Source organism: Lagopus leucura, unplaced genomic scaffold (genome assembly GCF_019238085.1).
Source record: "Lagopus leucura isolate 7727_CA_CO unplaced genomic scaffold, USGS_WTPT01 Super-Scaffold_100057, whole genome shotgun sequence".
Lineage (NCBI taxonomy): Eukaryota > Metazoa > Chordata > Aves > Galliformes > Phasianidae > Lagopus > Lagopus leucura.
In genome coordinates, this window is record NW_024962303.1 from 1,296,582 (window position 1) to 1,365,442 (window position 68,861).

At 57.2% G+C, this 68,861-nt stretch overlaps 2 protein-coding genes across 7 annotated transcripts; one reads left to right on the plus strand and one right to left on the minus strand.

Annotated features, from left to right (window-relative positions):
• The first annotated feature begins 12,099 nt into the window (after positions 1-12,099).
• On the plus strand, positions 12,100-23,947 carry LOC122188234 (relaxin receptor 1-like). Its single transcript, XM_042886365.1, has 18 exons — positions 12,100-12,148; positions 14,379-14,522; positions 15,198-15,278; positions 15,367-15,472; positions 15,809-15,880; positions 16,130-16,201; positions 16,514-16,585; positions 17,408-17,479; positions 18,917-18,991; positions 19,088-19,159; positions 20,264-20,335; positions 20,433-20,504; positions 20,660-20,731; positions 20,816-20,887; positions 21,944-22,173; positions 22,269-22,679; positions 22,839-23,054; positions 23,296-23,947. The coding sequence occupies exons 1-18, from the start codon at positions 12,100-12,102 to the stop codon at positions 23,463-23,465; spliced, it is 2,130 nt and encodes a 709-aa protein (XP_042742299.1). The 3' UTR covers positions 23,466-23,947.
• On the minus strand, positions 23,686-54,774 carry STARD8 (StAR related lipid transfer domain containing 8). 6 transcript variants are annotated; one of them, XM_042886378.1, is made up of 14 exons: positions 54,666-54,774; positions 35,958-36,029; positions 34,403-34,484; positions 31,698-31,761; positions 29,282-30,651; positions 28,453-28,626; positions 28,195-28,354; positions 27,714-27,912; positions 27,393-27,603; positions 27,175-27,289; positions 26,700-26,915; positions 26,132-26,352; positions 25,820-25,996; positions 23,686-25,585 (listed from the first exon to the last, which is right to left on the minus strand). In XM_042886378.1, exons 4-14 carry the CDS (start codon positions 31,752-31,754, stop codon positions 25,468-25,470), a joined length of 3,018 nt encoding a protein of 1,005 aa, XP_042742312.1. In that variant the 5' UTR covers positions 31,755-31,761; positions 34,403-34,484; positions 35,958-36,029; positions 54,666-54,774; the 3' UTR covers positions 23,686-25,467. The 6 variants fall into 6 exon arrangements, with proteins under 6 accessions (XP_042742312.1, XP_042742308.1, XP_042742309.1 ...); XM_042886374.1 differs by lacking the exon at positions 54,666-54,774 and adding an exon at positions 43,273-43,602; XM_042886375.1 differs by lacking the exon at positions 54,666-54,774 and adding an exon at positions 38,333-38,483.
• Between the last annotated feature and the right edge of the window lie 14,087 nt (positions 54,775-68,861).

The following is a 68,861-nucleotide window of genomic DNA, read 5'->3' on the forward strand; positions in this document are numbered from 1 at the left end:
GTTGGTTTGTCTTCTTTTTCCCTTTTTAGCCTCGCATCGATTTGATTTCAGAACTCACTTTGCAATGAGGTCACCGTTCTACGATGAGCCCCAGACGCTCCCGCACGGCGGAGCAGCGCAGCGCAGAGCCCCGGGCGGCCCCCGCCTCTCCGCCTCCTCCGCGGTCTGTGTCTGCCCCCGCGCGGCAGCGTCCGGCCCCGCACCGACCCCCCCCAGCACCGCAGCTGTGGGGACCTGGCGATCGCAGCAGCAGCTTGGAACAGGGATTAGTCGCCGTGCGTCTGGGACCTTTTTACCCTTTGCCATCTATTCGTAACGCACCAGCCCATGAGCATTCCCAGAAGGCTCCCAGCCCGCCTGGAGATGAGGAGTTAAGGAACGGGGGTGTCAGGATCCGCCCTCCTTCCTCCCCCCCCCCCCTACCCCCCCCCCTATACACACACACACCACCAACAGGGTGTGCAGGGATGCATCCGGCAGCTCGGCTCACAGAGCAGGAAAATACCCCCAACGAATTCTAAAAAGCAGCTTGTAAGCAGTGGGGAGATAACAAGGCAATCAGAACAGTCAACACAGGTTTCTCAAGAACAAATCATGTCAGACCAACCCGCGTTTCTTTTTATGACAGAGCAGCAGCCTTGTGAATAGAGAAGCAGAAGTTGTCCTATATTTTGTCTTTAGTGCCTTTTGATGCTGTCTCTCCTGACACACTCACAAGCAAGAGAAAAACTGAAGTGATTGGGAGCAGGGTTCTCCCTGCATGCATCCCATGCTCATGGCAAGGGGACCGGTGTTGGCTGTCAGGCTGCAGTGTTACAGGGCTGGCTATGGGCTCCTGTAGTCATTAATGGCTCGGCTGACAGCATGAGAGCCTGCCTGTTTATTTTGCATGTGAGATCGAGCAAGGAGGACACAGACGTAGGATTAGAATTTGAAATGATCCTGAGAAATAGGAGAAATGATCTCAGGAGGAAAGCAAAGCACGGCCCAACAGGAACAGATGCAATGTTCTGCCCTTCAGAGCAGTCATGTGCAGAAGGAGAGCAGGAGGGGAAGGACAGAATGGAGGGTGTGGGAATTGCAGTGACCTCGGGCTGGACCAGTCAAACATTGCCTGGAGGGTCTGCAGCAGCAATAGCAGTCCAGGGGTAGGTAGAGGACAGGCTGTGAAGCCCTGAGGGCATAGCAGGGAGAGCATTTTCGAGCACAGTAATTCAAGAAAGGCCTGTGAAATGGCCAGAGAAGAATGGTGAGGCTGGAGAAGGAACACAGCTGACACAGGCTGGTATTCAGATGACACAGTGGCATAACCCCAGGGTCCATAGCAGCCTGATTTCAGATCAGCTCCATTAACTGCAGCTCCTGGTGGCACTGTGGGTGAGATGGGTCCCAATGGGAGCAGGACCCTGGGGAGCCCTGTGCCTGTCCCACGCCCTGCAAAGCACTGCAGCTCCCCTCCCCACCCCCAGCATGATGCTCACCCCGGCCCAGCAGCCAAGGTGAGGTCTGCGTGCCAGCGCGCCCAGGGGACCCTCGTGCAAGGCTCTCGGCTGGCACAGCCCACAGATGAAGATTAAATAGCAGTGTGAAACTGCCTTGCCTCTTATCAAAGAGCTGCTGCTCTCCCCTCCGCAATGACTCATGCTCTGCTCGAGCACTTTCCCTGGCCTCATCTGGGATGTATTACCACTTGGACCCCACTCCGTCTCCATACAGATGTGGAGGCTCCTGGAATGTCTGCCTCCTCCTTCTCCTCATCTCCCAGTGTTTCTGCTACCCCAAGTGTCCCCTCCCCACTGAACGCAGTGCAGTCCCCCACGGCCCCCAGCTCCCCAGCGTTGCCCATTTCCCAAAGGCCACACACTGGGCACTGCAGAGCAGCCCATCCATCCCCTTCCCTCTGGCCCCCAGCAGTCCTGCCTGGGATTTCCCACAGTTTTTGAATCCATCACCCTCTCCTTTTGAGGCCCATTTGACTCTGACCGACCGAAGGGAGGGAGGGAGACATTCAAATTCAGAGCAGTGAGCAAAATTCATTGGATCTTCATTACAGGCTGGCAGCTGGCATTTCAGAAGGGGTGAGCGCACACCCTTCTGTTTAGTGCTGTTTAATTTAACTGTCTCCGAAGCCCATACATCTCTCGGTGCCTGGGACAGCGGTGACTCGAGGAGGCAGCAGAGCTAAATCAGATGCCAAATACTGATTCCTCTGCACATCCCCAGGGACTGACAAGTGGAGTTACTCTCACCATCTGTCTTCCCGCATGCAGCCCCCGGAGAAGATGCGCACTCCTTCGGCTAACCGTAAAGACAGCGAAAGGACAAATGCGTTCATTTCCAAGCCTATGGATTTTCTGTTCAGGTATTTCTGGAATGCACTCCATTAAGAGAATGTGTTTTGTTGTCTCTGTAATGGGAGCTGCTGCACCTTGCTGTTGTTACAGCTGTTGCTGTGCCCATGGTTTGCTGTGTGCCAAAGGTAGATGGAGATTCCTCCATGCTCCCTGCCCACAGCATCTCCAAAGGATGTGTTTGTGTCTGGAGATCCCCAGAAGAAAAATGTGCAAAAGGCTGTATTTATTGTTCCTCGTGCTGCTGCTCTTCTGTTGGGCAAGCACGGAGATTAATGGGCCGGTCAGAGACTAGGGACATATGATTAAAGCATTTCATTTCTGGATAGGACACATCTTCATGGGAATGAGTCCGGAATAAACCCATCCACCACAGACAAGTCCATGGTCTTAGCTCACAAGCGGTGAGGTTGTGAATCACTGCAAGACTGGGACTCAGGGATAGAAACCAGCTTGCAAAAACACTGGGTTAGACCAAAACCTGGAACTGAACTCTTTTTTTTATTCTTTATGGTTGAAACTATTTAACAGTTTATATTCCTTACATTCTCTCTTCATTTCACACTTCCCAGAACGCAGGAGGGGAAACCCCAGCACTGCAGACCCATCGTGGTGCAGCAGAAGTCTGGTGGCTGCAGGGTGGGCTGACGGGACCCCACGGGGCTGCAGGGCTGTGGGGCTGGCTCAGCCCGGCCCGTGTCACCATCCATCCACTCACTGCTGACTGACATGAGAGTCAGAAGGGTTCCCACAGACAGAGTGAGCTGTGGTGGGAAAACTGTTCTCTCCCACTTTGCATATTCATTTATGATGATGAAGAAGCTAATCCAGTACCCCTCCCTCCACCTCGAGATCCTCAATACCCATCTGCACGGTGCCCGGCCTTTCCCTTGCAGTCTGGCTCGCAGACCACCCACAGCATCACCCTGCCCTCCCTCTCGCTCCCTCCCCTCACACCTCCCTGCTCCCCTCAACCAGTGGATCCAGGGAGCAGAACCCCGGCTCCAGGACTCCTTGCTGTGGGAGCTCAGGCCTCAATCCCCCAAACTGCCCTGAGCTTCTCCCTGCATCTTCTCTCTGTGCGGTTCTGCTCCTGCCCTTCAGCTTTTCTTACAAGCTCCATCACCCAAGACTTACTTTTCTTCCAAACTGTGAGAGATGGCAAACCCACTGGATTCAACATTTAAGTGTCCATTCTGACAGTCAGTGTTTTATTCAGTGCTAATTTGCAACTCTTTGCATTCCAGAGGATATTGAAGCAACTTTACTCTTAAGCAACAGTAAAGCCAGAGTTTGTACAGACCTGGAAGAAACTCATCTGCTTCCTGCCAGCTTGGCTCCCATGGCACTTTGCAAAGAGCAGAGGATAATTGCACAAGGATGAGCTGAGAAGAGGCATACTCCTTCCTTTGTTTTCGCTTCCACGGATTGAAACCTCCCTCTTCCCCAGCTCCTGCAGGGCTGCCATCACAATTAACCCTGCAGTGATGGGCACCGGGGCTCCTCGGCAGTGACCTGATGGCCCCACCTGCCCTGCTCTCCCAGGCACCGCACAGCTCCACTCCCCTGTAGTGCAGGTGCTGTTCACTGGGGTGATGCTTCCTGTTGGGTTTTGTTCAATTAAACCTATGATCCCCTATTAGCTGACCCACACTCCGGAGTCTCCCAGGCACTGCTAAGCGCTGCTGTCTCAGCTTTTCATTTACATGTTTATTTACTGCCTTTCAGATCGCCGGGTTTGCACCGTGCAGCCTCTGATGAATAAATAACCAGTGTCCTTGTAGGCCAGATTGATTAAATGTATTTAATTAATGAGCTCAGCTCCCCCTGAGGACTCTCCCAACTAAAACACCGAAACCAGCCCTTTGTATATGATGCCGCCAGGACCCATTGATTTGAAACAGTATGAAAGAGGACTAATTTAGGAAGTTCATTGACACTGGAACAAGGACGGCGGGGAGGACGGGGATGGGCTGCAGGCTCTGGGGCACTGTTTGGCCGTGCTGGCTCAGCCCTGAACAGCTTCTGCACGCAGCAGGGAGTGGGCCCCCAAGGGAAGAAACAATCTGGTGGAGTTCAGGAGCTCTTGACCCTTTGCTCAGGCCATGGGTGGATAAATAGTGGGAAGAGGCAACAATGGGATTCTTTATGAAAGAAGTGCAGAGAAAGCCAGGAGTTGAGTGAAGCAGGGGGCATCGTCCTCTGGGCACTGCAACAGGGAGTCCCACATGGCAGAGCCCATCCCACAGTGCGTGTGCACCGCTCCCAGAGCTCACAGCCGTGTTGCTGCTGATGGATGCTGGGCTCACAAGCAGCCTTTCTGAAAGCCACCAGCAGTCTTCTGCCCCAGCTTTCCATCAGCCACTGCCGTGACGGGCAGATGTCAGGAGCTCCCCAGGGCCTCTGCTCACCACGCAGGTCACTGAGGCACCACAGATCAGGGCTCTGAGCAGCTCTGAGCACAGACCCGCAGGATTTGTCCCTGTGCAACAAGGCTCACCGAGCGGAGCTCATCACCACAGCCCCCTCAGAGCTGGGAGGGCCCCCAAGTGCTGAGGACAAGGGAGCTGGAGGGGACATCCCACTGCCACCGCGTTTAGCAGCACCGGAGAGAAACTGCCGCGTGAGTTTGTTCATTAACTCATTAGATTATCACCAGAGCTAATAGAGACCTGCGCGCTCCCTCCCTGCTCCCCCCCGTGCCAGCAGCCCGCAGGACGAGGGCTGGCACTGTGCGGCTCATCAGCTGCGTGGTGCTGCCGGGAGCATCGCCGCGCGCCCTGCGCCAGCCCCCGCCGGCTGCCAGGCGTCGCGTGACGAGCGGCGGGTTTTAATTAGGCTCAGACACGATTCCTGTCACAAACACTCTGCTGGGGGTTGTTTGTTTTAATCAGGGACAGGCAGAGATTGGGGGAAGAAGGAAGATAATTAAATATGACTAAAAACCTCGGAACGCCGTTGATACGGACGTCCTCTCTCTCACAGCCCTGTCGCTCCGCACCGGCGCGCCCCGGGGAGCGGAGCAGGAGGGACTCGCGGCCCGCAGGGGGCGGTGCGTGGCCGGGATGCACCGGAACCGCGGGGCGCTGGGTTGGGCTCGAGGGGGGCAGCGAATCGAACCCCCCTCGGTGCTCCGTGGGAGCTGTGGCAGCTTTGCTGCCGAAGAAGAAAAGGGGCTCCGGCGATGCCTCAGTAAAGCGTCACTCAAAAAAAACGAAATCCCACTGGCTTGAAGGGGGCTGGGGCCAGGTGAAGGAGGTGAAGGATCATCTCCTGGGCTGACTTCTCCACTCCTCCTAACTGAGGCTTGCGGAGAGCTGCCGTGCTAAAGGTCTGCTGAGGTTCCTAGCCAGGGACTGGTATGGATGTGGGAGTCCCATCTGAGAGCCAAGCACGTGGGGAACAGCTCCCGTGGCACAGAGCTGCACAAGCAGCAGGGCCATGAGGTGCTTTGCTGTGCCAGCAAGCCCCAGCGGTTGGCTGTGAATCTAGCCCTGGGCCTTAGGGAAGGCCAAATTCCCCAGAGCTGGGATCTCAGTCCCCTGCACGAGGAGCAGCAGGTTGGCATGGGGTCAAGCAAGCACGTCAACCCTCTCTTTGAGGGCCCTCAATAAGCCCCTTTGTCTCTGGGTGCTCCTGTTTCCCTGTGTGTGTTTCCCTGCTTAGCATGGAGAATATACTATTCCTAATTTCCCTGCTTGGTTGTCCATAAAGCAATTATCTGATAATTATTTCTGTTCATTGGCAAGTTAGTTCTAATGATGTTTGCTGAACGTTTGATTATTATTGCAAACACCGCTTTTGGATTCGGAGCTGTGATTGCTGCAGGCAGTTTCTGGAAGAGGTAATTCTTACAGGCAAGTTTTTATAGAGATATCACAGTGAGAGCTGGAATTCGTGATGCTCTCGGCTCTTTTGGTTCTGTAGATAACATAATGAAGGCGATAAGCTTGTATGCAGTGATAAGCAGTGGTTTGGTGACTGATAGCATTAGACAGCAAAACACCACGGTGGTTTGGGAAGGAGCTCTGGGAGGAGAGGGGTAACAGTGCTGGGAGCAGCTGGGCTGCTCGTGGTCCTGGGCTGAGTGCTGCCAGCCGGACAAGTGGGAACCGATTGATTCCCTTCCCAACATAAAGATCCTTTTCAAGCCCTGGTTTGGCCTGAAGACCCTTGTGCAGCTCTTGAGGAATTCTATTGCAGGCCTTTCTGGATGATTTTCTGTGATCAGCGCCTTACACCGAGTCAAAAGGCAGCAGAGAGGGCTCATCCCTGGGGAGGGCTTCCAGTGGGGGTTTGCCTGCTGCCAGCAGCTCTCAGAAGGAATGTGAGCTTTTCTCACATCGCTCCCTTCTACTGCAGCAACCATGGCAGCAAAAGAGCCCTGGAGGAACAGCAGAGTGCAAAACAAATAAGAAACGGAGCAGAACTGTACACTGCTGGGAGAGCTGGGGGTGTCAGAGCCCTCCCCCGCTACACACACAGGGCAGGGCAGGAGATGGAAGGGGTGAGGGCAGGGTAGGAGTTTGAGCTGTCACTGGAGCAGTGGAGGGGAAGAAAGTGATGTTGGTGACATGAAGGAGGCTTTTGTCAGCAGAGGACTGAATGAATGGAGGGGCAGTGCTGCAGTGCTTTGTGAACACCTACAGCACTGGGCAATGGGAAGAGGAAACTGTCTCCAAAAAGCCAGGGGGGTTACCTGGTAAAGCACAGGTTGTCTAATTCTCATCCAGTCCTGTGGTTTTCAGATCTTCTCCCGGAACTGAAAGTCTGTATATCTACTGCAGTGGCTCCCAGACACCCTCCTGCAAGCTGCAACCATCAAGAAGTGTAAAGAAATAGAGGCTGTGAACCCTAAAAAGCAGCACAGCTCAGTATTTGTGTCTACAATCCACCACCACAACATGGTGTTCTGATCAAACCTGTCTGCTTTAAGGCTGGCAATTTCACACCGTTTCAGCGTGACAGCTAGAAAGCAAAGACCTTGATGGCCCAAATATTTTCCTGCGATTCATTCTGCAAGGCTCTGCAGAAGAAAGAAGCAGGTAAGTCTGCAGACTCTGGCAGAAGCTGCAGAGCATGCCAGCTGGAGCAGCTTTAGTGGTTCGTTCCTCTCCCTGCCAAGTGCTGGGTTCTCTTTCTGCTGATCCGCTCCCAGCCAGTGGCTGTCCTGCCAGTGAGCCAAGAGGGTCCCTTCTTTCCCTAAAAGCAGATCTGTGGGAGCTGAGATGTTGCTCTCCAGGCTGTGAAGCAAGAAGCCTGAATGCTCCAAGCAAAGCCCCAGGGCAGAGTTCTGGGCTGGGGCTGCAGGGGGAACCAGGCAGGCAGAGCACCACTCCTGCTGCAGCTGCCATCATACCGTACCTCCTTGCTCCTGCAGGATTGGAGTTAGTAAAGTCCACGAGTCAGCCAGACCCTCAGCCTGAATGTCACAAAGCAGCACAGCGTTACCTGGTGGTGTTCCTAGGAGGACTTTGTTTCCTCCTTCCACCCCAAGCCTTGTCCAGCAGGGAGCTGTGACCTCGCTCCCACCAGGCTCTGGGCAGAGCTGTGCCATCTCTCTTTCCAGCAAAAGTGGTGATGAGTAGCAGAGGTGTGAAGCAGCAGGAGCTCTGTGGGGATTCACATGTGAAGGGCAAGAGCTTCCTGCTGCCCATCCCCAGGCGCGTCTCATGGAGAAGTGCAGCAGCTGTGCAATTTAATCAGGGCTGAAATGCACACGGCTCTCATTTTGTCTAGCTGCAGATGTTGTCCTGGTCTGACCAACACCGTCACATCTCAGTAGCAGTGCTCTGCTCCTGTGGGCCTTCTGTCCTTCCCAAGTCATCAGGAATTGGACTCCCAGTGTGGTTCTGGCATTGCTGGAAGACCAACAGTGATGTAAAACAGTGCAGCCACTTCTGAAGAGCTGTGGGCTGGCTCACGTGAGTGAGATGCAGGCTTGGGCCAGTATATAAAAGTACAGAACTGAGGCTGCTCTGCTGAGATCAGCACCCTGCTTCCCAGGCAGGGAGCATGGCAGCAGGCTGTGCTGCTGCTAGATGGATGAAGAAACACAGTAATGGCCCCAGACCAACAGCTACCTCCAAGCAAGCCAGCCCTACCGCAGCCAGGCCATGTGCCCTGGACAAAGGCAGGCACTGCCTGGCCTGACTCTGTACTTCACCTCATCGCAGGGCAGTGAGAGGAGCCTGGCAGCTACCTGTGCTGAGGTGGGGTTCAGCCAAGACCCCCGGCACACACCCTACGCTCTCATTTTGTGGTCGGGGCTGTTGCCCAAGAACAAGTGATTTATGGGTGTTCTGCATGGAGAAGGGAGCTTGCCTCCACATCAGCGGAGGATTTACCATCAGTCTGCAGAGGGAAGGCTGTCAGGAGCCAGGATGGGGATGCACATCAGTGAGTGCATGTCCAGCAGGTGTGTGAGGCCCCGTTCCCGTGCTGCCTGGCTTCTGTGAGCAGTCTGAGCGGTGAGAAGACCAGGAATCCTGAAGCAGCCTTTTCCCTCACTTTCTCTTCCTTATAAACCACAGCAGTGCGCAAAAGGACAGAAAAAGGAGGGCAAAAGCTGAGAGTGAGGAATCCGTCAGTCAGTGAACCAGCAGCTAAACTCAAAGGAGGGAAAGCACCTCACATAGAGCAGCACTGTGGGCACTGGGGGTTTCTGATGTGCTGCGGCTCAGTGCTGTGAGAGCCTGCAAGCTGTGCTGCAAGTTCTCTTTATTACATATCATAAAATGGTATTCCAAGAACAGTGCACCATTGCAGCACAGATGTAAATAACATGCACTGCAATACAACCGAGCCACGTCCAGAGGCTCTGGCCTCAGTGCTGGGAATTGCCTGTGGGTGAGCGGCTGCAGCACAGAGCTGAGCTGCAAACCCCATCTGCAGCCCCAGTGCACTCCTGGGAGGTGCTGGGGAAGGTGGGAGGTGGAGAGAGCCTGAAAGAGGATGAGGACAGTGGGAGGACATCTGCCCGCTCGATGCTGTTGTGCTGCCCCCCAAAGCCTCCCCACACACCCAGCCAGGACCTGATAAGCTGCTGGGCTCTGGATGTCACTTCAAAATGAAGTAGATTCAATTTGGGAACCAAAGTCCCCAGCTGTGTCCCCTCAAGCTCACATGACCATTAAGGTCTGTGGGATGCTCCCCAGGCCCTCGGCTGCTCCGCTCCCACCTCTGACACCAGGTCCGTGTTTGCATTGCCACTGTCCATCTCTTGGCACCTATCTGCACAGTGACTCAGTTCCTCAGCAATTTCAAACACTGAAACATCTGCTCCAGCACAGAGGAATTAATGACTTTCTGGTTCATCTGCCGAGGAGAAACACTTGGGCTTGCAGCTCTGGTGTAGACTTTTTTAAAAGGCTTCCCATCAGGAGTGTTTAGGTTTCCCTAATTGCTGTGTGGCTGACAGAGAGCTCAGGGCACATCGCGGCACTGAAAGCACTGCGCACCACACAGGAGCCGCAGGCAGTATGCTCCAGGAAGCTCTAGGCACAGCATCACCTCCCACATGTGCTCATCGTGCATGGAGGAGAATCAGGGCTTGGGCAGCACGTCGTGGTGCAGTGGCAAAGCAGGGCTGCAGACCCCAAAGATCCTAACCAAAAACCAGCACCCAGCACGACAGCAGCCCACGTGGGATGAGTATGGGTTTTCCTTCGCTGTGCCCTCTCTCTTGGCACTTCTGCCAACAGCATCTTTCTGGGTACCTGGGGTGCAGCATCCCCAGCTCCCTGCTTCTTATGGGGGCAGGGCAGGCAGCAGCCTGGCACCAGCACTGCTGGTACTGCGAACCAGTACCCTGCACAGCAGAGGCACATCTCCAGCAAATCAGGAAAAGCAGTGCTGGAGAAGTCCGGCCTGAGCAAGAGGTGATGGATTTGGCTTGAGAGTCATCTCAGTGGAAAACAAAGTGGAAGGAAAGCTGGCTCGCTTTGCTCAGAAGTAACATTATCTGGGGATATGACAGAGCTGCTAGCAAGACGCACTCGCTGCAAGGCTGGGCTGGAGCAGGCGCAGTGCTGCGAGGCCACGCTTCTGACCCCAGCTGTAAATCCACGCCATGCCATTGCACAAGTCCTCTCTGAGCCGCCTGGGACTCTGCTGTATCGTATTGCTGGGCTTTACAGAGATTTAATGCATGCACCGAAGCCTCCAGCGCCCATACATCACTCGGTGGTTAGTGGGAGGCACAGTCAAGAGCTGGACAAAGATTTCTGCCAAAGGATGTGAGGAGAAATGCTTTGGCCCATTAACAAAGCTCCTGCAAAGGAATGCAGACATGGTGTGAGGATGCTGACAGCCGGCAGAGCCGCAGAAGAAGCAAGCTGAGGGCTGGGGGGAGCGGAGGGACTGCAGGAACACCCGGCAGGAGTGGTGAGAGGAAGCACCACTGCTTTCGCTGGGAAGAGGGAATTGGCCGCCATCAGTTTGCAGATGCCTTTCCTGCCTTTGCCCAGTTGTTGCTTGCTCACAGGGTTCCTGTTTCCCATCCTCTCTTGGGATGGCCTCCCGTGCTGCTGGGCAGCCCTCGCTGTAGCTACAAGCCAAGCTAAAGCAGAGTGGAATTTTGTTAGACCCTGAAACATGCCTCACTCTATCCGGCTGCTGGCTTCAATGTGCCCTTCGATCCTAAATAAATCTGATTTAGAACCACAAATGCTCCGTGTCATCTCCTTTCACAGGCTGCTCCCCGCATTCTGGCACAGCCCAGTCCCCCCACATCCCCCCTGGGGCGCAGTGCCAGCAGTGGAGCAGGCAGGTTTGGGGCCATGCAGCCCCCCAGTGCAGCAGCTCAGTGCCTGGGTCAGAGTCATGTCCTTGCATGGCTGTCAGCGTGGAGCTCTAGAGGTGAAGGAGATGTGCTTTATTCTCACCTGCTCAGTGCTGATAGGAATGGTTGTTGGGTTGTTTTAAAAGCGTCAGCAAGTTTATTGATAAGTTTTAAATGTGTTAATAAGAATACTCAAATAGAAAGGGGAATGTGTTCATCATTTAATCTCACACACCTACATCATGCAGCTGAGGAAAGGTGGGAGAGCCACTCCAGCGTCCTGAGCGGATTTGCCTCCAGCAGCAATGGTTGTATTTGTTGTATATTTACAGATTTTCTGGACTCATAACAAGCGTTCAGAACTTGGAAAGGAGATTCCAAGGAGATTCACCACACCGACGGCAGAGGAACGGAGCACAGAGATCACAGCATGGTGAGGCCACCAGGTCTCCTCCAGTGGCACAGCTGTGACTCCTCAAGGCCCATCCTTCCTCTTAAGGGTGAATCCAGGCCAGTGAAGCAGCTCAGTCTGCTGGTTCCTGGGAGCTGAGTGAGGGCAGTGGTGACCTGAAGGTGCCGGGGGTGGATCCCTGGCAGGCACCCTCCAGCTGCGTCACGTGCAGGGTCTGGGGCTGCCCTGCCCCACATGGGAGCAACTATCGAGAGGGCAGGAGCACAGGCTGCAATGCCAACTCCCTGCGTGGAGAGAGCAGCCCTCTGCCTCCTCCTCCTCTTTCTCCTTCTCCTCCTCCTCGCCCTCCTCCTCCTCCTCAGCTCCCAGCCTCCCCAGCCGGGCATTGCACAGCGCAGCACATGGCTTTCGGAGAGCACTGACAACTTGCAGCACCCCAGTGCTGGTGTGCGTTGGTGGAAGCTACTGGAAGGAGAGGACTGGTCACATCCCCACGCTCCATTTGCCTCCTCTGCCTCCCACAGCAGCACTCTCTTGGTGCCAGGAGCTCCATGATGGAGCTGCTCCTGCTGGTGCTGCCCTCGCTGCTCTGCGCTGCCACAGGTACGTGGGTGAGGCCACTGCTGGAAGTGGGGAGGGCCGTGGACCGTCTGCTGGGGGGCAGGAGAGGGGGTTTTCATGGGCAGCTGTGTCCCAGTGTTCGGGTGCAGAGCCCAGCACAAACACGGCGATGCCTGCAAAGCGCCGTGCTGCACGGAAGAAGAATGCTGGGCTCAAGGAGCGTTTTCTGTGCTGCCGCTGATGCTGCTCTCTTCGCTGTGCTCCTGCCCAGACTCCCACGTACCGCAACCCCATGGACACGTAACCCCAGAAACTACCGCAGGTTGTGCCTCTGCCTCTTAGTTGGGAGAAAGCGAGCATGGAGCAGAGCAGGGGAGGTGCAGGGCAGTGCTAATGCTGCGGTCGGACAGGGGACGGAGCAGTGGACAAAACCATACGAAAACCAGGTGCTTTTGTGGGGAGCTAGGAAGGGGTACGCCAAGCATCCAGGCATTCTGTGGTATTTCTGTCAAGGCTGATTTGTTGTGCTTTGCTTTTGTCGATGGCAACGCAAACCATTCCTTCCCCAACGGCCCGTGGGAGGGGAGGGTCGGCCTCTGTCTGATGTGCAGTTAATTATCGGGGCAGCCCTGACAGCCGCGCTGGGGGCACAGCTCAGCCAGCAGCAGCGCTGGGTCTCAGCGCCGGTGGGATGCTGGGATGCTCAGCATGGGATGGCCGCATCCTGGGCAGCACCAGCAGTGATGTGCTGGCAGCAGCCCTGGGCTTTCCTTGAGGATAGAGGTGATGTAGATGTAAGTCAAGCTGCTTTGCTGCGTGGGTTAGCTCCTAGAGTTTTTACCTTCTGGAAATGAATGTACTGAAGTGACTTGGGAAACTGCTCTGAGTTCAGGGAAGGCAGAGCAGGGCTTTGGTTTGGTTTTGAAATGAGTGGGCTCCCAGCAGAAAGCTCTCAACCCGTCCCTCTGGCACTCACATGCAGTCCCACAGAGCTGCATAAGACCCTGGGATGACGCTGCATGATGAGGAAGAACGTGGTGTGTATGGACTGGGGCTGAGAAATTGGCCTCAGCTGGGCTGCCCCCCCCAGCAGCACTCTTTGGCTTTGTGCTCTATTTTGATCGCAGCCGTTTTATGGGGCTGCGTGGGCTGCGTTTACAGGCCTGTGTGGCCCTGCAGGGATGCAGCAAATGCCAAGATTGGCCCCGGCTAAATTTGGCTGCTTCCTCTCAAGGCTGCCTTTTCCCAGAGCCAGGCAGGGGGTACACGAGCAGTGCCCGCTTTTCTTTGTCCACTTGTTTCACTTTTTGCCCATCTCTCCCCATTTGCCTGATTTCTCCCTCATACTGTAACCGGTTCCTCCAGCCCCAGGTTGGTTAGTGCAGAGCAGATCCCGGGGCCAGGGAGCATCAGTTCCACTGCGACCTCCGCTTCCTTCAAAAGCAGCATCTGCCTCTGTTTATGTGTGTCAATATATATGTGGATAAACTCTTCTCTCGCGGTATTTACATAGCTCCATATGCAAACACTCTCTGCTGTGGGGACCGTGAGGTCCTTCTGCCATGTCTCTGCAGTGTGGGGCTCCCTGGGTCCTGTTTTGAGACAGGTCAGCACAGGAGCAGCTCCTGCACCTCACCATGACCAGCATGGGACAGTGAGGCTGCAACCAGCCGTGGGATGCTGCTCTCCCCCTCTCTTGCTTAGGGCTGGTGGTGAAGGCAGAGTGCTTGCTGACGAGCGTGTGTGCACAAGTGAGACAAACTGCTTTTAATTATAGCATGCCCCATTAGCCATTAATAGGCTGACAGCTGAAGGAAATGTTGAGCGACAGGCTGGGCCCTGAAAGCAGCCCTGCTCCCTCCTGATTCCTGCCTGCTGCCACTTCCCGGTTCCTGATCAAAGCAGGTGTGGAAACGTTTAGCTGGATCTGAGGCATGCCTCTGCCAGGGATAATTGCAGGATGCTAATGAACAGAGCCCCGGAGCTGAGTACCTCAATGGCTCTGACACAAGGGGCTCTGCAGAAAGGGAGCCTGAAGCAGCCATGCGCTGTGGTGAGACAGAGGGCTGGGTGTGTGGGCTGGGGTAAGGCACAGGGAGAATGTCTGTCCATGGAGGAATGTCTGCCTGTGGGAGAGTGTCTGCTCTGGGCATCAGGGAGACCCACAGGGAGCAGAGCCCTTTGCTGAGGGTTGGCAGATGGCACATGAACAGGTGGGAACACAGCAGGATTCAGCCCCCAGAGTACTGAGCATCCCCTCTTCCCTCTGCAGAGCCTCTTCCCACTCCCTCCAGTGATGGGTACGTGTGTCCCCTGGGGCAGTTTCCCTGTGGTAATCTCTCGGTCTGCCTGCCCCAGGCCCTGCACTGCAACGGGGTGGACGACTGCAACAACGGCGCTGATGAGGAGAACTGTGGTAATTAGCAAGACCCTAGGAAGGTGGGGTGTCCCTGGGCTGGAAATGCCAAGAACTGGGATGATGAGAGCATTTAGGGCAGAGCTGCAGCCTTCCCTGTGAGCGATAGCAATGGCAGGAATCATGGACCATGGCGCCCTGGTTCTGGTGCTGTAATGCATGCCCACTTAGCAGCTCCCCTGTTTGGGACTCTCCTGCTGCAGTCCTCAGGGTTGTGTGGACTGTCTGCAGAGACAGAGGAATGGGAGGTTCTGTGCCAGCTGTTGGGGCACACGGCTGCAGCAGATGTAAGGAAACAAAGTGAATTCCCTTCTTTGCACAATATGCTGTGCCACTGGGGGGCTCTTCGCTCAGGGTTGCTGGAAAGCAGAATGTAAAAGAGCCAGAGATTGGGCAAACACGCTGCTGGGAGCTGTGGGTGCAGCGCCTGGCACAGGACAGGCTTGGTGGGATGAGAGAAAGAGTGGAAGGAAACGTTCATTGGGGTTGCATTTGGATGCACATAACATGGCCAGATGGAGCTAGCTCTGCTTCACACAGCCATGGGGCTGGAGCCAGCCTGTTGCCTTCTTCCTTCCCCACACCCTGCCTGGGGCTGTGGGGTTCTGCACCCACCATGCAGAGTTGCTGGGCACTGTGGGATGCAGCCGTGCCTGACAGCACTCCTGCCCACAGTGGACACCACGGGCTGGCTGGGGGTGCTGGGCGACATGCTGGCTGGGAACATCTGGACAGAGGACGAGGCGGACACGTGCTGTAAGCCACCTTCAGGACTGCCTTCCCATCCCCTCCCCACCACATGGGCCCCCATTGCCCCCTCAGCACATCCCCTCTGGTCCCGCAGTGCTGGAGATGTTCCCGGAGCAGTGCCGATGCTGGGGAAGGGCCGTGGACTGCACTGCACAGAACCTCAGCGCTGTGCCCAGGCTGTCCCCCAATGTGACACAGCTGTGAGTACCACAGGGCTCCCCCCATCCCAGCACTGCCAGGCCGGGGGCTGCCAGCACCACTGATCCCCCAGTGCCTCTCACATACATGACATGAGAGCAGGGAAGGGGGGGAAAGCATGAAAATTCTCACCTGGAGAGCAATTAGCAGGATTGTGTTAATTAACAGCAGCTGCCTTGCAACACATTCCTATTTCAGGGAAAGGGAGAGTCAGGGCTTTCTTGTCCTCCTGTTTTTTCTCTCTGGCTCTGAATTTGATTTTTAAATTATTTTTTTTATTAGGTCTCTTTTTTGTGTTTTTTTGTTTGTTTTTTCTTCTCCTCTCACTTTGCTGATAGGGACCTAAAGAGAAATAAAATCCACACTCTGCTGGACAACCAGTTCGCTGGGTGCTGGAGCCTGAGGAAGCTGTGAGTACTGCCTGTTCTGTCCCATGGGGTTGCACAGGGGAATGGAGTGGCTCTGCTCTGCTCCTCATCTCTATCATTTGCTCCTCCTGTTCCAGGGCTGCAGGTCCCCAGCAGACATGGGGCACGTCCTTATTTCCTGGGGACCTGCAAGCCCTCAGAATCCCTTAGAAAGCAACTCTCTCTCAATCTGCTTTCTGTTTTGTTGTTGTTGTGCTTTTGTGGTTTTTTGTTGTTTTTTTTTTTTAATAGATTCTTGCAGAACAACAAGATCCGTGTCATCTCACCCAAGGCATTTGCTGGACTTTCTCAGCTTAGGATGTTGTAAGTAAGAAAGGCTGCGTGATGAGGCCTGGGGGAGAGGGGCCATGGGATGCAGCTCCTCACGCACAGCACAGCTGCTCCTGTGAGAATTGCACCGAGCTGCTGTTGGCTGGAGTGGAGTGGGGGGAGAGAGAAGGGCAGAGCAGGGGCACCTCCAGCTCCCCCAGCTCCAGCTGTGCTCTCCTCAGCCCAATTTTCTCTGAGCCGGCCCTGCGCTGGCACTGACCAGGGAGTGTCCCAGGCATTGGCAGTGGGGGCTGTGAGCAGCCCCATCAAGGCAGGAGGAAAATGCCTCTCCTGCTCTGTCCGCAGGTTCCTCAGTCACAACAGGATCTCCCAGCTGCTGCCCCGCACGTTTGAGGACCTGAACCGTCTTGAGTGGCTGTGAGTTCCCTGCTGCTCCCGGCTTCCTCGTGTGCATCGTGACCGTATTTCCTTGGGGGTGGCAGCCCAAAGCCCTGGGGGGGATATGGGGTGGAGCAGAGATGCTGGGCTCGTGGCTCTGTGGTGGGAGCCAAGCGCTTCTCTCCTGCAGGGAAGAAGCTGCTCCTGCTGGGCTGCAGAGGGCAGTGGGTGTGCACAGTGCTGGGCACGGTGCAGGGCACTCTCAGGACCGCAGCTCTGTGTGAGACCTTCCCAACGTGAAGTCAGTTTGCAGGTCCAACCCCCCCTCCAAAAGTGCTTAAACAAAAAGGACAGCCTGTACCATTCGGTCCTGTTTGCTCTCTAAGGCTGCATTTGGTCAGAGCTGGGGTGCAGAGGCTGCTCTGCACGGTGTCCCCTTCCCCCCCCCTCCCCGCATGCAGGGCTGCTCCCAGCTTCCTTCCCGATGTGCCACAGGACCGGCTCAGCTGTCCCTTAAATCAAAGAGGGGAAACAACAACGAACAGCTCATGCAGGGTGGTCTGTGGAGCACACAAACCAGAGGACTTCAGAGAAGTCAGGCACAGCCCCGAATTCCCTGAATGGTGTTTAATTTATCATTGTTTCACAGCAGAAGAGACGAAAAATCCAGCAGAGCCTGACTGTGAGGGAATCCAGGCTCTGCAGCTGGATCTAACGCTTCAGCTTGGCCAGGAGCTGAGGGGAGGGGATGGGATGGGGCAGCCCCCAGCCCGGGGATGGGGCCGTGGGACAGGCTCCCAGTGCTCTGTGTGCTGCCAGAGTCCCTTCCCTGCTTTCACCTCTCCTTCCTCTCACCCCCAGGATACTGGACAACAACAGGATTGCCCGGATCACCCCTGCTACATTCTCAGGGCTGAGGTCGCTGTACTTCCTGTGAGTCCTGGGGAGCCACTGTGGGTCACCTCGGTGCCTCCTGCACTGCTTGGCCATGCCCCAGCTCTGGGCTTTCTGGGCTCGGCCAAGGATGCTGTGCCCCCACTCTTTCCCCAGGGATGCCCTCCCACTGCACTGCCAGCAGCTGTCGGGGGCAGGGTGGTGCTGGAGGTGGGACCCCAGCCTTGGCCAGCCATTGTCTCTTGTGCTGCATGTTTGTACAGAAGGCAGGCTCAAGCCAAGCATTGCTTATGAGGCCCATTTCCAAGTGGAAGAAAAGGATAACTCTCGTTGCGACTGCCATAAAAGTAATCTTGCAGTCACTTAAACATGATTGCAATGCCTCCTCCACCTCCACAGACCGCTGTGCAGATCAGAAACTCTGGCAGCAGCCTGGAGTCAGTGTTAGGGGAGAAGTTCTGGCTGTCTGAATGGAAAAAAAAATCACAGAATCACAGCAATGTGTGTGTGAGCACACATGCACATATGTATGCTCACGTATATCTGGCTGCTTTAAGCTGTAATCCCTGAGCACATAGCTGCAAGGGAAGAGCCTCAGCTATTGCTGCTGCTGTGGGTTTGCACATCTCTACTGGAGATGTCTGGGCTGGAATTAGTTGTAAAAGGCCCAAAATGGGGTGTGGGTGCGTGGTGCTGAGGGGGCTGTGGCCAGGGCTGGGAGCTACCAGGAGTTCTGGGGGTCTGGTGCTGGGTGACTGGGACAGCGAGCACCGCAGAGGTGGGGATGGTTGGGGCTGTGGGGCTGGGGAAGGGCTCTGGGCAGGAGGTGCTGTGCCCCCAGAGCTCTGTGATGCCTGGTTGGCACCCCGTGTCCCAGCTCTGTTCCCAAAGCTGTGTGTTCCCACGTTGCGGGCAGTGGAGCAGCTCAGTGACGCAGCATGTTTATCATTCTGCCTTTTTTTAACAAATCAAACAAACTAATAAACTGCGGTCACAAGAAGTGCACTAAGAAACACTGCACGCAGGCATGTGCAAAGGGGTTGAAAAAATGTCAGAGGGATTCTGGGCTATAAATCTGCATTTACTGCCTTCACCCTCGGGTTGCTCACTGCTGGCTCCATGCACCTTTCTCCCTGGGCTGCACCCATTCACTCGCTGGCTGTGACCCCTACCCATTACATCCCAGGGAAGGTGAACAGAACTCTGCACTGCAGTTAAGCTGCATGCACCAGGTGTTTGCCTGCATGAACTGCTTCGTGCTTTGACACGGGAACAGGGGTGCAAGGATCCATCAGTCAGGGAGGTGCTGCCAGCCCTGAGCTCATCTGGGTACCACTGTGAGGAGCGCTGTGGTCGAGCCAGGCACCAGCAGAAAGCCTTCATGGTGTGCCATGTGGCCCAGTGTTAGCAGCAGGCTGCATCCTGTGTGCGTGGGCTGCACTGCAACCCTATTTTTCCCTGCTGCCTCCCCCTCAGGTACATGCTGAACAACTCCCTGGCCAAGATACCCGATGGTTCCCTCTGCGTGGAGACACCAAAGCTGAGCTGGCTGTGAGTACCTGACTGGGGCAGCTGGGATCTGGGTTCTGCTCCTGGGGGCACTGGGATGGGGCTGGGGAAGCAGCAGTGTGATTGCATTCCCTGCAGGGAGCTGGAAGGGAACAGGATCCAGGCGGTGCGTGGGGCCGTATTCCAGAAGTGCCGTGAGCTCACTGTGCTGTGAGTACTTTAGGGGTCCCCCTTCCCACTGTTGGTGCATGGAGGTGGGTGATGAGCAGTGCTCAGCGGGGACCCTGCTCTGCTCCGGGCTGTGTCCCAGGTGAATGGTTCCACTCTGTTTTTGTAAGCAGCACTGGTACTGCAGTCAGCTTTGCAGACTTGGCCAGCATTGCTCTCCAGAGCCTTTTGTATGGCTGGATACCCAGCGGGGCAGGGAGCTGCAGGCAGGGGCTGCTGTGATCCACGGGGTCAGAGGCAGGGCACTGCATGGAAAAAGTTGCTTGTGGTGCACAAGCAGCAGGGCCTGCAGCCAGCTCTGAGCCTCCTGCTGGCATCCAGAGCCCCTAAAAATATCCCCAAGGAGCACATAAAGCTCATATGCTGGCTCCGTATGTCAGGGAGTGACAAGCTCTGTTTAGTCCCCTCCTGCCCAGGGCTGAGCAGTGCTCCAGGCTCCCATGCAGGTGCCACCCTGGAGCCAATGAAAGCAAAGAATTCACCTTTGCCCCAGCCCACCCCCTCCTCCTGGGCAGAGCTTTGAACAGTGCTCTCTGCTCCCTTTGGGCTCCCTCATGCTGCCCACTTTCTGGTCCTGCTGTCACCATTCTCAGAAGAGGGGAAGAGCCGCTGTCTCATGGTCAGAAGGAGATGCAGGTGTGATGAAAGTCCCCTGTGCGTTTTGTTCAGTCCTTGGGGACAGGCCTGGGTTCTCCCTGACCTCCTCTCCCACATCCATGATGGAGGTGATAGCAATGGGACAAAGGGAAATGATTTTAAACTTGAGGAGGGAAGGTTTAGAGTAGATGTGAGGAGAAAGTTCTTCACAGACAGTGTGGTGAGGTGCTAGAACAGGCTGCCCAGAGAGGCTACAGATGCCCCATTCCTGGAGGTGTTCAGAACAGGTAGGACAGAGCCCTGGGCAGCCTGGTCTAGTACCAGATCAGGAGGTTGGTGGCCTTGCCTGTGGCCTGGGCATCGGAACTTGATGACCCTCGGGTGCCCCTGCAGCATCTCGAGTGCTCACAGCCAGCCCTGTGCTGGGGTATGCTCACGGAATGCATGTGGACAATGCTGCATCTGTGCTTTCCCTTCCTCCTGGCCCAGGATCCTGCGTAGAAACAGACTCCGGTGGATCCAGAGTGGGGCGTTCTCTGGGCTGAGCAGGCTGGTGGAGCTGTGAGTGCATGGCTGCTGTGCCCCTGAGCCCTGGGCTGCGGCCCTCACTCATGTGGGTTCCCCCCTGCCTCCCTAAGCACTGCTCTGCTCCACGTAGTGACCTGTCCTGCAATGGGTTGGATGAGCTCCCACCATCTCTGTTCCACAGCCTGGCTGCCCTGCAGCAGCTGTGAGTATGGCACTCTGCTTGCCTGCATCAGGGCTGTGTGCTGCCCTGGGGTGGGGAGCTCTGAGGAAGAGCCGGGAACACGGCTCCCTGCCCTTGTTTCCAGCTCCTGCAAATGCATCCAGGGGGAGGAACAGCGGCACCTTGTTTCCTTCTAGGAACATCTCCTACAATCCTCTGAAAGAGATTTGCCCCAGCCAGTTTGAGAGCCTGCCCCAGCTGCTGTCCCTGTGAGTCCCGCAGCACCCCAGCCCTGCAGTGCCGCAGTGGGCCCACACCCAGCAGCAGCACCCAGCCCTGCCTTCATCCTGCAGGAGCCTGGAGGGGCTGGAGATCCCCAACATCCACAATGTGACCTTCCGTGGGCTGTCCAACCTCTCCCACATGTGAGTGCAGAGGGAAGGGGCGCCCCAAGCCAAGAAACCTCCTCCTGGAGCAGAGGGGATGGCACGCAGAGCTGTGTGCCCCAGAGTGCATGCTGTGCAAGGGTGCCGTGCAGCCCTGGGCACAGGTGGGGTGGGAAGGGTGGGCCCTGCTGACTGAGGTGGGTACAGGAAGCCAGGGTTAAGCAACCTCATTCGAGCTCCTTTGCTTGTGCATGAGCTAATGGCCTGAGAGCTGCAGAGATGTGCAGACAGGGTGGGCATGGTGGCAGTGCAGCCGAGGAGCCAGCTGTGAGTGCTTTGCCAGGAGGAAAAAAAAAAAAATCATTAATTTTCTGCAGATGCACGTTTTAGAGTACCTGTAATGAAAGTCAACTGTACATCTTCCTTTCTGTAATTGGTCTGTTTGGACTGCAAATGTGGTACATTTTCTACCTGACTTACTAATAAGCAATCTTTTCTCTCCTTTTATCTATAATTAAGCAGAAATGAGCCTTGCATGTCAGTTTTGTAGTAATTTTCTAATGTGGAGTTTTGCTAAGCTTACATGGAATTGCTTTTCTAAGGCTTGAAAAGATTAATCTGAAATAACATGCAGGGGAAAAAATTTGAATCCCTGCTAATGGAAGCTGAGAGACTCAAAAAAGGGATTAATTTTTTAAATGTTTGTGAGAATCACAGGCTGAAGGAAAGCACTCTGTATTTATTAGCCAGCAGTGCAGAACAGGCACAGGTTTAAGTGTGTGGCACTTGATCCAGGAAAGCACAGGGGTGCCTCCGGGCTGTTTTGTAAAGGATTCAGGCTGCTTTTGTGTCCAAAGCAAATTGCGGTGGCTGTGCAAACCACAAGCCCTCTCGTGCTCTGCAAATCCCTCTCTAGAAGAGGGTTACCAGGTACTCCTGTCTTCCAGCGGAGGCTCTAAGGCAGTTGGCTGCAGTGTGAGGGTCCGACTGGCTCTTCATCTAGATGGGGAGTAGTATCCCAGCAGGGCAGGCAGGGCTGGGAGAAGGATGGCTGTGCAATGGCCGAGGCAGCAGCCAGGATCACCCTCCTTGCAGCTACTTCAAGAAGTTCCAGTACTGCAGCTCTGCGCCCCACGTGCGCAGCTGCAAACCCAACACCGACGGCATCTCCTCCTTTGAGCACCTGCTGGCCAACATCATCCTGCGCGTCTTCGTCTGGGTCATCGCCTGCGTCACCTGCCTGGGCAACCTCTGCGTCATCTGCATGCGGTCCTGCGTGGTCACAGAGAGCAGCGCGCACACCATGGCCATCAAATCCCTGTGCTGTGAGCCGGGGGCGGCCAGGGGCTGCGGGGGCACTGATGCCATGGGTGCTGCTGAGCGCGGTGCCTCCTCCTCATGGTGCTTTGTCTCCCTCCAGGTGCGGATGGCCTGATGGGCATCTATCTTTTTGTCATTGGTGCCTTTGACCTGAAGTATGCGGGAGAATACAACCGGCACGCGCAGGGCTGGATGGCCAGCGTGCCGTGCCAGCTGGTGGGCAGCCTGGCCATGCTGTCCTCTGAGGTGTCCGTGCTGCTGCTCACCTACATGACCCTGGAGAAATACTTCTCCATCGTGTTCCCCTTCAGCTACCGCAGAGCCAGCAGGAAGCAGACAGCCTCAGTGCTGGCTGCCATCTGGTTGCTGGGCCTCTCGCTCAGCGTCGTGCCGCTGTGCTGCAAGGAGTCCTTTGGCAACTACTATGGGAGGAACGGGGTGTGCTTCCCGCTGCAGTCTGAGCTGGGTGAGCGGCCCAGTGCCAGGGGCTTCTCCACCACCATCTACCTGGGTGAGGCCCTGGGTAGGGATGGGGATGGGGAGAGCGGGGTGCGGGGTCAGGGCAAGCTGAAGCTACAGTGGTGTCTCCTCTCTTCCCACTGCTGGAAGTGGGCTGCTCTGCTCCTAGTCTATCAGACACGCTCAGAGCAAAGTTTCTCCCTGTCTCCAGGCTTGAACCTCGCAGCTTTCATCACCATTGTCTTTGCCTACACTGGCATGTTCTACTCGATCCGCATCACCACCTGCAGAACAGCGGAGAGCAGTGTCTGCCCCCGGGAAGTGGCCATCGCCAAGCGCTTCTTCTTCATCGTCTTCACTGATGCTCTCTGCTGGATCCCCATCTTTCTGCTCAAGCTGCTCTCCCTGCTGCAGGTGGAAATTCCAGGTGAGGTCTCGGAGTCTGCTGCTACCCACCCCCATTCCCGGCTATGGGCCTCTTGGGGTGGGTGCTGTCAAGTCTGGGTGCCCCCCCACCCACATGTGGGCTGTGAGGGGAAGAGGGGGGGAGCACCACTCATCCCTGGCTGAGCCCTGGCAGAGGGCAGCAGTCATGAACCTCCACCGTGTGTGGGGTGCTCCCCCCTGGGGGAGGCTGGCTGCCTGATGGCATTTCCTGGTTGGAGCAGGCACCGTCACATCCTGGGTGGTCATCTTCATCCTGCCCATCAACAGCGCACTCAACCCCATCCTCTACACCATCACTACAGCTCCCTTCCAGGAGAAGGTGAAGGGCTGTCTGCACGCCCGGCGCCCAGAGCTGAGCTCCCGGCAGAGCTTCATGCTGGTGGTGCTATAGGCAGGCAACGCCTGGCACCACCAGCACACCGAGCATTCGCTGCACGACTCAGCCCTGCGGGCATCTTCACAGCTGCTCTCAGGTTTGGCTGCATTCTGTGACCCAGAGATGCGACCCCGATGTCTCCACAGCACTGCATCACAGCACTGCATTACCGCGCTGCTCAGCTCTGCAATGGGGCATCAGCTCACAGCACCCACTCACCACCAGGGTTCCTGCATCAGCCAGCAGCTATTGTTAGTACTTTATTAATTACACGGATAGGAAGAGCAGCCCCAATCCAAGTCAAACAATCTGTTGCATTGCGTATGATACAAAACGAGAAATAGCCCCTTAAATACAAAATACACATCTTTTAAGTGAGCATCACCTGGTGCTGAGCTCTACCGTCCGCAGTTATATATTAATATTCCAACTGTACAAGTATTTATATAGGAAAAAAAGAAACATTTTTTAAAAAAATCAGGAGAAAAATCACTCCCTCAAGAAGTTATGTATTTTATATATATATATATATATAAACAGAATGCAGACTGGGTCATTTTTATTTTCTTTTTAACCAAAAGAGAGACAGACATGATTTGTTATGGCAAAACTGGCACTGGGAATTGCTCCCACCTGTGGGTCGTGTTGCCTTCCAGTTGGAACGACGTCAAGTAACTTGGGTCCCTGCCTAAAGGAGAAACCAGGTCAGTTCTGGGCATTGCAGGAAGAAGGAAGGGCTGGGAAGGGGAAGCCAAGCTCCTTGCAGGGGGTGCTGGGGCAGCTCTGCGCTCCTGTGGGGCACAAGCTCTGCTGCCTGCAGTTGCCCAGAGAGACGTGAATCCACCGTGCCTGTTTACTGCAGTGCACAGGAGGCGTACGAAGCCTGGCTCTAGCAGTTGGGTTATCACCATTTGCTTGCTTTAGTGGAAGCAGATGCTGCATGATCAGCTCCTCTCACCCCTCTCTGGTAGGGGTGCACTGAGACCCTCCAGCTGTAAGCTGGGAGCTGCAGTGCTGGGCACATCCTGCTTCCACACATCTTGCTCCACTGCCTCAGCCCCCTTGTATCGCTGCTCCTTCATTAGCTTCCCTCCAGCTGCTCTGGGTTTCTAGCCTTGTCCACCCCCTGTCCAACTGCCTGACACTGGTGTGGAAGGATGGCACCTGGCTTGGAAGCACGTCCATCCAGCCCCCACTGCAATGCAGTGCACAGGGGCGTCTTTCAGTTGAAGAAGTCCAAGGCAGTGGATCAGACAGCTTTATCCTTCGTCTCCTATGAAATTTAGCACCAAAGGTAATAGCAGTAGATTCCTTCTGCCACTTGACAATGGTTGTCAGTAAATGGATCTATAGATATCTATGTAGTCCTCTCCTCCAATAAGAGCATCCTTCAGCAAACAGGTTCCCAGCCCAGCTCCCTGCCTGTCCCCACACTGGGTGACACTGCACATGCACGCTTGTCCTCTCACCACCCAGTCCTCACCTCCTCACACAGCACTGTGATCTCTGGCCTTGGCTCCACCTGCCCCCTCAGCTCCCACCCCTCTGCTGCCTCCTGCTTTGCTCCACACACCCTCACCCGGAGCAGCTCCTGGTCCAGCTCATTCTGGGCCATTGGGCATCACCCCAAAGCCCCCTCTCTTCTCCAGGGGCAAGCAAGATGCTCTTATCCATCTCTCCTACACAGCCCCTTGGGACACAGCTCCATCGCTGCCGGCAGCCAGCCCTGTAGCATGCATGGGACAGGACAAATGAGCAGCAGCAGGTGTGGGGGGTCCAGCTGCCCCTGTCCCTCCAAGGGATGGTGGCAAACGGCCCTGCAGGGGGAGCAGAGAAGGGCCACGCACACATAGGGCAGCCTGTGGCTCTCTGTTGGGGGGCCAGGCCCAGGTTAAAAGGAAGCATATAAATATGTGCCCATCTTAGTGGCATGTCAGCTTCTCACTCCCCTCCGAGTGTCCCAGCCCCATTGGCTGCAAGTCCGTGGTCTGACAGGATGCAGCACCTTCCCAGCTCCTCAGATCTTGGTCTCAGGGCCATTTGGACTCAGTGCTGGGAAAGAATCTCGGATCCTCACCAGCTCCATGGCACAGAGGTGCCCAAAGACTTTGTTGTACCACTCCGGCGATCGGCCCCTGGGAAAGGGAGCAAGGCAGGACAATGGGTAAACGGGCAGGGCAGGCCACAAGCAGCACCTTGTTTCTTGCTAGCTGTGATGGCCTATGGTGAACAAGGACAATATGGCAGCAAAAGGAGCATGTCCTCCCCCCTCATCACTATGGGCACACAGCAAAACGCAGGAACAGCTCCCACACCCCCACCAACGTGCACGGATGCAGAACAGCAGTGATCCCAAGGGTTTCTCGTACCTGAGGTCAGCCCTGCAGATGTGCGTCACTTTGGAGCGTCCCATGGCGCTGGGCTCGATGAGATACTGCGAGGTCAGCACCACGGCTTTAACACCTCCCTCCACCTGCAGCTTGTCGTGCTCCACCGAGATGGAGATGAGCAGGCAGGCTCCTCGTGGCAGGTCTGTGCGCCAGCACCTGCACACAGAGCAGCACTCAGCCCTGGGCTGCACCACTCCACGCAGGGAAGGCACCACACGGGGCTGGGAGAGCCCACGCAGCCAGCCACACCAACCAGCAACACCCTCCAGCTCCGGTCCCACCTGCCCTCACCTGAGCACCACGCAGTCCCTGCGTGGGTGAGGCGCCATGCTGTCCGTCACATAGTGATACACCTCCATGTCCTTGTCCAGAGCCTCCACCACCTTGCTCTGAAGCAGGTCCTCGTCCCAGAGGTGACGCTCCCGCAGCACCCGCTGCAGCACCGTGCAGGGAGGGGCCTCGACCTCCGTGGAGACCTTCCACAAGCGCAGGGGGTGCCCGTCCCCAACCTGCTGGGGCCAAAGGAAGGGTCAGGCAGGCTGTTCTGGGAGCCCATCCACCAGTCCCCAAGCAGTTCCACTGATGGGTCCCACTGCCGTGGAACAGCACCATGGGACAGAAGAGTTGCGTAGGGTGGTGGAGAAGGGTAAATAGAGATGTGATGGGCTCTGAATATAGAGCACGCTCTACCTCTGAGCTGCCCCCCTCCAGCCAGGGCAGGGACCACCGACTCCCTCCCTGCAGAAGGGAATGGGCACCAAGGGCTCATCAGGCGACCACAGGACCTGTAGCTCGCAGTGGTTACTTTGCACCCAAATCACCTTGTAAATCCAAAGATCCCATTTGCAGTAACATTCACCTTTTTGCAGGAGAGCTCCGTGTTGAGGGGTCCTGGGGTGCTCAGCCATCCCTTGAATTTCTCTGATGACTCTTTGAGCAGGTTCCGGACACTCTGCTCAAAGTAGGAGTGCAAATCCTTGCCTTCCCCTTGACTCATAAATTCAGACAGGGGGTGGGGGTAAGCATCTGCTGACATGTAAGAGCTGCTCAGCTGGAGCAAGATGTCATGGGAGACCTGCAAAGCAAGAGTGCACAGCTCATCAGGCTGGGAGTGATCCTGAGCAGCCAGAAAACCACAGCTCCTCATTGAAGGAGGTGAGAAGGACAGATGCGACCTCCCTGGGCACACTTCCTGTGACCGGCTCCACAGTGAACAGGGCTCTGCTGGCCCCGTGATGCCCCAGGCTGACCCTGTGGGTGCCCTCCCCTCACCCTGCACTGACCCCACAGACCCAGGAGGGCAGCACCAAACTGAGTGCACCACAGCCACCCACCTGGAAGAGCTTCTTGCAGTCAGTGATCATGTGGGAGAGCCCCTGTGTTGCAGCCATGTTCTCATTCAGGTCCTTCTGGTCAGGCTTCCCCATAGTGCCTCTCCTGTGCATCACCCTGTGGATGGCACGAGCTGAGAGCAGGCACCAAAGCCCAGCCCCAACTCACACCACCCCCAGCCCTGTAACGCAGAGCAGATCAGCAGGAGCAGAGCCCTTACCTTGGTGAGGTGCTCTCCCTCTTGGACACGTTGAGATGGAAGAGTGAGGGGGCCAGGCACACAGCCAGGTTTCCAGCAGTCATCTGGTTCTCCTCGGCAGAGGCAATGTCACTCAGGAAGTAGAGCAGGGTCTGCAGCACCTCACGGTTCTCATCCGGCATCAGGATGATGGCAGCCTGCACTGCCTGCAGCTGCTGCTCCTTTGGCACAACTGAGGGCAGCGCCTGCAGTCAGCACTCTGTCCTAACTTTAATGGACCTCCACCCTCCCCCTCCCCGGGAGCAGAGAGCTGCCTGTCCCCCCGCACAGCCCGTGCCTTACACTGATAGATCTGCAGGAAGGTGTCGGTGAGCTTGCTGGTGAAGATGGGCTCCGGCAGGTCACGGAAATATTGCTTCAGCAGGTCTGCCACGTCGTACGCTGACTGCCCCTTGTAGTTAACGTTGTCAGGGCTGGTTTCATTCATGTGACGGAGCACCTGGATCCTAGACTTCACTCCTGATTTACGGAAAATGCCAACCTGCCGGGAGGGAGCGGGAACATGCTGGGATGCCAGCTGAGTCCCTACCCAGCTCCTCACCCCCTACCCCACACCACCACACAGCACAGGTATGGGATGGCTGCGATGACCCCACAGACATGAATATCCCACAGAGAGCCTTGCTCTCCCCCTTCCCTACTTCCAAGTGCTGCAAGAAGTAAATGAACTGCTTGCCGTTCACTTTTTTTTCCCCAACTACAGCACTGCAGACAGCAGCTGCCCATGCTCAGAGCCCCCCAGCGCCCACAGCTGCAGCATCACCTGGTCCAAGCACTGGCTGCGGATGTAACGCATCGCCTGCTGGATGCTTTGCGGCAGCGGCTGCCCCGTCCTCTGCACATTGATGATGGGTGGCACCCCAAAGACTGACTTGTCCCTGTAGTCAGGGACTTTGCTCCGCTTCATGAACTTGGGCACAGTCCTGCAGGGTGGGATGGAGAGGTGGTCAGGGCAGCCCAATAGCTGCCTCGGCAGCAATATCCCCAGGGCTCCATCCCAGCTCCCTCCCCAGCAGCTCACCACGTCCAGGTTTGTTTGTGAGGCACAGAGTACTTCTCCATGATAGCTGTGAGCCGCAGCAAGGAGCACTTCTGGAGCAGGTTGAGCTGAGCAGAGGACTGGCGATTGATCTCCAGCGAGGCAGAGTTCAGGCTGGGCCGGTGGGAGTTCTGGAAGCTGTGCCAGCGCAGCTTTCTGAGGGGAAAGGCAGGCGTTCAGAGCCTTCCCTCCAGCACCTGAGCTTGGTATAAGCACTGCAGCAGCCAGGCTGAACCAAGCCAGCCCAGCACCAGCCCAAGTGCCACAAGGGATGCTTCCTACTCCTCACAGAATAAGCAGGGACAGTGCCAGAGCACAGAGACACAGAGCGAGGTATTTTATCTGCTTAAAGGACCACTCCCATCCCGACACTCTTGCCACATCAGCATCCTCCCACCTGCACACTGGCAGAACTGCAGGAGGGCAGGGGCGCTGGGAAATGCACTAGCAGGAACACCTGCTTGCTCCTGAGCTGCATTCCCGAGCCCAGCAGGACATAAAGGGCATCCCCAACTCACGAGAAAAGCCACCTCCATACATTCCTCTTTGCCCTGCTCAGGAGCACACTGCCCTCCAGCATCAACCCCGCAGGCTTGGGAAATCCGCAGAACTCAGCAGTGCCGGGAGAATCTCTCAGAGAAAGCACGAGGGAGCGCCAGCACAGCGAGAGGGAGCGCTGCCCTCCGCGAGAGCCGCCACCAGCCGCCGCCAGCCGGCCCGCTACGGACAGCGCCGCGCATGGGGAGCAGCAGCGCAGTGCGGCCGCCAGGGGGCAGCCGCGAGTCGCGCCCGCAGCCCGCAGCCCCGCTACCTGCACGGCCGGGTGAGCGACGCTCCCACGCCCGAGTCGCGGCGCTCCCGCATCTCCAGCTCTTCGGCCTCGTTCAGGGAGTTGCCCGTGCTGTCAAAGTCACTGGCAGAGGTGCCGACGTCTGACATGGAGCGCTCCTCAAGGTGCAGGTTGGAGGGGAAGGTGGGCTCCCCTCCCGAGTCTGTCTCCTCTTCCTCCTCCTCCTCCTCCTCCTCCTCGCCCCCTTCTTCCCCCACCAGTTCGGGGGAGACGGCTTTATACCAGAGCTCCACTTTCTGCTGCAGCCCCCACATGTGCTGCAGGATATCGTCCAGGTTCTCGTAGGTCACCTCCTCATCTCCCTTGCAGAGATCCTCAGCGCTGCCAAACTCGGGCACGTTGTCGTACACGCTCACCCGGCTGCCCAGGGAGCTGCAGGAACCGCGGCGGCGGCAGGCAAAGCCCTGCGGGGAGGAGGAGCCCTCCACACCGCTGCTGCTGCCACAGCCCCCCAGCAGACCCCCAGGTTTGGCTCCCGGCTTCCAGCTGCTCAAGGAGCCGCTGCCGAGGGGGCACAAGCTCTCAATGGAGAGGGATTTGGGGAAGGTGCCCGGCTTGTGGTCCCTGGGAACATAGACCAGGCAGTCCCCACGGCACGCCTGCCGGTGCTGGCATTGTCCTGCAGCCCAGTCACCACTGGGCTCTGTGGCTGTCTGACAGGCCTCCAGGTGGAGCCCGCTCCGTTTTGGGTCAGAGCCCACCTTGCCTCTGCCTGAGCCCACCAAGCGGTTAGTCCTGTATGACACTGAGAAGAAGTGTTTTTTGCCATGGAAAGAGGCAGATACTCCTCTTTTAGGAGAGTTGGCCTTGGTGGCTGAGAGGTCCCCATTATTCTTTGTGCAGTCCCAGCCAGGATTGGCCGCAACACCGCTGCATGGAACATCCTTCTCATCTGGGCCAGCTTTCTCTTTGTCCTTCCTTCGGAGCGACTCAATCCTCTTCAGGAAGCTGCGAGATCTCCTCTTCTTTGGTTTCTCCTTGGAACCTTCGCCGTGGTTCAAGGGCTGCTTGGCCAAGGAGCAGCTGCTGGGGCTGCAGGTGGGCTGGGAGACAGCAGCACCGTGGCCGGGGGACAGGTCAGGTGGTGTGGCTGTGACACAGAGTGTGCTGCCCATGCTGGTGCTGCTGTGAAGGGACACAGCCTCCGGGTTGGTGCTGAGGTCAGTGAGGACGCTCTCATGGCTGGACGCCTGCCGCACGCTGGAGGTGGGGACCTCAGAGGCCTGGGAGAGAACATCAGCAGAGCCCACCCGGGACCACCTCTTGCTGTCCCGCTGGAAAGCCCACCGGTCACTGATGGCGCACAGGTCCTCGTCCTCAGAGTCTTCATTCTGTGGGAGGCAGAGCAGAGGGGAACATCAGACCAGGGACACTCAGAGTGTCCTTCACCCTGCTCTGCAGGGACGAGCTCCCGAACTGTGGACACAGCATTCTCCCCGTTATGCACACAAGGAGGCCACTCCAACCCTTCTGCGGCAGGGCTCAGGGAGCACAAGGAGCGGTTGAGCCCGAGCTCAAGTGCTGGGCTAGGCAGTGAAGAAGTAGAAACATTCTTGCACTACCTCAGAACAGCTCCCAGGCAGTAACTGCATCTACAACAGCAAAACACTTGCCCATGGAAGCTGTGTGGGCACAGCCCACCCCAGCAGCCCTCGGCCTCTCCCAGCAGCTGTCCATTTCCCTGTGCCTCTTCCACACTGAGCCCCGCCACCCCGCTGCTGCTGCAACAGCTGCACCGCAACCAGCTCCAGCACAGCCCCTTCCCCTCCTGCTGCTTTGTGCTCCGGAGAAGGGGATCCGGACATGGGAACAATGTCCCCATGTGGTGGCCTTCCTGCCATTCTGCTGGGCAGGTGGGGGTCCTGGGCGCTGGGCCATGGTGCCCCAGCTGTGTAGAGCCCACCTGGGATGTGTGTGGTGATGATAGGGGCAGGGACTGGCTGCACCCTTTGGGGGGGGACAGCCCCTCCACAGCGAGGGGGCAGGAGAGAATCCTCCCAGAGATGGCAGGAGAGAAGTGATGGTGAAGGAGGTGCAAGAAAGGGCCAAGAAGTTCTGTGACCCCAGGTCTGTGCACTGCAGGAGTCCCGGCTCCACACAGCAGCCCCAAGGCTGCTGTCACCACCACCACAGTGGCAGAGGCCAGCCGTTCTCACCCTGCTTGATGAACCACCGTTACCAGGAGCACCAGGAGTTGTGGGGCAGAGCCAGCATGGGCACACAAGGGCAGTCAGCAGCTCCCCAGCTGCACTCTTCCTTGCAGCAGGGACAAGGGGAGCGAGCACCGTGTGTAGCTGCGTGCACCGACCCAGGGGAAGCACCAAAAAACACAACAGGCTTGCTGCTCCACGCATCCCCTTGAGAGTCCTGCACTCACCTGTTTACGCTGAAAGTGGACTTCCAGCTTCATGGAGGCACATGTGTTCAGGGTCATCAGCCTCCTGCAAGAAAACAAGAGACGCTGTACCCCGGCTGTGGCTTCCTGCTCTGCTCACAGTGCTTTCTTTCTTTTTCCTTTTTCTTCTATTTTTTGTCTCAGAACTGTTGTGCCTGGTCACCTGTCACCCAGCAGCTGTGGCTCCAGGGATCAGGCAGACACGTAGAGCTGGAGCAGCTCCAAGCACAGCACACAGCTGTGGGCAGGCTCTCGAGCTGCACCCTGCCTGCAGAGAAGTCCAGGGGCCCTCTGCACCTCCTTCGCCCCAGCACAGGAGCCATCACATGAGCCCTTGGCACGGCAGCAGAGGAGTTTGAACCGCTCTGGCACGCTGGTGGCACGGGCACTTGGTTGTGGGCCAGCAGGGGTTTTGCCAGCGCAGCCATCAGAGCGGCACTCAGTGCTCAGTGCAGACAGCAGGACGTCCCAGCCGTGCCTCGGTGCCTGCAGCCCCCAGCACCATGTTTACTCTCACACAGCAGCAGCCCCAGCATCAAAGGGTACCCGGCTCCCTTGGCTCACAGCACTCTGGGCACGCCGGGGTGTGAAAGGACAAATGCAGGGGCAGGGAGGTCACCAAGCTGAAGCCAGCAGAGCAGCTCTGAGCAAGCTAGAGAGGAGTGTTGCCACCCCAGCCTGCCCTGAGCCCACCCCCGTGCCCCTCCACCTATCTCTCAACTACAGATTAAAGTCCTATTTCTTTACACAAGTGAACGAATCTCCAGTTCATTCATTTTATTTAGCACTCTGTAAACTCTTCTGCAAGCACTGCACAACTTCTGTTCCAGCTTGAAAATTGTGCACCTGCACATCCAACAACAAAAAAATCTTAGGCACACTTTACCAAAAATGTGATTAATGCCCCTTCTGTAATTCTGCTGAAAACTTCCAAACATGAGCACAGTTGTGCAGCTCATCCCCTGGGAGCAGAGGCATGTCACCCTATCCAGGCTGCTCATCACACCTATCTGCCTCCAGGACAGTGCTGAGAGAGCTCTGTGAACGAGCGATTACTCAGGGAGCAAAGTAACTTTGCAAAGCTATGACTATCATGGCTCAGAAACATGACTTCTGCTCAGAACTTAGCCTGTGCTCGGCTCGGGATGAAGGTGACCTGGAGTGCCCAGTGGCCACTTGAGAAGGTCTGCTGGGTACAGAAGCACCACAGCTTCGGAGATAACATCCATCAACTCAACAAGAGCGGCAGCCTGAGCTGGCAGCAGAGCACTGGCCTTGCCCTGTCCATGCAGTTGTTGGGAGCCATCCATGCAGGACAGGGACAACCTGCACCTGGCCCTCAGAGCAAAACGCCCTGTGAATGCCTGCAGCCTGCCAGGCAAAGACAAAAGGACACAAAAGCTCAAACAGGGGTGGGTGCTCACCCTGGCACTTCACAGCCTCCCCAGCCTGCACTGTGCACAGCACCATCAGCAGAAGATGAGCTCTGCAGCCAATGCAGGGCAACAAGCAGCCAGCAGCCGCCCTGCCCTGCACCTTGCTGCTCCCCAAAGCATGTCTGGAAGGCAACAGCTGTGCCAAGCACTGCTCAGCTTCCCAGCGTGGGGGCACAGACGTGGTGATGTGGCCCAAAAGCAAAAGCAGGGCTTAGTCACCTCCCTGCCAGTGTGACACACAGCCCGCCCGGACAGACAGACGTGGGTCCCTCCTGTCGGTGTCTGGTCATTCAGAGCTCATCTCTGAAATGCCACGCTGCTTCCTCTGCCAGAAAAAAAAAACCCAGTGGCATCTCTCAGAGCTATTTTCAACCCTGCACTGTGAGAGCAGCACGTCCTTGTGGGAAATGTCCTGGCTCCTATTGCCAGGCGCTGGGTGACCAACACCGCTCTGTTAGCAGGGCAGCCCTCGGAGCCATCAGAACAGCATTTACTCCAGGAATGGGCAGGAGTTTACAAGCACGATGTGAACCAGTGCTGCACTGCTGACAGCTCCTGAACACCCATAGCTCCCAAGGACCCGCACACAGGGCCAGCACACAGCACCTCTGCCCCACGCAGTGCCTCTCATTGCACGAACGCTCAGCAAATCCCTCGCTGCATGCCTGCTCTCTGTTGCAGGTGGCACAAACCCAATGACCGAGTGCAAATCTGTCTGCAGACAGAATTTCATCCACAGGCACTTTGACCTGGATCTGGCTCACACCATAAACCACACACAAACCAACACAGAGGTGAGGTTTCCAAACACCATTCTTGCAAAATCAAGCTACAAGATGTCCCTCCCCTATGGCTCTCCCCCCAGGACAACGTGTGCATGAAGCATGGCCCAGAGCAGCCAGGAGGAAGGAGAGGAGCTCAGGCAGTAAGGCCAGGTCTCCTTGCACCACTGCTCAGTGTCACAGCTCACCTCTCACCAATCCATTTTCAGCAGAGCTCCACAGCCTGGAGTTACCCACATGTAAAACTACAACAAGGCTCAAAAGTCAAACAAAAAGAACTTCTGGCTAATGTCTGTTCTCCTGAAGCTCTGCATGTTCACAACAAAACACAGTGCAGTTTCCCTGGCACCACAGTCCACCCAACACAGCAGCTGTGTGAAACACCCGCAGTCACTGCAGGACAGCAGGCAGCACCTGCAGGGCTCAGCTTGGCATTCTGCAGCCACCAGCGGCTTTGTGGAAACTTTACCTGCAGAGAGATTTGAGAGAATCCTTGTCCAGGAAACTGTGGTCTTTTTTCACAGCGCCGATGTCAAGAGGGAACAGCGAGTCTGGGGACAAAGGCAAGAGGTGGTCAGTAGGGCTCCAAGCAGCTCCACCACGGAGAGGTCAGAGCAGGAAGGGGCAAGCAGGGCGAGACAGAGGGCAGGAGCAGGGGGCATAGGGCAGCAGTGAGGGTGGCAAGCACCAGCCCAAAGAAAAGAAGACCTGTCAATGGCACTGACACCAGGAGCAGCCAATACAATGGCTTCCACCACTAGAAGGGAAGAGCAGCCCAGCAAGAAGGGCCCAGGTCCACAAAGTGAGAGAAAAGGGACCTGAGTGATGTTACCCCTGCATGGAGAACTTGGGCCATGGCAGGTTTTGGAGAGAGGCCACCCCCAACCAGTGCTTGATGGCCGTCTTGGTGCCCATAGAACACCACACCGAATGCACAGTGATCCCTCAGTGCCCCAGACTCCCTTTGTCCACTATTCCATCAGGGTCAAGAAAGCCTCTTGGCTCCACTGAGGAGAGCTGAGAGCTGCTAAGAAGCCTCCACCCCAAGAAAGCAGCACCAGTACAAGGCTGCACCAGTTCCAGAATCTTTTTCCATCTTTCCAAGTTCAAGTGAAGGCACTGTGTGCCTGGACTCCCCGGGCAGATCATTTTTGGGTGACGAGGTGCCCCAGGGTCTCCTCCAGCACTCACAGAGAGCTCAGGGATTGCTGCACAGGGATTGCTGGGCTGTGAGCTCACCTGGCTGCTGCAGCTGCTATGGAGTGCAATTACCAAAGGGTCACACAGACCTGCCGGCTGTGGGGAACAGAATGAAATGGCCGTAGGATGTGGAAAGCTTTGCTCAGAGGCTGGGGAGGGGGGGGGTTCGTTCACAGACCGCAGCAACCTCGGTCAGAACAGAGCCCTGGGGCCGGGCACAAACTGCAGGACCCGGGCAGCCACCGCACGTGGGGCCAGCCCATATAATAGGAATTTATAGAAATAGGAACCGGAGCCGAGGTGCAGCCGGTAAGGGCACTGGTACCTGGTGAGGCCGTGCAGTAAGGGCATCGCCTGGGCACAGCGGTGTCTGGATCACAACATGCACAGCAATGAGCGCCGTGCGGAGCGGGGGGGGGAGGGGGAGGCAGACAATGGTGGGCGGTGCGGCCCCACAGCCGCGCTTCCGCCGATTGTCGCGGCCGCCGGGCCGGGCTCCCTGCAGGCTCCCGCCGTGTGGGGCTGAGCTGCACACGAGTTCACCTGCAGCACGGCGTGTGCACGGCTGGGGGACGGGAGTGGGTCTGCAGGGCCTGGCAGAAGGCAGAGGGGCAGGACATAGCGCTCCCTGCGCTGCCCACGTTGGCCATTGGCACAGCCTGCTCACACCCAATGCTCGCACCCAATGCTCGCACCCCGACCCGCCCTGGCCCAACCAGGAGCCCTGGGATGTCCCCCACAGCCCTACAGCAGGGATGCCGTGTTCCCTCACCCCTCACCCAGGCACAGTGACCCTGCCCCAGACCAGGCTGGGCAGCTCTCACCTTCATAAAGCTGGGCATACTGCGGGAATCCCGCCGCTCGCAGCCAGTCGCAAGCCTTCTTGGCTTCAATTTCTGAAACAGAGCAAAGGAACAGTCTGAGCATCCAACTGGCAAAAGCAGCTCCCCACGCCGGGAGCCCAGCAGCCGTGTCACCAGAGCCCAGTTTTGTATGCACCAACCAGAAGGAGCACCAAGAACACCCGCTGCGAAGCAGGTGTGAGCGTGGTGCTGGCAGCAATGGGGCACTGTGGGCTCCCACCATACAGGACACCAAGCAGAAACTGCTCAGCTCTGGGTGCTCCACTAATGTGGGACAAACATAGCACAGGTGGGACAGGCCCATGGACACAGTTCTAATTCTAATTCCTGATGAGACACTTTGTTTCTAAACCCACCAAACCAAACAAAGCACTCTGCCAGGAGAGGGAGAGGAACATCTTTATTTTCAATACTTAATTCTGAGCCCATCAAAGCTTAGGGCTGGTCACTTCATGGAACTTTTGCAAACATCCTCCAGAGGAGTCTGCCAAAAGAACCTTTTCTTTCCCCTCCCACTTCCCCCATCTCTGACCACCCCCTCCTTTCTTTCCAGCTCGCTTTCACCCTGGCACACAGCACAGCCTGCTATAAGCACAGGCTCTCCAGCACAGAGGGGAACTGTAGCCACACTGGACCATGGGATGCAGACAGACAGCTTGCCCAGCCACCAGAGCCCCAATGGTTTCTACAACCCCTGCCCACCCCATCCCTGCTTCCTCATCCACGGTTCAGCTGTTCTCAGGCTGAGCCCATCCAAAGCCCAGCACAAAGTTCCGGGAAATTGCTCAGATTTACAGAACTTGAGGGAACGTGCAGCCAGAGAAAGCTGCTGTCTGGTGTCAGCAGTCCATCTGTCTGCTGAGGTTTACAGTTCTTGTCACAACAAACAGTTGACTTCAAATGTAGAAAATGTGACTGCAGCTCCAGATTTCTGCCCATCCCTCCCACAGAGGCTCAACCCAGAAAACACTGGGACTGAGCCTGATTCACCCAGAGTGCACGGCAGTGAAACTCTCCAATTTCATCACCATCTACTGACAGCCGCAGCTGAGAGCTCCTCTTGCACTTACAATCACAAAGATACTGCGCAAAAAAATTAAAAGGACAATCCAAGCAGTTCGGTTAAGGACAGAACCAAGGTAAAACCCCTGACCTGAATGCCTGAGGCAATTCAGGGAGGAGGTTTGGAACAAGCATCCAAATGTGGATCCAAACAGCTCAGCTGTGTGCTGAGTCCCAACAGGACTCAGTGGGGCTGAGATCCAGGGGTCTCTCTGCAGCCCCCATCCAAAGCCATGAGGTGGGTAACATTATGCCCTCACAGCGGGGAGCACTTTCAGACCGTTCTGATCACCTGTGTCCCTTCTTCATCCCACACAGCTCCTTCACAGCTGCCTCACCTCAACCTGCCTTCCCCCCCTGTCCCTCCTACCTTCAGAGCTGAGCCTCTGACCACAGCACCCAAAGAGTCAGGCGTCCCCTGTAGAGACGAGGAGCACAACCCTCCCAACGTGCTGCTGCCCCACAGGAACCCCCTGCCCACAGGAGGGGTTGGGTCTGGCACTTCCACCCCCTGAAGGAGACAGCAGAGGGAAGGGAAACCAGCAGCAGAGCGTGTGCCCGCCCAGCGCGCCGCAGCGCCCAGCTTACCCATGCCAGCAGCAGGACTGAGCTGGTAGAAGAGCATGACCGAGGCAGCGGAGGGTCTGTTCAGCTGTGCAGGTGGTGCAGGGATGCCGCAGCCCCTACCAACCCCCAGTGCTGGCAGGCAGATCCACAGCCTGCTGGGGCTCAGCACCCGCCCCGCTCCTCAGCCGCTTTTCAGCTTCGCCAGCTGCCTTCCCAACGCCCGCACAGAGCCCAGACCCCGTCCCACAGACTGGCACAGAAAAGGTTTCCAAGCGTCCCCGTCCCGGACAGAGCTGGCCGCCAGCTTCCTCCTCCCACCGCCCTTTCCACAGAAGTACTTTCCCAAGGAAGTGCAGGAAAGGATCTTTCCGAGCCTTGATAAGAATGGGCAGAAAACCACTCATACGAATGTCACAGGCGGCTTGTGAATGGCCCGCAGGGGAAGCAGCAGTGAGACTGTGGCCAAACTCTGTGACAGGGTCACCCACCACAAGCCATGCCTTCAGCCCTCCCCACCACCCCCAGCTGTGAGCTTCAGCCAAGGCACAGCAGGCTGAGAACCCCCAGCCAGCCATGGGCAGCTCGGCACCTTCCTGCAGCCCTGCTGGAAATCCCATCCCTGATTCTCCAGGGATGCACGCCTGCATGGGCAGAAATGTGCTGGTGGCCAGGAGCCATTGGAGCAGGGATGGGGACAGGTTCCCTACCGAGCTGCGTGCCTCTGCCGGTTCTCTGATGTCTAATACAGCTCATCCTCACAGCAGTCCGTGCAGAGGGTCTCCTTCCCTTCTTTTCTTAGCAAAGGGCTCTCACCAGCTTGTAGCAGCTTAATATCTTTGAGATCCGTCTTTCGAATGTGACGGAAATGATTGCATTCAAATTGTATGACAGGAGGAGCAGGCACACGGACAGCAAACTGCATAAACACAGCGTGCTCACTTCCTTCGGGGCAAGGTAAGAAGGAGCTGCACAGAGCTGCCCTCCTATCACCAGCAAACCCAGCTGGGAGGAAGCACACACAGCACGAGCAGGGCTCCTGCACAGAAAGGGCACAACAGATAACATGGAGTAGAGAAAGACAGCAGCACTTCCACCTTCAATGTCACAGATTTCTGGGGAAGAGAAAAAGGGCTGCCTTGTTCCTGTTATTTTTAGATGGGTTTCCTAAGAAGACTTGTGCAACCTTTCCCTTTCCCTGGGCGTGCATTACTCCAGCTGTCAGTAGCAGCAGCACTCCAACCTGCTGCCCAGCTTCACACAAATCTGACAGAGTAAAGACACAGAGCTGCTGGCGAGCTCCTTGGATGCAGCTGGACAGGCAGACAAACAGCCCCTTTATGGCTCCCACATCAGAGGCAGCAGTTGTGTGAGAGGAGCCCTCAGCAAACACCCAGACATCCCCATAGGGGGAAAAAGCTCCTGGTGCTGCACAGCCATTGCGAGACACCAGAGAATCCCCTCTGGGCACAGCTTCTGCCCTTCTCCAGCAGCTGCTCTGGGGCGTTTCCCAAGGAAAAGGCTCACATGCAGGCACCATCCCCACCCCAGTGATCTCATCCTCAGCAATGGGGACTTGAATCAGTCCCTGGGGACCAGGCTGTAGTGGCACAGGGGCTGCACTCTCTGCTGTGACACAGCATAGGGGACAGAGGGCATGGCAGATTTGTAAACAGGTTGGCAACTGGGACCTGTCTGTACAGCCCAGTACCCTGCAGGGAGGATTGGGAAGGAGAAATGAAGAGAGGCTCTCACTTTGTTGGTGAAAGGAGAGCCCCCTCACATTCCTCCTCCTGCCCAGCTCCTGCAGTGTGGCATTTCACTGACCACAGGGACTGTTTGGGAGCTGGAACACTGGGGGCAAACAGAATGCCTGATAGCAAAACCACTTGCCAGGACTCTGGCTCAGCACTTTCGCTTTAACATAAATGATAGAAAAGTAGAAGTAACACCTCAGCATCTGAATTCCCCATAAAAAGTCCCACACAGCCAATTAGTGTGTGAAAAGAGAACCACGACATCAAATTGCCCATATGACATAATGGAGAGCCATTAAATCTGCTGCCAGGCAGATGGGAGCGCAGCACTGCGTGGGGATCCTCGTCTGGGTGTGTTTGCATGTTTTCTTTCCACCCCAGTCTAAAACAAACTGTTGCCAACAACACTGAATACGCAGAAATTCAGCTCCGTTCGCAGCTCCTAAGCAGAATCCCTGCCTACTTTTAAAGAAATAACAGAAAATTCCAACACTCCACCTAAGCTGTGGGTCGTGCCTCAACCGCTCACACACACAAGGATGTGAAATAACCATCTCACATGGGAAACACACCCTGCACTGCAGAAGGTGTTGCGGCCAGGGGCAGCGCAGTGCCACTGAAGGCAGAGGCATCCAATCTGCCTGCAATGCCCAGCTCTGCGGGACCCAGCCTGGCACTGCCCACACCTTGTGCTCTGTGCTCTGCCCACACCAGTTGGGGATTAGAGCTGGGCAGGGGAGCGGAGCTGTGGACATCCCCCATCCTGCACAGCTCAGCACGCTGTGCCAATACGTAGGAACGATCAGCTGCTCACCCATCCAGCTCCCCACAGAGCCCGGCAAAACACAGCGATTTCAAAGCTGTGAGCATGGAGAGGGCACAGAGACAGGAATGTCCCAGATGCAGTGGGTTTCCATAACTAACCTTCGCTCTGTGAAGAGGTCTCGAATTTTGGGAGCTCCTCCTTGCAACGCCACCAGCGAGGAATTGTTTGGCACCCACTTTTGGGGTGCCAAAATACCCCATGTGCTCCAAGAGGCACCCGGCACTGCACAGGCACTGCTGAGCTGTGACAGGGAGGGGACAGCACGGTGCCCCAGCAGCCTTGGAGCCCATCACTGCCCTGGTATGCCACAGACAAGCAGTGTGGGATGCCAGATGAGCAAAGGGGATCCTTGGGGAACACTGCTGCAGGAGGCAATATAGAAATCACCAGCCAGCACCCACATGCGCTGCACTCTAAGCCTTGTCCATGCAGATGGCCACCAGGACAAGAGGAGAGCTGCAGGAGGGAAGAACACAGCTGGTGTGCAGGCTGCAGGTACAGGATGTGGGCACAGACACAGGCACAGGATGGAACTGCCTGGTGGCTTCTTGCTGTGCTTTGGGGCTGCAGCCCTCGCAGCAGACTGGATAAAGACAGACATGTGTGAGGTGAACTGGTCACTGCGGAGGCGATAGACTAGCACACTCACTTCCCCTCTGCAGGTAACCAAAGGTGTGCTCCCCACGAGCATTTCCACCTCTCACTGTGTTCCAACCCCAGACTTGGACCAGCTCTGATCCGAATTGCTCCAGCACAACTCCAGACAGAGAGCTGAGGGAAAAGCATGGCACCCAGCAGGGCAGAGCAGAAAGCAGAGCTCTGCACACTGCCTCCATGCCCCTCTCTCACATACTCTTGCTCAACCGCCCCTGCACCCAGAGAACAAATCCACCCTGGGGCCAACAGATGCCTGCAGGTGTGCTAATGCAATTACTGCACTCACAAGGACCCAGCACTGATTTAACAGCTCCCCAAAGGCTGATGATCGTATCAGACACTGTGGTTTCTGTTCAGAAACAGATAAGAGCACGTAGCCATTTTCCGCATCCTGTGCTTGGAAGTGAGCAGATCAGTGCCTTCCTCCTGAGTACAGCCCCTGACAACCATTCGCACGCTGACCGTGTGCCGTCACACACTGAATCTCTCCCATCTGAGTCGTGCTGGCTGCTCTCATTCCCGATATTGGGACCCCAAAGGAGAAGCAAGAGGCAAACAGCCATGGAGATGCTCAGCAGAACGAGTGCTCCTTGCCCATCCTGCACCCCACCCTTTCTACAATTGCGCCGTGCCTTCCTGCCGCCTGTCCTGCAGCTCTCACTCAGTGTTTGGACAGGCAGGCGCCGTCCCAGAGCAGAGCCCCATGCAGTGTGTGCCTTCACCTTGACAAAAATAGGATTCCACTTTTCCATTGCTCAGAAGCGTTTCAGACCCGGGTCAGCAGAGAGGTGCCCTCGCAGCCTCCTCCCACCCCCAGCACACTGTGCAGCTGCATTGCAGCCACCACCAAAGGCCAGCAGTGAAGGCAGCATTGCTGTCACCTCTGCAGGGAGCCCACAGCTCCGTACCACCGCATCTCCAAGCAGTGCAACATGCAGAAAGTCCTCTCCAGCTTTGAAGCCGCCCTCAGCTCCTTCTGTTTTTAAATCCCAGTATTTATAAAATATTTACCTGCTTAAGACAGGAGGGAACTTTCTCCTGTATTTGTGCATTTATTGAGAAGAAACACCTGGATCTGTTACAAACTGTGCAGAGAAGCACTGTTCCCTTGTGGGCTTTCTGCTCCTTTGTGCAGCACAGAACAGGAGTGGGGCACCTTACAGCTGGGGCACCCAAGGACCCCTCCTGTGTGCTGGGGCCCCCCCGCAGCCCTGGGGACACCCCCTGGAGCACAGTTGGTGCTGCAGTGTCTGTGTCCCACTGCCACCCTCCTGTCCCAGACTGGAGGCCTCCCTGCAGCTCTTCTGGAAAAAAAAAATAATTGCAAAATCGTGGCATTGAACCTTGATGTGAAATCCCAGCTCCAAAAAGCAGCCGAACGGTGTTTCTCGTGCAAACACAGCTCTGCATAAACGAGGGCAGGAATTCCTCCATGCCCACAGGATTCCCCCCACTGGGAGCACGAGGGGATTAACCTGAAGTCACAGATCCCTACTGCTGCCCAAAGCACACAGGCGCTGTGCTGGGACACCCCCAGCATTGCTGTGGCATTGGTCACTGGCACAGCTGCACAGCAGTTCCCAGGGAGGAATTTCCATTTGCTGCAAGCACGCATCCGCCCCCCTGCCCTGCAGCTCACCCTGCTCAGCAGCACGGCCCTTTCCCTCTCCCACCCCCCCACTTCCTGCCTTCCTTTCCTCCATCTGAACACGACATTTCCACTGCAGGCAGTGTGGGATGGGCGCATCAGTGCTGCTGGGACTCCCAGCCAAAGCCTGTTCTCATCCCCACTGCCGGGCAGTGCTCACAGGGCACTCTGGCACAGGCTCAGGAAACAGTCAGAGGTCCCCAGGAGCTGGCATGCCACGGAGTCACCACACTGCCACCAGCCTGGCCAGCTCAGTGAGAAACGAGCCCGAATGTTAAAGAGGCCGCAGCTCTCCTACGTCTGCAGCATCTTAAGCAGAGAGCAGAGGGGCTGAGGAAAAGCCACGCGCTGTGCACACACTGCAGCCAGCCCTCAGTCGGCCGCTTCCATTTCCCCTCTGCTCCCCATGTGCACAGCCACATCCTGAGCCTCGCTGCCCTCCTCACATCAGGACCAGTGGGAGCAGCCCCTCACCCTATGGGAGCCACGGAGCCGTTCAAGGGGAGAAGAAAAAGGTAAAGGGAAATCTGCTCTTCTTTTCAAGAAGGAAAAGCTGAACAACAAAACAAACTGCACCTCCTAACCCTTCCCTCAGCCCACAGCACAAAAGCCAAAGCAAATTGTCTGGCTGCAAAGGAAATGTGGTTTTCAAGAAATCTCTTGACAAGAAGGTCACCTCACAGACTTTCCCATCTCCCCCCGAACGTGTATTTCTTGGCTGCAGCCTGCTCCAGGATGGAAAGGCAGAGCCGGGGCACTCACCACAGCAGCAGCTGTCAATCCTGGCTTTGTCCATCAGGAACGGAGGCCGAGGCACAGTGAGGAGGAGCAGCATGGCCAGAGGCCACCCCAGGCACCGTTAGAAGGCACTGAGGGGGCAGGCAGGCAGGCAGCTGGAGGTCCAACTTGTTCCATGCAGGCCTATGCACCACGCTGCTGAAACCGGCCCCTGGCATGGCCAGCCCAGAGAGCCATCCAAGTTCCCTTTGGGAACAAACAGGGCACCTACAGCTGGGTAAAGGGCTCAGCTCCAAGGAGCAGCAGTGGGAGAGCTAAGGCAAAAGCAAAAGCAATGGTGCACACAGACGGACGCTGCTTAACTGTTTCGAGCTCTCCAACTGCTCTGCACAGCCCTCCCACGCTGTGACTCACCGGCAGCGGCTCAGGGGCGGTTCTGTCCCTGCAGTGTGGCTGTGAGATGCTGGCAGCAGTGCTGCCATCACCACTCCTGGCACAGGCAGACAGCGGCGTGCCATTGCACTGGACACAGAAAGAGCTTCAGGTCACACAGGCTGTGCTGCTCCCTGCAGTCAGGCAGCAAGAGAGGAGTGGTGGTGGCAGTGCCACCAAGTTCCCGTTGGGCATTGCTCAGCCAAATCACCGCCAGAGCTGCAGCGGTTCTCCTCAGCCACACATCTACAGACAGCCTGGCATGAGTGCAGGAGGGTTCAGCTTCTCCTGTGGGAACCATGTCCCATGGGAGAGCTGGCAGAACTGAAAGCAAGGGCTGCTGCCATCGAGACACCAAAGAGGAGCAAAAGCTTTGGGAAAAGGGTGGTTCAGGGACAAGAAGAGGAGTGCCAGCCGTTCAAGATACGCAGACCTAATGGCTGAATATGCTCCAGATCTCTGGTTGTGCTCACGGCGCTTGGCTTTGCCCCGTGCCTTCCTCCACTCCTGCAGGCAGTGCTCACAGAGCCCCACGGGCTGCAGCTCAGGGCACAGCACGCTCAGGGTAAGCAGATTTGGTTGACATGGGATTAGCCTCTGTAATGAAAAGCACATTCTCTGTCACTGTGCACTCCTCATTCAGTGCTTTTGGCACAAATAGGGAATGAGCTGAAAGACCCCCCATTTGAGCAGGATTGAAGCTCAGGAGGAGACAGCTGAGAACCACATGGAACACACCTCTGAGAGCAGGATGCAGGCACTCGTGCATGTCACAGCCTGGCACAGGCACCCACACGTCACAGCAGGGACAAAAGGCTGCCATTTGCAAGTGGCTCCATGGACACCAAGGCATCTCCGTGGCCATCCAAGTTACCAGTGACCATGTGCAAAATTTCCACCAACACGGGAGGAGTCCGAAACCACTTCCAAATGTGATCTCATGTCCAAACGATGTGAGGAAACACCGGGCCCCAGAGGCAGCAGTGCTCCTGCCCCTCTGTGCTCCAAAGGAAGGGACTGAGGCTGCCCAGGACCTGCGCATGAAATGCTGCACCAGCATTCTCAAGGCTCCTGCAAAACTTTGTTGATGCAGGAGGTCAGTGAAATCCCTGAACTGAGAAGTCTTGTCTAAAAGCAAACAGTGCTGCTAAAAGCAAGCCAGCAGAGCACAGCTAACCAGCAGTAAGCAATGGCCCTATACACAGTGCTGGGGGCCATTTGGGCTCACCCAGCAGGAGCACACTGAAGGCAAGGTGGGCAATGAGCTCGGGGAGTTTTGCACTCAGCACAGGGACTTTGCTCCAATTCTCCTCAGGAAAACCCTCCTCTGTGCCCTTCCCTGCCGGACCTTCCTGTCACTGCTGCTCCCACGGCGCCACAGGAGGAAGCCAGACTGCTATTCCCAGGCACATCAGCAGGGCAGGAGCTGCCCCCTGGGTCTGCAGCCAAGCAGCGTCTGGAGGTGGGAGAGGAGAGCAGGAGTACAGGCCCCCAGGGAGGGGGAGGCAGGCAGCCCTGGGGGTGCGTCTGTGGGGTCATGCTCCTCCTCAGCCTGGTCTTCTGGTCCATCTGAGGTACAGCCCTATTGTCACTAATATCTCAGCATGCACACCACAGCTTTGCTGTTAACAAGCAGTACTGATTCAGGACAAACCCTCCACCTTTACACATCAGCCCATTTACTCCCCACCTTGTTCCCAGTACCTGAAGGGGAGCACAGCAGCTCTTGTCCCCACTGCATATAGCACTGCACAGCCCCCTGTGCCCTCTGGCTTTCCTCCTGATATCCAGTAGCAGGGCAGAGGCCAATGCAGGGCAGGGCTCCAACACATGGGCCACAGTGGTGACTTTGCTCCCTGCAAAATTCTCCCAAACCAGAACCCCTAGACCACACTGCTGAGATGGGCAACACAAGCACAGAGTCACCACAATCACATAGAGGTCAGAATTAAACCCCAGAGCAAAGGTGGGACCAAGCAGCACAGATCTGAGATTCATGAAGCTGTGCTGAGCCCCACAGGGGCCCATTCCCCCCATCCTCCTCCCCACCACGTGATGGTGAGCAGCCTGAGCTCAAGGCTTCCATTTCCTTGAGAAGCTAACAGAGAGAGCAGCCAAAGAACTGCTGAGGAGTAGTTTTAAAGGATGTCACAGTTTCGCAAAGAGACAAAGGAATATATATTTTTTTTTAAATGCAGACATCTCCTTGCCAGGAATGCGGGGAATGTCAGGGAATATCATAAAACAGGATGCAAAAAGCTGGCCTCAAGCAATGTTACAGACTCATATGCTGGCCTGACAGTCAAGATGCTGAATCCCAGCGAAAGACAAACCTTGTGTCTGCAGTGGGAATTACAGACCTGGCTCACCCAGACGGTCCTGGCACCAAGGCAGCCAGGTCTGCCAGGCCAGCCTCGCTCCCCCTTGCACACACACCCACCAGCCGAGGCGCAGTCCCACCCCTTTATGCACAATGGAAGCCACAGGGTCCACTCCTAAACCCCCACACCCACTGTAAGCAACAGGAAATACTTCTCAGCAATGGTGAAAATGACCCTCCCCTGTAGCTCTGGTCATTAACAGCACTCTGTGGCCATTTGAGGGCTGCAGGCAGGCTCACGTCCCTGCCCAGTGATCCCAGTGGTGCTCCGCCTGCAGCAGCTGAACACACGATGGGGTCAGGAGCAGGGAAAACCTCCTCGGGTCACACTGAGCAGAGCCTCGGAGCTGGAAGGCAGCAGAAATCCCAAACTCAACACACTGACCATTTGCATCATCAGCATTAGAAAACAGAGGCCACTTACTGGCGAGAAGCACCTTATGGAAGGAACAGACACATTTGTTTCCAGCTTCCCGTCCCTGTGAAATCCCCCGTTGAAAGAGGAGTTCTGTCACAGCAAGACCAACTCAGGGCCCTGGCTCCTCACACCACCAGGCTCAGACCCAGCAGTGTGCTGTCGCTGCCCTACATGCTTCTAAGGAACCCTTTCCCTCAGCAGGCACCTACCTCAGAGCCGCAGGCTGATGACCTTTGCGGTAAATCACACAGCTCGCATCTTTCTAAAAATCACCTGAGTCTGTTTTTATGAGTCACTGATTTCTGAGTAGCGTCTGTCCTCTGCAGGGACTCAGAGCCCAGCGCACAGGAGGGCACAGCATCCACGTCCCCGTGCCCATCGCCACGCTGCCAGGAGCCGCACACAGCTCCTGCATGGCCAGGATGGGGCACAGTGGGGCAGGTGAGGAGCGGCCACTGCAGCCCAGGTGGATCCCGGGGATGGCGGAGCTCAGCACCCTCAGCCCAGCGAGGGGCCGGGATCACAGCCTTCCCACTGCTGGGGCAGGACTTGTGCCAGCAGGGCTCGCTCTGCCAAGGCAAGTTTTCTCAGTTCCCCGTATTTCCTCCTCTACAAAGACAGAGGATGAACCTCATCGAACACCAATCGCTCCACCTTCTGACCCCGCTCCCTTCCACCCTCTGACAGGCTGTGACCAAAGCACAGAGATGGAGACGAGGGTTCCTTCATAGCCCTGCTGTACCTCAGCACACCAAAGCAAACAGAGCCCCGCACTGCGGCTCGGGGCGGTGGGAGGGGGCAGCGCGGGGCCAGGCGGCCGCGGCAGAGCAGGAAGGAAAAGCGTCAACGTGCAAATCCCTGCCAGCCTTCGGCACTGCTTCCGGCAGCAGCTTTGCAGGGCGTAGTTAATGAGCAAACATCTGTGGCCTCACATCCCGTAAAGGACATTCACAAAATCCCCCCCCCATTCATGAGAAGAAAGAAATTTTTTTTAAAAGAAAAGGTAAATGATTGCTCCCACAGATGAGAGCACCACGGGCTGGGCAGAGGGGCAGCAGCGATGGCACAGCCCCACCAGCGGCCCTCAGCGCTCAGCCACCAACTCCCGTGGCTGTGCTGGGGGTTGGCTGCTCCCATCGCCAACGTGGGATTTCCAGCTCCTTGCAGCACAGCACGCAGCAGCCATCACTCGTGGTGTGGGGAGCAGACCGGCCTCCCGTCGCACCGATGCACACATCCGTCATCTTTGCGGCAGCTGTTTGAGGAGCGTATCACTACTTTCCTTATTTCCTATTTAACCGTCCTACTGGAAAACCCTTCAGTCAGAGACAACGGTCAGATGGTGGTTTGACAGTTACCCATCGGGGGCAGCTGCAGTGCGAGCACCCACAGGGCAGAGAGAGCTCTGCAGTTTTTAGGCACGGAAACAACAGATGCCAGGCACGAAGGGGAGAGGAGCAGGCAGCATGAACCCAACCCCAGCCTTAACTCCAACCCCAGCCCTGGCTCCTGCAGGGAGCCACCTCACCTCCTACCTACAACAGACCTGAGAAGGACAGGGTTGCTGTGGGGCCAGGAACAATCCCTGACAACCCAAACAGCATCACCTGGTCACACTCACCCTCTCCTCTGATTTGTTCCTCTTTCAGAGTTTGAATGCAAACCTCAGACCAGCAGCTGTCCTTGCACGCAGCCCTGGTGCACAGCTGGAATGTGAACGAATGGAGCGGGTGACAACGTGGTGCTTGTGACTGCTTTGCAGCTTCCTGTCTCCATTTCAGCAGCTGGCACCGATCACAGGCCCTAAGGTCTGATCCCACTCAGACATATGGAATCCTGCAGGCAATCCTGCACGTGCACAGCGTTTGGAGTGGTGCTGAGCACCAGCTGAGAAATGGCACCAAATCCCATTTTCTAGATGTGAGAACAAACGCATACAGGAGAAGCTGACCACCTCCCACCAAAGGCACAGCCCACCTGAGCTGGTACCCACCAGTCCCAGAGCGGCTCATGCCTTTCCAACCTACAAACAGGGGGAGCCCACAGCGAGCCCCCGCCATCGCAGTGCCGCCCCCAGCAGCAGTGCTCACAGCTCAGCTCCATCGCAGTGCCTCACTGCCACGGCACCCTGCTGGGGGCTGCCCGCTCCACGGCACCACCACGGCCCCAACAGCCATAGGCCAGCAGCCAAGGAGAAACAATGAAAACCATTTACAGGGCAGGAAGCTGCATCTGCTGGATGAAACGCTATCTTCAAACAAGACGTGTTTGGATAACTCCAGTTTCATAACTCGCCTCTTCCGATGTTAGGAAATCACAGTAATAAAAAGAAAACAAAATGGGGGAGAAGAAACTTGGCACAAGGAACAATGGGAGAATTGCTCGACCCCAACCTGCTGCATCTTAGCTTGGGCAGCTGCAGCTCCTGCAGAAAGCCCTGGTGACTTTGCGCAAGAAGAAACGTCTGATCAAGTATCAGCAGGAAAGGAGTTCAATCTGTTCTGCAAACACCACGAGCACCAGGTGCTTTGATGATCCTACGTATTACCTGCCTGCTTTATGTTTCTTTTTAACCAGCACCAAAGTGACCGCGAGGGCAGCAGGAACACCGTTAGACAGAGGTGGCCAACAGCGAGCCCTGGAATTTGGGCTCTGGCAGGGATGTGCCCATCACCAGCAGGGATGGCAAGTCCTCTGCTCAGCTTCCCTTGGGCAGGGCAGGGCAGCTCCTGCAGCGTTAGCAGGAGCAAACTATGGTGAAGGTAAAACCCTCTGCCTCGTAACTGCCTAATGCTAACCAGAAACCTTCACAGGTTCCAGAGAAAATAGTGCTTAATTGCACCTTACTGGGTCCCCGCTGCTCTGCAGCACTGAGGCAGCCATGAGGCAGGTCAGAAACAGCAAGAAGAAGGGAATTCCAAAGGGATTACAAAAGGCACGGTGTGCTGAGGGGATGTGGCACCTACTTGGACCACAGAGGGTCCAACCCAGACAGGGCTCTGTTCGGTCCCACTCGGCCTGACCCAGCTGTGAATGTGCAAGCAGGACAGCCACTGCAGGGCCCAGCAGGACAGGGACATGCAGGTCCCCTTCCTTCCCCCACCTTGAACAATCTGGCAGAAGCAGCCAAAAGCTGAGGTCACCCCACCAAATTCTGGCTCCCTCCCCACCCGCCTCCTCTCCGCCCCCTCCCCAGTCCAAATATAAACTTGCTTACAGGAAATGCCTTAAAGAAAAGGCACCTCCCCGAGCCCCGAAGAATGCCCAGAAAATAAACTGTCTCTGGACATGAAGGAAATGGCTTTCTTTCTTTTTTTTTTTTTTTAAATAACACTGCAAAGCAGATTTAACCCTTTCAGTCCCTGCAGGAGCTCAGCCACCCCTGCCCCGGGAGCTGTGCTCCGGACGGCAGCACACAAGTGCATCCCCTGCAGAGGTGTCTGTGCACCACCAGCAGGGCTTGAGCAAAACCAGTCTCAAATCCACAATCCAGGTGCAAACCCCTCCATCCCCTGAGCACCCACTGAGCCCTGTCCCAGTGTCCCTTCCTTAGAGCCTCCCCAGGGGCCAAGCCGTGCCACCTCAGCACCAGCAGTGCTGTTCCTACAGGGTGGGATTCCGATACGAAGGCCAGGCAGTGTGAGCAGGGTTGGGCCACGGGCAGCACCTAGATGGGCTGCACAGTGCTGCATTTGTTCCAGTGAGGAGCACAGCACCATGCAGGGGCTCTGGAGGCACAAACACCACTTTCACACCAACATCCCTGCACAGAATACGAGACAGAGATGTGGAAACCTCATACCCAGAGGCAGCTGTCTCAGAACAGCCATCCCAGCTCTCCCACAGGGCTGAGCAGGGGAACACAGGCACCAACTGCAGTGCTGTGCAGGCGGCGAGAGCACAGAGCAGTGCCAGGGCGCCGCTGGGACATGAGGACCAACACAGCTTGGTGTGCCATGCAGTGCTGTCCCCGAGCTTTTACAGCCTACAGACCATTCACAGACGGACACCCTTTGTTGCCCCTCATCTAGGGAGGAATCTGAGGCAAAGGCTCCTTCAGCAGGAGGGCCAGCCCAAGCTCCCAGCTCCTGCACCCCCAGAGGCACCGCCAGGCAGCTGCAACACCTCCCTGACGGTGCTCCTTCACCTCTCCAATGTACGAAGCAGTTTGATACAATTCAGCTGCTGCAGCAAAATGCCTGAAATATCTGTTGCTTTTCTGGAGCAGCAGCAGTGCTGGGGATGCTCCAACGTGTGTACAGGCAGCAGGTGTGGGAAAGGAGAGCAAGCAGCTCAGCTTCACTTGGCTGCAAAGCACCACGTGCATCCAGGGCTTGAGGCAGAGTGTCAGCAGCAGATCCAGCCCACAGGCACAGCTGATGCATGCACCACAGGAACAAATGAGGCCGCATAACCACACAGCAAGAAGTGCTCCCTGCTCTAAAGTAGCAACAGAAGTTCAAAATTAGAATAGCTGTAACTAAAGGTAAAAAGATTCAGAGATGGATGTGAGAATGCTGAATGCAACAAGCAGGATGAAGCAAGGGCACGTTGGGCTGAGGGCAGCCCACAGATCTGGGGCTCAGCCCTGTGCCTGTGGGGAATGCTCTTAGGGCTGGGTGGAACCAGGAGGAAGTGGGGTTCTGAGGCTGCACTCCCCTGTTTCCCACATGCACAACCTCAGGGGCACTTCAGATCTTCAGAGTTTTTTTTCCAGAAGCCCATTATTTGCAGCTGAGGGAAGATGACAGTTTCCACCTTCTGTCTGTGTTTGAGCTGCTGGCACAGCGCTCAGGGCTCCAGGAACACACTGCTACCACAGCTCCCCTGCTCCCACCACACAGAGCCATGATGAGGGCTGACACCTCACCAGGGGCTGGGGCATGCACTGCTGCACGGGGTGATGGGGAGGGGTGGGGGGTCACACGAAGGGCTGATGGGCAGTGATCTGCCTGGGAGAAGGAGGCCGAAACTGCCCCGAGGTTCTGCTCTTGCCCAACGATGCTGATGAAATGAGGTCATGAGCTCTGAGTCACCCTGAGCATCACCATCTTGTGACAGGGTGGCTGCCACAGCCCCCAGCTGCATTTTCACATGAGAGGACAGAGATGCTGCCCTGTAGCCCTTCTGCTGCCCCTTCCCCAGCCGGTGCTGAGCAGAGGCTGCAGCACAAACCCCTGCACGCACACAGATGGAATGTAGCAGCAGCACCGCTGTGCAGGCGGCTGGAGAAGCACTTTGCTGCCTTTCCTCAAAGGCATGGGGGGAGCTTGCCTCCTCTGTTCTGCATCAGACAAAGGGGCATTCAGAAACTGAACTTGTGCCCTCGATGGCAGTTAAAATATTCTTGTGAAACTCATAGGGGAAAAATAAAAGAAAAAAAGTGGGAGTGGGAGAACAGAAACCCCTCCATCCACCCTGGCAAACAAATTGCACTCAGACAGGAACACACCGACAGGTCGGCAGCATCCTCTCTCGATGCCCCTTGCCCAGAAGCACCGCTGGGAGCACAGGGGCTTTCCCTGAGTGGTGACAGAAGCACTCGGTGAGCACTGAACCTCAAGCATCACAGGCAGCTGCAGCCAGGCGCAGCACAGCCACTGTGAGCGGCTCGAGCAGAGCCCCACACGCTGCGGTCACACACCGCTACTCCCCAGATAAGGGCAGGAAATCCCCGCGTGGCCGGGCGGTGCTGAGCTCTGCGGCCAACCACGAGCAGGGGCACAGACAGCCAGATCCAGCAGCCGCCCGTCCCTGTGGGTCAGCACCTCCAGGCTCCCCTGTGCTGAGCACAGCGACCACGCAATCGCATCTTCAGGAGCAGGATCGCCTCCAAACCCCCACTTGGTTTCTGGACCCAACACAAAGGCAGCTCTGCTGCTGCATCCCACACCGAGGTGGGAGGGAGGACCTGGCGCTGCTGTTTGCTCCCCAGGCAGCCGTTAACATTTGTCAGCCCGTTACTGGCACTGGTGACGAGTGCCCTTGTCTGATAAGGATCCCTGCGGGGACTCACAAACAGCCCCACGTGGCACAGGCAGACAATCATTAACCAGGACAGGTAGTGCCTGGCAACAGGAGTGGGGAAGAAGAGCACACAGAGACAGGTGCAAAAGGAAACCAGCAGTGCAGTGAGGGCAGCGTGGATGCAGGAGCAAATGTTCAGGGGTGCACCCAGCATCACCCTGCTGCCCTCCCCAGGTCGGTCTGGCCCCTAATGCAGCCCCGAGCAGCTGAGGGAGCCAGAAGAGGCAGAAGAGCCCTGATCCTGCAGGAAATTGAGTGTGGGGTTGAAAGAGTGTGGCACAGGGAGCTCTGTGCTGCCTGCACACGGTGTGGGAGCCCCAGGATGGGCAGCAGCAAGAGGAGACCACATCTGAAGCATTTTCTGCTGGAAATAGGAAAAGGAGCCTGGTTCTTTACATTTCTGTGCCCAGCCCGACAGCCAGGCAGAGTCAGTGCTGTTACTGGAGGTGACTTTCAGAAAGGCTCTCGTACAGGAGGATTATTGCAGGAGGTTACTGCAGCTCAATCATTAACTGAGCAGCAGACCCCTGGCTCTGCTGGAATGCGGCTGTGCCTGCAGTGCTGTTTGGAGCAGAGAGTGGAGCAGCTCCGTCCCCACTGACATGGATCCACATAAAGGCACTGCCAGCAGCCTCCCATTCCTAAAGGCCCAGAGCTGCCTTCAGCTGCTTCTCCATCAGGGTCCCTTCACCACTGCCATCAGACAAGAGGAGACGACACTTCAGGCTGAATTTTGCACTCACCTTTCTGCAACTTCTGTGCAAAGCCCCCAACTGCTGCTACTGCTGTGGGACCTGTGCACACAGGGTGGCACGGGAGGTTCTGGAAGGCATCTCATTGCACTGCATCACATCTCATCTCAACTCACTGCATCTCAGCCTTGGCCAAAACAGCCTTTTTGCACACAGAACAGCCATCCCCACTGTCAGTCCTGGGCTGTGGCACTGCGTGTTGCCAGATGTGATGGGCAGAAGGACAGAGCAATGTCTCCCTCCCCACGTTACCCAGAAGCCCCTAGCCGAGCACAGGCCTGCAGGGCCCCCCAGGGTCCCAGCAACTGCAGCAGGAGTACCTCCAGCCCTGCTGCCTCACCACACACTGCCCGCGTTTGGAGGATTCCACTCCCACATCCATCCGAATGCAAGAGCCCTTCCCAAAGCACACACACGGCTACGGCCCCCTGCTGCTGGGCAAACCGCCTCGCGCCCTTCAAGCAACAAACGGCATAAAGAAGGAGACTCAGTTCTCCCTGGCGGAGCCTCACCTCGTTCCACAAAAGCACCACTCGCCTGTTTTTCCCCACTCGACTTTAATTGACTTGGAGAACTGTCAAATCTTTTTGAAATTTGTGCAAAACCCGAAGGGAAACAGCGCAGTGCCCTCAGTCACCACATTCTGCCCTGTTACGAAAGCACGCTGCTGGCAGCCTGTCCTGTGCCCGCGCTCAGCAGCGGACATTTGAGGCAGTGCAGAGCAGGAATGCTTAACAGAAGCACGACTGCACTTATTCAGTCGGTCTTTTATTAGAAAAGTATTTCGCAAAGGACATGTGAGCATACAAAAGAATGCCCTCACCTCCTCAGAAGCCGCGGTTCACATCTGAGATGGGATGTTTTGTCACATATGGAAATTACCGATGAGCTTTAGGTAGAAGGATCTGCTCTATGTTTTCCCCCAGATGAGCAGAGGAGGGCAGGGGCTGAGCCGGGCCGTCGCTCCCCGCGCAACTCACGGGAGAGGGGCAGACCCAGGCACAAACCCGCATTGCAGAGCTGCTCCAGAAGCGTTTTAGAACCGCTTTCAGTTAAAAGGTAAACAGAAAAAAAGCACATTCATTGATAAGAGTTCACGTACGCGCATGTAAAAGAACGCGAGCTGCTGCCAACACCACCCCAGCGTGCGCTCTGACACCTCTAACAGTACCGGATCTGCACAAGAAAGGGCTTTGCCCCGAGCACCAGGGAGCGCAAAGCACAAAACCAAACACGGGAGGGCTGATGTTTGAGCTGGCCGCGAACAAACAGCCGGGCAGCTGGCAGCGCCGGGACAGACCGCTGCCGGTCCGCCACACCGCCAGCTCGGCTCCGAACTGAGCCACCTCCAGCCCCGAGCACCGCCCCGCCGGCACCAACCTGAGGGAGCCGCGCGGTTCTGGTTTACCTTCGGGCTCTGCCGAGCCTCCGTCGGAGCCGCACTCCCTGCGGGCAGGAGTACCGAGCGGACGGACGGGGGCGGCGGGTTCAGCCCGGCCCCGCGGGCTGACGTGAGCCGGAGCTGCGGCCCGGCGGTGCGGGCGGCCGGGGGCCGAGGGCCGGGGTCCAGGTGTCCGTTGCGAAGCCGCAGCCCCCTCGGCCCCTCCCGGCCGTCGGGCCAATAGCGGCTCGGATCGGCTCGGCTCGGCTCGGCCCCCCGCTCCGCCCCGCCCGCTGCTCTCTGAGAGCCGCGCCCCGCAGCGCCGGGCTCGGGTCACCGCTTCGGGTCCCCCGCGTGCTGTGCGCCGGGACGGGCTGAGGGCTGTCTGCGGGAGGCTGGAGGGTAACGCGGGGGTAGAGCGCGGGGGATACGAAATAAAAAGCTGTATTTAGTGCATATCGCCCGAGGGAGAGATTTGTTTGTGGCAAATGGAAGGAAGGAGGGTGGGAGGTCGGGAAGCAGCAGGCTGAGAGGAGCAGAGCTAAGATAGGTACGAGGAGGAGAACGCGGACACTGAGGGCTGATGGACGGGAGGGACAGGAGGGACGGGGATTTGGTTCCAGGAAGGAGGCAGGGGCAGCCCGGGGGCAGGGGTGGAAGTTGGCAGCGCGGGGGCACGGCCGGGTAAGGGGCGCGCTCGGAGTTCCGCGGTCAGAGCCGGGCAGCGTCGCCTGGGCGGCCCCGGGGGAACGGTGACGGTCAGTGGAAAAAACAGCTCGGCTCCGAGGAGGATTTCAAGCATTTTCCACTCATTTCCCCATGCAGACCGAGAAGGGGGGAGAGGGAGCGGTGGAGAATCAGCGAGGCAGGAACTCTCCCAGAGACGCCGAGTTAAGAGCGACGGGGACGGCGCTCGGCACAGAGCCGCTCACACCGGGACGGCCGCCGGCCGCGACCCGGGCGATCGCTGGGAGGAGCGGAAGATGCGCGCCGCACCCCCGGAGCGGAGCGATGAATGGGCCGCATTCACAGCTGGCGGTATTTATAGATCCCAGAGCACGGCCGAGGGCCGCCCGCACAACGAGCCCACTGTGCGCGGGCACGCGGTGCGCCCACAGCCGGCAAAGGGTCCGCGCTGCGCCCGTGCGGGGGGGAGGGAGCGCCGGGTAACAGCGAGCGGGATGTGGGGACAGGGGCAGCCCGGAGCGGAGCTTGGGCGCACCGGGGAGGATCGGAACGCGCCCAGCCAGGCCCTTTTAGGCCGCCCGGGGCCGATCCCGCACCCGGTCCTGAGCAGCAGTGTGTGCAGCCCAAGGCACGGAGCTGCCATAAGGCACGGCAGGGCAACGGCTGCTGCTGCCCACGCTGCAGCCCGGCCTGCTGTCTCCTCAAAATCCCCCCCTCTGGGCTGGGGGCGGTGGAACGACCGGCCTCACCGTGAGCCAGTGCCACAGCTACAGCTAATCTGCGTTTTGAAAGGTGGATCACACTGACAGTCTAGAGTGGATCAACAATTGGCACCCTGAGGGACCTGCTATACTATTCCACAGTACCTGAGCACGTCTCAGGCCTGCAAACCTTCCCAGGAATCATCCTAGCGAGCAAAAAAGCAACACATGGGTATGGTGCTGGCAAGAGCAATTTGAAATAAAGCACTGAAAAGCCCCAAATTGGGATATCCCTCAGAATGGGAAAATGACACTGCGATGGCACGGTGAACTGCACCCCTCCTGGCACTGTGCAGCACAGCCTGGCTGGGTGGGAAGGCAGAGCAACAAATAAACTGGGAGGGAAAGAGGGGGAAAAAAGCAGCGATTCCATAGGAGATGCATCCTCACTCCCTCCGCCCACCCACCACGAGAAGAGCACTGTGCGTCCACAACAAACACATCCTGAGCAGCCCTGCGCTGCCATTGTCTGCTCCTCTTTTTCCAACAAGCAAAGTAAACAGCGCAGAGAAAAAACACTAAAATTCTTCTTCAGGTGTGTCAATAAAAACTGACCACAGAAACGGGCAGAGCAGGAGCGGGTGCCCTGGGGTAAGCTCACAAGCACACACTCGAGGGATTCTCGCTCTGCTGATGTTTCACTCACGTTTCATGATTTTCCACTGCCACAGATGGGAGGACAGGAGAGCCCTGTTGCCAGCTCTGCATGAACCAGCTCTGCCCGAACTGAGGGTCTGTGCTGAGCACAGCCTGCACTGCCATGCCTGGAGCAGCCCCGTTTGTTTCTGTCTGACTTCAGAACAGTTGTTCACTTCTCTTACATCGCTGCTATAGGAGCTGACGCTGCGCCCCGCAGCCCCCAGAGCTCCGTCTGCACCCAGCACTGCCCTGTACAGCAGAAGTGTCCCCAGACACAGCACAGCCACCCAAGGCCTCACGCTGGGACCAGTGCCAGCATACAGCAGACGCGGTTGCTCTGCTGGAGAACACACAGCTGGGACAGGTGGCCACCAGCACAGGTCACCCAGTGTTCCTGTTCAAAGAGGCGGCGGCACGATGGGGCACCAGGCCCTGCACGGTGCTGGGGACAAATCACTGCTCATGGAGATGGAGTCGGCATTGCACAGCGGGCAGAGCTTCACCAGAACCAAATTCCCCAGCTTGCAGGGGAGAAGGGCGAGAGGGAGGAAAAGAGGAACTCAGAGACGTGCACAACAGCATCATTCATAGGAGCTGATTCCATGTAACAAGGGTCCTGTGTCTGGCCCGGAGCTCAAGGCAATTAAAACAGCAGCCACAGATCTCAGAGAAACAGCAGGAATTTATCTGAGGAATCCGGATTATGTGGCCACTGCTGAACCGGAGCAGAGAGCCTTCAGCTCCCACAAGATAAACGAGCTGGTCAGCAGCGAGCACCCAGCTCCAGCACCCATCCACCCACTGAGCTGCCTCCCAGGAAGCAGAGCAGCCACAGGAGCTGCCCCTGGCTGTGCAGAGATGGCATCAGCAAGAGGGGCTGAGCGGGATCCTCTCACCCCACACTCCGCCAGCTCTGCCCTCGCAGCCACGTGCAGAAGCAGCAGAGGTGGGCGCAGGGCTTTGTGAGCAGGTGGTCACCGCAGAAGCTCCCTGCGCCACGTTTGTGCCAGGGGAGGATGCTGGCGGGGAAGAAAGCCGAGGACGGTTTATTGTTCCAGAGGTAATGGTGGTGGGTTGCAGAGCTCAGGAAGTGTTTTTCATTCTGGCCCGGTCTCAGGATGCACACATGGGGTTTACCACAATGACTGAAAACAGACACGATGCTCATTAATCTATGAAAGCCCTCCTGGCTCCAGGCACAGCTGCAGCCCCGGGGCAATTTGCAGGCTGTGGGTCCCCAGAGCAACCTTCAGGACAGCAGCACCAAGCACAGCAGCCTGCACTGGGTGCCCACACTGGGCCGGGGTGCCGCCGTCCTTGGCAAGCACAGTGTGCTCTTACCAAGCATTAACAAACCCTCCTCCAGTATGTTCATATCAGCTTAACTCTTAGGAAAACCCCATTTCCTCCCTCACCTGTGACAATCAAAGCCAGCACTGCAGAATAACTCATATCCGCGTGGTGTGCTGTGGGCCACCCCCAAAGAGATCAGCAGCAAAAGCAATTGGTGTCCACTGTAGGTGGGCAGATACGAGATCCAGTTCTGCACACCAGAGCCAGGAGAAAAATTACAGCGGTTCCCTTTTCATGTAGCTCAGAACAAACTGCTTTCGAGGTTGCTATCCACGGGCTGTCATCGCCATCATCTTTAAAACCATTTTTAACAGAGAAGTTTGAAGTGAATACAAAACAATCCCCTTTTCTATGAAAAGTATGGTGGGATCTTTCTTTAGAGGGAGAGGTTTTTTTAAGCCATTTTTTTAAATGGAGAACGTGCCAAGCTCTGAGCATCCCGTTATGGAGCCATAATGCCCACGGGGGGAGGAACCGCCCCCCCGGATCCCACTGCAGGATGCTCCCATCCGGGATGCCGGCCCAGCTCAGCTGCTCAGGAAGGAGCCGCGGGCACAGAGAAGCAGCAGATTTGCTTCCCACGGGATGACGCGCGTGAAAACACCGCTACGATCATTGCAGACACCCCCAACCTCACCAGCACTGCGGGCGGCAGCACGGCGTCCCCTCTCCGCACCCGCAGGCACGTCAGCTGCCCCGCGGACAGCGGGCTGAGTAGCCGAATGGGCGCAATTATGCACCGGGAGGACGGCGGCCGAAGCCCCTCGGCGCACCTTCGTGCCGCGCTCTGCCCCCCGCACCCCTCCTCACCCCTCCCGCAGTCCCGCCCAGCACACAGCGGCCGCAACGGCCACGAGCTCCGCTGCCCCTCCGGGCGCTGAGCCGTCCCGGGGGCCCCAGCCGAGAGCCCGCAGCGCCCAGAGCCGCCCGGTCCCCGCTGCAGCACCGCACTCGGCCTCCTTCCGTTATCGGCAGGGAAGCAAGGAAGGAAGGAAGGAAGGAAGGGGTTCACAGAGCCGCGCTGCCGTGGGGTTCTCCGCTCCAACCCGAGGTTCCCGCGGACGCGGCAGCACCGGAGCTTCTCCCGGGGCGGCCTCATCCGCGCCGCGCCCCGCGGCACAGCGGCCCCGTCCCGCACTCACCTGCTCGCCCGCGCCTCCCGCAGCCGCACGGCAGCCGCAGCCCCGCGGTGCGCCTGGAGCCCGAGCGCGGCGGCTGCGCGCCGGCCCCGTCCCGGCTGCCGCCCATGGGGCTGCGCTCGGCGGAACGCCGCTCCTCCCCGCCGGGATGCCCGCGGCCGGGCGGGGCGCGACGACGCAGCCGCCTCCGCAGCCCCTCCGGGCGGTTCGGGGCCCCTCGTTCCGCCCGCGGCAGATCCGCGTGCAGCGCGCGGCTCGCACGTTCGCACCAAACCTCGCCGGCGGCGCTGCAGGGAAAGCCCTCGGCCCTCCCCGCCCCCTGCAGCCTCCCGTTCCTGCGGCGTTTCCTGCCCCGCTCCGCTCCTGCCGGGAGTGGGCACCGACTCACGTGGGGCTGGAGGCATCCCGGGAGCCAGGAGCATCCCGCTGCCTCCCTGCCTCCTCCCCAGGGAATGGGCGGCGCTCGCTGGGGCACCGAGAACATCGCATCGGGGTTCAGGTCCTCGTCGTTAGGAGGAGAAGGAGTTAACCCGACAGGACCGGCCTGCAAACACCTCGCGCCTTTCCTTTTCCATCTGACCTGTTAACGCTTTGAAAAGAACCGCAGCAGCGCTACGGAGCAGCCGCACAGGTTCCGTGTGCGCCGTGCGGTGCCCCCCCCCCGACAGCACGGCTCCCTCCAGCAGTGCTAATGGACTCCTTCAGACGCTGCAACCATTACCTTCCTTTGCGTTCGTAATGCAGCTCACACGTAAAAGCTCCTTCCAAAGAAAAAGCCCCGTGCAGCCAAACCTTCCTTCCAGCTTCCTATGCTCTCATTTTAATTTCAGGGAAGTAACCACGCTCGAACTTCCCTCTCGATCCTTTGGTCTCAGAGGACACAGAAAGAGATGGTCTTCCTTGCCTGCAGCTTCCTTCCAGCCCGTCCCAATGGCCGCTCGCTGCCACAGGAATTGCTCCTCAGCACGCCAGGCACAGCCGTGCAGCCAGCAGCCCCCCAGCACGGAGCCAACCCTCTCTATAGCAGCAACATTTCCCTCGGTCCTTTGGTGAAAAGCAGCCGAATCCTGATAGGATCCTGCTGCTGAGCGGGGGAATCTGCATTCTGTTAGCTACAGGAAACAGAAAACTTCCAGACCCTGAAAGGAGAGCCCCAGAAGGGCCGGGGGAGGCAATGGGGGATGGGGGGCAGCTTCCTGCAGCAGCCGCTGGATTTCTGTTACAGAACATTTTATGGGCAGGAGGGGAGCAGGGACCAGGAACGGCTCAGCTTCACGGTGCCTCTCTGACAAATACTTTCCTCACGATCATATATTGGAAAAAGGCAGCTGTGGCCAAATTGCTTTTGATTTTCTTTTAAAGTCCTTTTTTTCTCATGTTATGTTTCCATGTTGTTCCTCAGCAGCAGCTCCCTGCACTCAGCTCAGCCCCTGCCTGCAGCCTGGGATGGCAGCGGTTCGGTCAGCAGCGTTCGCATTTCTGCTCTAAGAGCAAAACGGAGACAGGAGAGCAAACAGAAAAGGCTGTGCTGTGCTGCAGGGTGAGATAATGCCACAGCCCTTTGCCTGCCCGTATCACTGCCAGATGGGAGCTGCTAAGGAACCAAACTCTCGTGGGGGCCGCTGGTGTTGGAGGAACTCAGGGCAGCGGGCAGCACTGAAACGGGCTGCCAGAGCAGTGCAGATGGCATCCAGTGAGCATCCCAGTGCCAGGGGACAAGGGGGACACAAACAGACCTTGGCTGCGTCCAGAAGCCCCATCACAAAGCCTGACCTGCCTCCAGAGAGAAATTAAAGCAATATGGAGAAATACACATCAGAGAGCTCAGCCGTGCAAAAATAACCTCCAGGTTCACAAGGAGGCCGGAGAGGAAGTGCTGGAGATTGTCTTGAGCCAGAGCTCTGCGTTGAACATCTGATGGAAGCAGCACAAACTGCAGTTTGACTCACCCTGCCCTGGGTTCTCAGGGCTCTCAGGGCGCTCAGGGCACACTCTGCCATTTAGAAAGCACCCCTCCTCTTCTCAGAGGCACTGGGATGGGTCACAGAGGATCTCATCCTGCACACAGCAGAGACCTGGTGAGGGGTGGATGGGAATGGAGGCTGCAGGAGAAGAGCAGAGGAGCAGAGGAGCAGCACGGCCCCAAGTCTGACCCACAGGCAGGGGAGAGAAGAAGAAACGAAGCCTCTCTTCCATCACATGGCACCCAAAAACAACAGTAATCACATTCGGTTCACTTTTCTACTTCCCACCACTTCAATCACTGCTGCACTGCCATTTTCCACCAGGCAGTGACTTCCCAGTGCCTCACGAGCTCCCAGAACAGGCTGGGCAGGCGATGCTGCCCCGTGTTCTGCATGTGGGGGTGAGCAGCCGTGGCTCCGCGCTCAGAGCACTGATCTGCCCAAACTGCTCAGAGCTGGCTCGTGTACAGCAAGGTCGGGGGGAGGAAGAATAGCTCAGCTGTGACAACACATCAACAAGAGCTAAAATTAGCAGGTTATTCCTGGAGATCCAGATGCTGTGCAAATTCATCCTTACTATTTCACACAGGGGCAAAAGTTCAGCAGAATCCCTCCTTTCTTTTCCTATGATTTCAAGATGCCCATTAGAAGAAGCTCACTTCTCTGTGAAATATCTCAGCATCACCACTGCCTGATACAGTTTTTATGACATTTGAAGATGCTGCCCGCTCACTCCTCACCTCCCAGCAATCAGATTGAGGTCACCGCTTGCTGACATTGGCAGAGCGTGTTCCAAAACCCGCTTTTGGAGAGGTCCGCTGCTGCTATCAATAAGATTTTATACGGAGGATGGAATTCTGGCGTGCACGGGTTGTGTGCAAGCCTTTCCTTTCTGCTTCGTGCAGAACAATACGTGGGAAGCGTAGCTAATGTCGCAAAGGAAGCAGGGAGCGAAGGAGCCAACGAGGAGCCGGGCTGCGGGGTCGGTCCGCAGGGCGGATGCCGGCGTGGCTCCCATCGCGTACACGGTGGATAAGCGCCGATCGGCCCCGGCCCTCCTCGCAAAGCGCTGCCAGAACACGGAGGGGCTCCTCCGGGCACCCGGCGCAAACAGACCGAAAGCCGTCGGTGGAGGCAGTGGGGTCCCTGAGAGCGCGCCGGCCGCTCCCTTCAGAGACCCCCGTCTGCAGGGCGCTCCTGGTACGGAGGGCAGCACGCGCTGCAGCCGCTCGCCCCACAGCCGAGCCCGGCAGCGCGAGGAAACGGAGCACGGCGCAGCTCCGACCGCACCGCGCCGCGTCGGATGGGCACCGCGCTCCGCCGCTGAGCCGCCCGGCCCGGTGCTGCCCCGCGCTGGCGGCCTCCGTCGCTCTGAAAACCAACGCTGCGAGGAAACGCAGCGCCGGCGGGAGCCGGCAACACAGCCGGGTTCCTTTTCTCCTCGTGGCCCTGCCCAAACCACAGAGAGAAAGTCGGTGCCCAGAAGAACGTTATCTCAGCTTACCTGCATCTTTTTTGCCTTCCAGCCGTGCGAAGCACTGCGAAAAGAAAGAAGAAAGGACGCTCATCATTCTGTTACCTTCTTCATTTTCACATTCGTGGATTCCTATGATTTGTGCTCCTCATGCAGCTGCACTCAGCCCCACATGCAGTGGTCCCAGAGTCACGGGCAGCAGCACACGGTGGGCCCCCAGGAGGTGATGTGGGGCTCCGTGTCTGACTCATGCAGCAGAGGGCAACAAACGCACTGCACTGCAGCCATGAGCAGGAGGTGAGCATGGGGCTCCCTGCGAGCACAGCACAGCCTTGGCCACAGCCACGCAAAGGCAGCAGCAGCCCTAGCACGGGTCTGCAATGAGCTGGGGTCATGGGCTCAGCCTCTTTCGCACACATCGTAGGGTTTGGGTGAAAAGCATCACCGCAGTGAGCACAGAACAAGTGCTTCTCTGAGACAAATCCCAGAAGAATGCCTCAGCCACGTGCAGCAATCTGCTGTTCTAAGGGCTTCCTCCAGGAGCAGAACTGTGGGAAGGGGCTCTGGTCCCAAGCACTGCCATCCCTTGGGATGCTCTACTGGAGGCACGAGGAACAGCTGGAGCAGAGGGAGAGATCCCAGGACATTCAGACCTGCCTGGGGTGGATGACTGCAGGGTTTGAGTGGTGTGGGGTCATCAGAATTTCTCTCCTTTGCCCACACACTTTGCCCGTGGAGGCAGTGAGAGTAACAGAGCAGCATCACAGCTGGAAGGAAAGGAGGGGAGGGGGCAAAAGTCCTGTCCTCAGGAGACTCCATCACGCCCTCCCATTCCCTCCATGCTGCCCTCAGCACCTTCTGCTCCCAGCAAACCTTCCACATGGCCACAGCTCCACCTCACTTAACCCCAAGGCTTTAATCCCACTGACAGCCCTGTGCCTTTCTGCCTCTTCCAGAAATCCTTCTGCTCTCAATAGCGGGTAGCTGAGATCACAGGGAGGGAAAAAGGAAAGAATAAAAAGAGAAGGCTGAAGCAGAGCCCTTGGCCTGCAAGAGGCCATCAGCGAGGTTCTTACCGCAATGGGAACAAGGAGAGGCCACATCCTCCATCACATCCTCCCAGCTCTGCTGAGCCCAGCACTGCAGGGCAGCACCGCTCTGCTTAACCCTATTTTGGGCAGCTTTCCTCTCTCCCCATGGCCAGGAGACAGAAGGGAACCCCATCCCCATCCCCCAGAGCTCATCCAGATGGGGCAGAGCACAACTCTCCAAGTGTGGCCACCTCGCACCAGACAGCTCCAGAGCTTCGTCTGCCTGTGTGCCCCTGCATGGAGATGCCCATGGTGGGGGTGAAACAAGGACATGGGGAGATGAGCAGCAGGGGCTGGGCAGTGAGGACAGGCCCTGTGCAGGACCGTGCAGTGGGAGTGCAGCTCTGCTGCTCTCAGGTCCCAGGACAGAGCCCTTGGTGCTGAGCTCACAGGGATGCAGGGGGTTAAAGGCACTGCTGAGCTCTCTGGAGACAGCAGGGACAAGATAGCTAGTAATGCTATTAATGAATTTCACAAATGTCATTTTTAGACTCAACAGACTCAACTATTTTGAGCTTTGCATTGGGAGCCCCAGGGAAGAGCACATTCCACAGGCGCTCAGCATGCAGACCCACGCCTGACAGTCCTGTGTGCAGCACTGTCTGCAGAGCAACTGCAGCGCTTCCTGCAGGCTGACGCTCCCCAAACCCACCCCACCAGCACCTCCAAACCTGCCCGGCAGTGCAGTGACCCCAACACAACAAACGGGCTTTGAGAGGCGTACGCCAAACCCAAGTGAAAAATACCAGCTGCCAAGAGAACAACCGCTGCAGGAAATTAAAAACCCCATGGCCTGCGGTCTGCACTGCTCCCCCACCTCTGCAGCCACCTCCACCGGGTGGTATGGCTGGGGCTGAACCAGAGCTGGTGTTCAGTTTGGCTGGGGGCTCCAGGTGTCATTGCTGCAGCACGGCCATTCACAGCACGGGGCCAGGGAAGGCGTCTGGCTGCAGGTGCTCAGGTAGTGAGAAGGGAGAGATTTGGGCTGTTATCAGAAATAACCGGGAAGCAGCTGCCTTCTGAAGGCATGGCGATGCCTGCCCGGGACAGCAGAGGCACCACTTGTTGCTGCCAGTGATTTGCAAAGGACATGAAGGGAAAGCAGCACCTCTCCCAGGCCCTCTGCTGCCACGTCCTGCCGGAGCAGAGCCATGACGGGTGGCAGCCATCCCAGCCCCAGCAGAACGCAAATACACGCGCTCATGCACACACTCATGCACTCGCACACAGCGCCCATCAGCTCAGCACCTTCCTCGCAGGCACGGGCACGACGCCCCCCGCAGCACACACCGAGCACCGTGTGACCCCAGCCCTGTGGAAAGGAATCCAGCGGGGCGTGGGGACGCGCTTTAAACACGCGGCTCCTTACCTTGGCTCTCCTGAAGCACGCCCAGACGAAATCCAGCAGCGGCATGGTGGGCAGCGGGCGCAGCGCGGGCGCTACATGTTGGGGCTGCACCCGGGCAGGGGCTGCGCCCGGCTCAGCGCACCCATGGGCGCCGCACGCAGCGCTGGGCAGCGGCGGCGGAGGCAGGGCCGGCAGTGAGCCCTGCCCGCGGGGCGGGACGCGGATTCAAAGGCTGCACCGTTACGCAGTTGGTCGGGAACGGGCTTGGATTGCAGTTGGAATTCCCTAAAGATTGCGCGTTTTAAAAAGCGGCAGGCTTTCCTTCCTGCCTCCTCAGCGCTGCGTCCCCATTCCCAGGCAGCTGGAAAGAGCGAAGGAAAAGAGAGACCCGCAGGGCAAAGGGAACAGGAGCTCAGTGTCAAAGGCGCACGGAGGGCGCTGGAAACCCAAGCCCAGATGGTTTGCATTTCCCTCCGGCCCCGCTCCAGCTTAGCAGCGGTCGCAGAGCCCGGCGCTCGCAGGCACGGCTCAGAGCTGCGGCCCCAGGTGCCCCCCGGACCCACACAGCCCCGCACAGTGACCCCCATAGAGAGACAGAGTCACCAATCCCGGCATTTACCGCGCCTCTATTCACAGCTCCTTATCTTCCCCCGCAAACATTTCTGCACACACAGCGTTTGTTTGCAAGAAAGCCCATTATAAAAGGAAGCGCCACAAACCTCCGTGCAGGGGGTGGGTGTCGGATATGCAGCCCCCGGGCTGGAATTAGGCTGCTTCTGTGCACTTCAGAAATGAAACACCAAATAGCGATTTCTGAGAGCATTTCAGAACAAGCAGTGGCAGCAGGACCGGGACACGCAGCCCCTCTCTGCGCGTCGGGAGCTCCGCACGGCCCCGGGCCCCGGCAGCCCCACGTGCCGGTGGCGGTCCGCCCCCCCAGCGCCGTTTATAGCAGACCCAGCAGGTGCTGCGGGCGGCTGAGCTCCCGCCGTGTGTCAGCCGGGGCCGGCGGGGCGCCTGTGGGGGCACACGGCTGGGTGCTGTGACCCCAAGCCGCCCTGGCCTCAGCGCAGACAGCCGCTCGCTTCTTCCTCGCCCCGTGATGAACACAACGCCGGTGGGTGGAGGGAGGGCTCCCGGTGAGCGCTCTGGGCTCCACTGTTTGGTTTCTGCTCGTTTGTCATTTTGTCAATCTGACCCTCCAAAATAAATAAATAAATAAATAAAAAGGGAAAAATGAAGTGTTCTGTGACAGCCACACAGCAGGGTGACCCACAGAAGCGCTCCATCGGGGCTGCGCACAGCCAACCTCACCTCTGCTGTTGGGAAGTCCTTTCCCCACTTCCTCCACACAGAAAAAGCAGCACAAGCACAATGCTGCCTGCCTCCTTCCCAGGGCCTGGCAGACAAACCGCAGGGGCTGCTGCATATTTGTGCAGCTCCTTTTGATCCAGTCATCCCCAAAACATGCAAGCAATGTTCAGTCTGGGACCCTTCTGCATCGCAGTGAGGCATCATCCTTGGTCAGCGTGGGCCGAAAGCACCAGATCCACTGCGCAGTGCCTGAGAGTGGCACCAATGATTTCCAAAGCAGAGCAGTGCTGGCACATGGGCTGCAGCAGCACTTCCACCTCTTCCCAACGTTTCTCACGTGCCTGTTCCATAGGCAACCTCTTATGTTGATAAAAGCAAATGCAATTTCTATTATTACCCTACGGGCCTCTATCACTTTATGCCATACAGAAGCAGTCTTATGCCAGGGGCTGTTCACATCCCATCAGTGAGCAGTTATTGTCACTGCTTTGCTCAGGAACCCTCTGGCAATGCTCTAAAGAGGTGCGGGCTGGCAGCTCCCAGCAGAGCTTAATGGCAGCAGGAGCTCCTGTTGCTGCTCACGGGGCATCAGGAGGTGGGAGTGGGATGTGAGCAGCTGGGAAGTCATTGCCACGCAGTGATTTTCCACTTTCTGCTACATGCAGGCAGAGTTCAGGAGGAGAGCAGCCACTCACAGAGCAGGCATTTGCCCTGTTGGCATAGTGGGAAGAGTAGCTCTTTTATTTTAATGATGCTGAATTGACAGGCAAGTGGCGGAGGGCTGCAGAGGCCGTGCCAGAAGGGGACATGGTGCTGCCCACAGCATCTCCTGCTGCACAGCAGTGCTTGCACCCTCCTGCAGCAGCTTCACCCCCGTGCTGAGCCCTGCTGCTTCTGGGGCAAAGTGCTGAGGATGGGACGGCCCCGAACCAAGAGCCCAACTGTGCAATGATGAGCAATGCAGAACAGTATGGGAGCCATTATATATGTGAGCACATCCAGCCCAGCTTATAAATGACATCCAACACAGCAGCTCTGCCACAGACACGCACAAATAAAAGCACCATTGGGTGACGGTGAGTGTGATGAAGGCGAGTTATTTTCAACAGGGCGGCTGCTGCTCCTGCTTTAAGGAACACTGGGCGAGTTATTAATACAGCACAGGGGCACGTGCTGTGACCAGAATGAAAGGGAATGCCCTTCCCTGCAGCTCAGGTTCCATAGCTGGCTGTCCCCAGCCTGCAGCACCGCCACAGCCAGCAGGGCAAAGCACCAGCCCTGCGCCAGGCTGAGCACAGAGCACCACCCTGCTGCTCTCAGGATCCCCAGAGCTGCCTGGGGTCTGTGTGTTTCCAGCAAAGGAGACACCTGTGAGTGCTGAATACCTCGGCTGATGCTTACAACACTCGGTTCAGTATATACACCAAAGCGAAATAAACATTTAGAGGACCGATTGACACAGAGTTGCAAAGCTCCTACATCTGCTGAATTGGAGATGACACTACACTGCTGGAAGACCTCTCAGTGGTGTTGGTGTGTCAGTGCATAATCCGGCCCATTCTCCTGCCTCATTTCATCAGAAACAGAGCAGCAATTGGCCAGGAACCATCCAGACTGCAGCAGGTCCCGGCAGGAGAAGGGCCCACAGTGCACACAGGCAGCATCTGTACGTGGAAAAAGCAGCATCAGCAGAACACTGACCAGCAGGTTCCACTTCCTCACAGGAATCACAGAATGGCTTGGGTTGGAAGGGACTTCAAGGATCACAAGCTCCAACCCCCCCCCCGCTGCAGGCAGGAATGTCACTGTGCTGCTGTGACATTAACCTTCCTGAAGCAGAGCAGTGCCCACCCGGCCTGAGGTGCTGCTGGGGTGGTGATTAGCAGCAGCATGCTGAGAGCACGTACAGCAAACACACAGCAGCAGCCACAGCCCGCACTGCTCACAGCCAGGCTGCACCACCTGCGCTCTGTGCTCTGCCTACAGCCTCCAGCACCAAAAGCAACCCAGCAGCTAACTGGGAACACAGCAGGAACAGGGACACGTTTGTCTTTGGGGCCCTCCTGGCTCCACGCCACACAGTAAGTGAGCTTTGCCTCACCCACGTGTAGCACATGGCCACGGTGGCAGCTGCTTGCTGAGCGGAGCCATGCTGTACTTCTGGCCCAGTTTGGGTTCATGCAGACAGCTGAGAAACGCCTGCCAGGTGCAGCATTCCTCCCAGCACTGTGAGATGGCCTTCCACATTCAGCCCTTCCACATTCAGCCCCATGCAATGGGTTCACAACACAGCGACTGTGGGCCCTGGAGGCTCCCACGACGTGAGGACCATGGTACCCATGGCTGTGCCCATGCACAGCACGGCTGTACCCCACTGCGAGCCAAGGGCTGGGTGCTGTGCTGGGGGAATGCTACTGTGCTTCTCCCCAGGCCCTTTTTGAGCCACTGATGGC

Excerpts from the sequence above, each read along its gene's own strand:
- LOC122188234 (XM_042886365.1), top strand. The coding sequence starts at position 12,100 with ATGGAGCTGCTCCTGCTGGTGCTGCCCTCGCTGCTCTGCGCTGCCACA. Across the intron at positions 12,149-14,378 it reads GCTGCTCTGCGCTGCCACAG|AGCCTCTTCCCACTCCCTCC; the intron begins GTACGTGGGTGA and ends TTCCCTCTGCAG. Across the intron at positions 15,279-15,366 it reads GGACGAGGCGGACACGTGCT|TGCTGGAGATGTTCCCGGAG; the intron begins GTAAGCCACCTT and ends CTGGTCCCGCAG.
- STARD8 (XM_042886374.1), bottom strand. The coding sequence starts at position 43,345 with ATGCTGCTCCTCCTCACTGTGCCTCGGCCTCCGTTCCTGATGGACAAA. Across the intron at positions 36,030-43,272 it reads GATTGACAGCTGCTGCTGTG|AAATTGAAGCCAAGAAGGCT; the intron begins GTGAGTGCCCCG and ends GCTCTGTTTCAG. Across the intron at positions 26,916-27,174 it reads ACTGCAAGAAGCTCTTCCAG|GTCTCCCATGACATCTTGCT; the intron begins GTGGGTGGCTGT and ends CTTGCTTTGCAG.